The sequence below is a fragment of the Dromiciops gliroides genome, chromosome 4 (genome assembly GCF_019393635.1).
Source record: "Dromiciops gliroides isolate mDroGli1 chromosome 4, mDroGli1.pri, whole genome shotgun sequence".
NCBI lineage: Eukaryota > Metazoa > Chordata > Mammalia > Microbiotheria > Microbiotheriidae > Dromiciops > Dromiciops gliroides.
Genome location: NC_057864.1, coordinates 494792838 through 494863554, shown reverse-complemented (window position 1 = coordinate 494863554; position 70717 = coordinate 494792838). Strand labels below are relative to the sequence as shown.

The window sequence follows — 70717 nt, the reverse complement described above, 5'->3', positions numbered from 1 at the left end:
GGCGCAGCGGTTAAAGCACTGACCCTGGATTCAGGAGTACCTGAGTTCAAATCCGACCTCAGACACTTGACACTTACTAGTTGTGTGACCCTGGGCAAGTCACTTAATCCCCATTGCCTGCAAAAAAAAAAAAAAAAGAAAAAAGAAAAGAATGAATGGGTCAAACAACAAATCATAGAAACAATCAATAACTATGTCCAAGAGAATGACAATAATGAGACAACACACCAAAATCTATGGGATGCAGCCAAAGCAGTTCTTAGGGGAAATTTTATAGCTCTAACTGCTTACATTAATAAAAAAGAAAAAGAGGAGATCAATGAATTGGGCATGCAACTTAAAAAGCTAGAAAAAGAACAAATTAGAAATCTCCAATTAGATACTAAACTAGAAATCCTGAAAATTAAAGGAGAAATTAATAAAATTGAAAGCAAGAAAACTATAGAATTAATCAATAAAACTAAGAGCTGGTTTTATGAAAAAAACAATAAAATAGATAAAATATTTGTTAATTTGAATAAAAAAAGAAAGAAAACCAAATTACCAGTATCAAAAATGAAAGGGGTGATGTTACCACCAATGAAGTGGAAATTAAATCAATAATTAGGAATTATTTTGCCCAACTGTATGCTAATAAATTTGACAATCTAAATGAAATGGATAAATATTTATAAAAATACAAAATGCCCAGGTTAACTGAAGAGGAAATAAAATCTTAAATAGGCCCATTTTAGAAAAAGAAATTGAACAAGCCATTAATGAACTCCCTAAGAAAAAATTCCCAGGGACAGATGGGTTTACAGATGAATTCTACCAAACATTTAAAGAACAATTAATTGCAATATTATTCAAATTATTTGGAAAAATAGGTGAAGGAGTTCTACCAAATTCATTTTATGACACAAATATGGTGGTGATACCAAAACCAGGCAGAGCCAAAACAGAGAAAGAAAATTATAGACCAATTTCTCTAATGAATATTGATGAAAAAATCTTAAATAAGATATTAGCAAGGAGATTACAGAAAGTGATCACCAGGATAATACACTATGACCAGGTAGGATTTATAACCAGGAATTCAGGGCTGGTTCAACATTAGGAAAACTATTAATATAATCAACCACATCAATAAGAAAACTAACCAAAATCATATGATTATCTCAATAGATGCAGAGAAATCTTTTGATAAAATACAGCACCCATTCCTAATAATAACACTAGAGAGCTCAGGAATAGGTGGAGCTTTCCTTAAAATAATAAGCAGTATCTACCTAAAACCATCAGTAAGCATTATCTGTAATGGAGATAAGTTAGAGGCCTTCCCAATAAGATGAGGGGTGAAACAGGGATGTCCATTATCACCTCTATTATTTAATATTGTATTAGAAATGTTAGTGTTAGCAATCAGAAAAGAAAAAGGAATTAAAGGAATTAGAATAGGCAAGGAGGAAACAAAACTATCACTCTTCGCACATGATATGATGGTATACTTAGAGGATCCTAGAGAATCAATTCAAAAATTACTTGAAACAATTAACAACTTTAGCAAAGTAGCAGGATATAAAATAAATCCACATAAATCATCAGCATTTCTATACATCACCAACAAAGTCCAGCAGCAAGAGATAGAAAGAGAAATTCCATTTAAAGTAACGGTAGACAACATAAAATACTTGGGAGTCTACTTGCCAAGACAAACCCAGGAACTATATGAACACAATTACAAAACACTTTTCACACAAATCAAATCAGATCTAAATAATTGGAAAGATATCAATTGCTCATGGCTAGGCAGAGCTAATATAGTAAAAATGACAATTCTACCTAAATTAATTTACTTATTCAGTGCCATACCAATCAGCTTACCTAAAAATTATTTTATAGAGCTAGAAAAAAATAATAACAAAATTCATCTGGAAAAACAAAAAGTCAAGAATATCAAGGGAAATAATAAAAAAATGCACAGGAAGGTGGGTTATCTGTACCAAATCTGGAGCTTTACTATAAAGTGGCAGTTATCAAAACTATCTGGTGCTGTCTAAGAAATAGAGTGGAGGATCAATGGAATAGTCGAGGCACAGGAGACACAGTAGTAAATGGCATTAGTAATGTAGTGTTTGATAAACCCAAAGACCCCAGCTTCTGGGATAGGAACTCAGTATTTGACAAAAACTGCGGGGAAAACTGGAAGATAGTATGACAGAAACTAGACATAGACCAACATCTTACACCTTATACTAAAATAAGGTCAAAATGGGTTCATGATTTAGACATAAGAGGTGATACCATAGGTAAATTAGGAGAGGAAGGAATAGTTTACCTCTCAGATCTTTGGAAAGGAGAACAGTTAGAGAACCAAACAAGAGTTTTAGAATATTATGAAATGCAAAATGCAAAATGGATGATTTTGATTACATTAAATTTAAAAGGTTTTGTACAAACAGAAGCAATGCATCCAAAATTAGAAGGAATTCAGAAAACTAGGAAACAATTTTTATGGCCAGTACTTCTGATAAAGGCCTCATTTCTAAAATATATAGGGAACTAAATCAAATTTATATGAATCCAAGTCATTCCCCAATTGAGAAATGGTCAAAGAATATGAACAGGCAGTCTTCTGATGAAGAAATCAAAGCTATCTATTGCCATATGAAAAAATGCTCTAAATCACTATTGATTAGTGAGATGCAAATTAAAACAACTCTGGGTACCACCTGACACCTATCAGATTGTATAAAATAACAAAAAAGGAAGATAATAAATGTGGGAGAAGCTGTGGGAAAATTGGAACACTAATCCATTGTTGGTGGAGCTGTGAACTGATCCAACCATTATGGAGGGCAATTTGGAATTATGCCCAAAGGGTTATAAAGCTGTGCATACCCTTTGACCCAGCAATACCACTTTTGGGTCTTTGTCCCAAGGAGATCATAGAAAAGGGAAAAGGACCCACATGTACAAAAATATTTATAGCTGCTCTTTTTGTGGTGGCAAGGAATTGGAAATTGAGAGGTTGCCCATCAATTAGGGAATGGCTGAACAAGTTTTGGTATATGAATGTAATGGAATACTATTGTGCTGTAAGAAACGATGAGTGGGAGGAGTTCAGAGAAACCTGGAAGGACTTGCATGAACTGATGATGAGTGAGATGAGCAGAACCAGAAGAACATTATACACAGTATCATCAACATTATGTGTTGATCAACCATGATAGACTGGATTCTTCTCACCAATACAATGGTACAAGAAAGTTCCAGGGGACTCATGATGGAAAAGGCTCTCCAAATCCAGAAAAAAAAAGAGAACTGTGGAATATAAATGCCGATTGGATCATACTATTTCTTTTTTGTGTGTGTGTGCTGTTTTTCTATTTTGAGGTTTTTAAAATGATCTCCCCTTGACCTGCTTCTTAGGTCAGTTTTTCAAAATATGAAATAGCATATTTTCCACTCTTTTATCAGACTTTTGATTTTTTAAAAAATATTTCTTTGTGTCTCAAGGAGTCATTAATTTCTACTTGGTCAGGGGGCAGCTAGGTGACGCAGTGGATAGAGCACTGGCCCTGGAGTCAAGAGGACCTGAGTTCAAATCTGGCCTCAGACACTCAACACTTACTAGTTGTGTGACCCTGGGCAAGTCACTTAACCCCAAATGCTTCACCCCAAAAAATAAAACAAACAAAAAAATAAACCAGAAAACCGGCCCTGGATTCAGTAGGACCTCAGTTCAAATCCGGCCTCAGACACTTGACACTTACTAGCTGTGTGACTCTGGGCAAATCATTTAACCCTCATTGCCCTGCCAATAAAAATTTTTTTTCTACTTGGTCACCATTAATATTTCCATTTTACAGAGGAGGAAGATGAGACTTATGAAGGTAAAGTGGTTTTCTAGAATCCCATAGCTAGTCAATGCCAGAGCCAAGATCCAAACACAAGTCTCTCTGACCACATGGCTAACACTCTATCCAGGCTTCCAGAATCACAGCATGCTATAAGTGGACAGGGCATCATCTAATCTATTCATTTTTCAGATTCAGAAAGGCCACATATGTCTTTTGGATGCTACCAGTTGATACAAATATGACTAAGAAAGGGGGTGTATAAGAATAACTCTTCCCATGTCACCCTAACTGATGCTCTCCAAGCACAGCCAATAAGTGATAGGACCAGGGAGGGCAGGAGACATGAGTCAAAGCTGGAAGGACGGAAGGAGTAGAGTCCTGGTGACTCTTGTCTGACTCATTCTGAGCCTCCATCAGTCACTGTTTCGACGTGAGCCCCTGGGAGAACCACCGCCACCACCCACTACAAGTCAGACTTGTAACATCTGCCGCTATAGCTCTAAGCTCCTTCTGAAATACTCGGGTGTATACAGCTCCAGACACTGCATGATATGCCTGGAATGGGATTTGCTCCCATGGGGAAGTGTAATCTGGGTAATGAGGGGACCTGTCATCAATGACTCCACCACTTTCTTAAAGGTGCATACCCTCTGGCAGCAGACTGGGGGGACTGATGTGGAAAACTTTGGCTATGTCCAGCAAATTGTGGACATGTATAAACCTGTTTCTTCACTTCCCATGGAAAGAGCAATGCTGGTTGGCCACATAGATCACTCAAGACCAAACAGAAATACAACTCCCTGCCCAGCCTTTGGTGGCAGCCTGACTGGCACAGCTGTGTGGGAGCCCTTGGAGGTGGCTGACATGTTCAACCCATCACACCCAGTGGCTGGACTGACCTCAGGGGACTGCCCCGGCAGCTGCCTCACTTGGTCAGCATCAGAGGGGTTTGTCCCAAGAGACCAGTCCACCCAAGACACAACACCCCAAAACAGGAAGAAAAGATCTTGTCAGGGTCAGTGGAAAAGAGACCTTTCCTTTCTCACCTCTTGAGCACAACAGTGAGGAATGGTTTAATCCACGGTGTGATACAATCTATGGTCAAGGGAGATAGATTCCCGGAAGCCTTGAGACTCTGTTTATTCTCCAAAAGATCTGTCCTGGAATGGAAATGCCTGAGATGGAAGGGAATGGTTGGATATAGTGGGGAAAGCCTTCCATCTGGACTCAGAGAACCTGCCTGGAATGTTAGCTCTGGTGCTTATTCCCTACGTGGCCATAGGGAAAGCTCTCTATGTATTATTCTATGGAGACTCAAACTGAAGTGAATGACAGGTCCCTAGACACCAGGTTGGCCCAGGAGTACTAGATAAAACACAGGGTCATGGAATCATCCGATGTTAGGACTGAGAGATACAGACCTTATATTTCATTGAGTCCAACCCCTTCATTTTACAGAAGTAAAGCAAAGTGAAATGGGTTATCCAAGGTCATCATAAACATGCAAAACTCAATTCTCCATTCAGTTGAACACAGCCATGTGTGAGCTGCAGAACACCTTTTAGCCCTTTCTCTAGGGTCCTATAAGCCCACGTGAAGTCCCTTGCTTGGCCACTAGGGCTCCCCACCCGGATGCTCAGTGGTCTCTATGGGAAGTGCCTGAGGTCCCTGCCCCCTCCTCTGATAAGCCAAGGGCTTGTTTATTCCCTGAGGGATCCCAATGTTTTCCTGAATGGGCCCCATCTCTCCATCTCCCAGCTTTTGCTCCCCACCAGGCACGTCAGGAGCACGTTGGATCACTCCCCCTGCTTCACTGTTCCTGTTCCATTACCTTGTTATGGTTAACAGCTGTGCCTAACTCATCCCTTCTAGGACAGAGGAGCTTGTTTTTTTGTTTTTGTTTTTTAGTGAGGCAACTGGGGTTAAGTGACTTGCCCAGGGTCACACAGCTAGTAAGTGTTAAGTGTCTGAGGCCGGATTTGAACTCAGGTACTCCTGATTCCAGGGCCTGTGCTCTATCCACTGCGCCACCTAACTGCCCCAAACTCATCCCTTCTAAACACACAACAATCCTGTTAGGGCAGGAAACACCCAGGCCAATCAATGGCCAGCTCCCCCTGGGGGGGGGGGTCTAAGTCTCACAGCATCCAATGAGCAAACCTGAAGGAGTCTAAATTGCTTCTGCTGTCTCCCTCCGCCATTTCACTCCAGTCCACCCATGAGTGCATGTGCTGTGCTATCTGTTCTTGGGGTTGGGGACTTAGCATCATGTTAGATGGACCCGTCCAGGCTCAACAGTCTCTTTAGCCGGGAAGACTGGAGTCATAGCTCACATTTCCATTTGCTTCTTTGTGCCTTTGAAGACAAAATTCCATCACAAAAGCTGACAGGTAAATGGGTCAATTAAACTGGAGAGTGGAGGACCCCCTAAAATTAGGGGAAGATAACCAGTGATGGCTTGAGTCAATGACAAAGATGTCACCTCCAAATCCTCTTAAGGGTGCCAGAGAACCATGGGGGAACGGTGAAATGTAACAGACTAGGTAGCCCCTGTCCCCTATGGTCACAAGCAGTTTGGGGGCATCTATCCTCCCCAGAACTGCTGTTCCATTAACCATGTAAGTCAGACTGGCTTTTACAAGGGAACATTGACTTTAAAGTTATAGCATGAAGAAAACATAAATATCCCCCCAATATCTGATGTGTAACCTCCTTTACCACCTTAGGCTCTGGAGAGAGGAGGGAGATGAGGTTCATGGCTGGACTCAGCACCTAATAACATTCCTCGGTGGGCTCAAGTCTCAGGCACCCCGGCTCCTCGGGGCTTCCCCTCAGGGCTGGCAGCAACATCTGACCGCAAACCTAAACTCCCCAATCAGAGGAATCCCTACCCTACCCCTAGAAGTGAGAAGAACAAACAGATCTCCCCCCATCCAGCTTAATGCATGGTGTCCATGGAATGGGCAAACTAGACCTTCACCCCTTGGCATCACCAGTGCACCTTTAGACAGATTTAAAGAGGCAGCCAGGTCTGTCAGAAAGGAAGTGACTTGGTCACATAGCCAGTGAGTGTCTGAGGCCACCTTAGCTCCATGTTGAATGGAGGTCCAGTTGAAGAGACCCTCCCCCAGTGCCTAGCACAGGGCTCTATACACAGTAGGAGGCTAATACGAATTGATTCCCCTTCACTTAAGCAAATGTTTTCTAACCATCTGCCAGTGTACACAGCAGGTGCTTAATTAACGTTGGGATGGAATGGACAGACTCAAAGCAATTGGAGAGTAAAGGGGGGTGGGGCTCCCCTCCCACCTTGGCCTCCATTACAGCACAAGGGAGGGTATGGAAGCAGGGGGCAGGGCCCCTTCCCCCGCTGCCCACCTTATGCGGACTGTAGGAGGCCTGGAAAGCAGGGGAGTGTGGAAACCAGGGACCGTTTCCCCCTGGATGAGTCATGTTCCATGGCAGGACACGTCATTTCGACGGAGGCTCTTCCTTATGAGGTCTCTCCAGCGTGGCTGAGGGCCGCTGTGTCTCCACGAAGCCACCCTGCCCTTCCGAAAGGATGGCCACCACCCCTCCGCGGAGGGCCGGCGGGCCGGGAGTGGCGGGTTGCTCCCATCTCTGCCCCTGCCGACGTGGGCTGAGCGGCCGACGCGAGACTCCCCCCGCCCCGTCCCGCAGCATCGGGGAAAGAGAAGAGAGCCGGCCGAGGGGCAGAGACCCTCCATCTGCTGAAGGGCGCGCGCCAGCCAGCCAGCCCTTCCACGGCTGGAGCCTTCTCTCCCCGCCATCACACTCCCGGATGCGACCCACGGTCCGACACGGGCCACCTGGAGCTGTACTCGGGCGACCTGGCCCCTAACTCCGGCCACGGTTGGGCCTTCGCCTCTCATTGCACCCAGCAGACCATCAAGGCAGCCCCCGAAGCCCCAACGGGGCTCCCCCGCAGCCTGCTCTCGCTCTGTGTCTGTCTCTGTCTCTGCCTCTCTCTGTCTCTCCACCTGCCCCTCTCTCCCTCTTCTACCTCTGTCTCTGTCTCTGTCTGTCTCGGCTTGTCTCTGTCCCTGTCTCCATCTACTCTTCCCTCCCTTTTCTGTCTCTGTCTCTGTCTTTCCCTCCTTCCCCCCTCCCTCTTCTGTCTCTGTCTGTCTGTCTGTCTCTGTCTCTCCCTCCGTCCATCTTCTGTCACTGCCTCTTTCTGTCTGTCTCTCCCTCTATCCCTCCCTCTTCTGTCTCTGTCTCTCTCCATCTCTGTCTCTCTTCCCTCCCTTCCCATCCCCTTCTTTCCTCTATCTCAGACCCCCCTCCCCTTTTCCCTGTACTCCTGTAAAAACACTCCAGCTTCACCATCCCACCTCACTCCCCACCTCCCCCACCCCTCATGCAATCCCAGGCCCGGCCACCTAGAGGGTGCTGCTGCTCTTCCCTAGGCAGCCCAGCCCGCGGGCGTTGGCCCTGGGATGGGAGCAAGGAGGTGGGAGGGACCCTGGAAAGCTGTCCCGCCCCCCACCCCCACCCCCGTCCTGCCAGAAAGGCATGTGTCTCTGATCACTTTCAGATGTTCAGCTCCTCCCATATACGGGCAGGAGGCCTATGCCGGCCCCACCCCCCAACCCTGTGACATTATCACCATAGTAGGTCGCTGCTACAACGTTGCGCCCTTTGCTTCTCAAGCCAGAAGCAGAGTTCAAGGCTGACCACCGGGGGCCTGAGGCTTATCTGCTCCCCTCACAGGCCTTTGGTCCCAGGAGGGTTGTTTTTTGTCTGTTTCTCCCCAATCTCCCTAAGGCATTCTGTGCTCATCGGCACCCCGGGCTCAGAGCTTGGTTCTCCCAGGCCCTCCCAACATCCTCCCCCACCCCATTTTTGAAGGCAGCAGAAGAAAGCAGCGAATGAAAGCCCAAAGCAAAACAGATGAATTCATTTTATTAAACAAACCGTCCTTCAGGCATGCAGCCTACCCCACCTCGAGAAGAGGAACCCCTTCCCGGCATGAAGCCTCAGTCTCTATCAGTGCCAGAGCTGAGGCAGAAGAGGCTGGGAGGCCCTCCTTTCTGGGCTCACACCCCCACACCCCCACCCAGGAAAATGGGCTAGTTCTGGCTTCCCATTCCTACATCCAAAAGAGATCCACTATGTCTAGGAACCCCGCCCAGGTCTCCAAGATCAGAGGGGCCCTCTGAGGACACAATCATAGCTTGTGGGGGACAGACCCCTGCAAACAGAGCCAACAGAATGAATCTCAGAGTCACAAGGGGCTTCAGAAGCTCTCTAGGCCACACCCTTTGGCAGAGAGTCTAGGGAAGCCTAGGACACCCCCCCCCATACATACATACACCCCTGCTGAAATAATTAAAGGCAATGCCAAATTTCACTGTAGATATTCATGAAGATATCGATGTGTTGTTTTTTTCTCATCCAAGTTCACAGACCCCCTGAAATCTCTTCATGGACCCCAAATGAACTCTTGCTCTAGACCAACCCATGCAAGCAGTTTTCAAAAAAAAGGATCAAGTACAAAACTGTAGTCATGTGACAGAATGTTCTAAATCACTATTGGTTAGAGAAATACAAATTAAAACGACTCTAAGGTCCTACTTCATACCTATCAGATTGGCCAATAGGATAGAAAAGGAAAATTATAAATATTGGATGGGACGTGAGAAAACTGGAACACTAATGCATTGTTGGTGGAGTTGTGAACTGATCCAACCATTCTGGAGAGCAATTTGGAATATGCCCAAAAGGCTATAAAACTGTGCATATCCTTTGATCCAGCAATACCACTGCTAGATATGTATCCCATAGAGATTTTTAAAAGAAGGAAAAGGAGCTATTTGTACAAAAATATTTCTAGCAGCTCTATTTGTGATGGCAAAGAATTAGAAATTGAGGGGATACCCATTAATTGGGGAATGGCTAACCAAGTTGTGGTATATGATTGTGATGGATACTATTGTTCCATGAGAAAGGACAAGCAGGTGGACTTCAGATATACCTGGAGAAACTTACATGAACTGATGCAAAGTGAAGTAAGCAGAACCAGGAGAACATTGTACGCTGTAACAGCAACAGTGTGATGATCAGCTGTGAAAGACTTAGCTCTTCTTAGCAATACAATGATCCAAGCCAATTCCAAAGGGCCCATGATGAAAAATACTCTCCACTTCCAGAGAAAGAACTGGTGGAGTCTGAATGCAGATCAAAGCATACTTTTTTCACCTTATTTTCCTTTTTTTTTTTTTTTGCAACATGGCTAATATGGAAATGTTTTGCATTATTCCACATGTATAATTGATATCACATTTCTTGCCTTCACAATGGGTGAGGGGAAGGGTGGGAGGGAGGGAGGGAGGAGGAGAATTCAGAACTCAAAAATATTTAAATGAATGTTAAAAATAAATAATATTTTTAAAGCTAAAAATATTATTTTGATAGACCGACCCACGCTTGATCAGAATTCCCAATACATCGGCCCAGACAAATGGTCCCCCAACCTCTGCTTAAAAACCTCCATAGAAGAGGAAGCTACCACCCTACAGAGAGTGCCCCTTCCATGATGAGACCGCTCTCCTGCTTAGGAAGTGTTTCTAGACCCCAGGCCTAAATCACCCTCCACAATGTGCCCCCACCCACCCCGTGCTGCCCTTCGGGGCCAAGCAGAGCAAGGCTGATCCCTTGTCCACATGATGTCCCTTCCAATATTTGAAAACAGTTACCGTGTGGCTTCCCTCTGGCCTCAGACTTTTTCTTTCCTTTTCTCCAAAATCTCGTCCTTTAAAAAGGATCATCATATGACATAGCCCCCAGCTGCCCTTTTGTGGATACTCTCAGATGTATCATTATCCTTCCTAAACTGTGGCTCTAAAATTGAACTGATTCGTGGTCTGATGAATGGGGGCAATATCTCCCCACTTCTGGGCACGAGCCTTTTTCAGTGCAGTCTCGAGGACTTCCTGCCCTGCTGACCCTTGGGGGCTCCCAACTCCCTAAAAACACCTCTTGGAATGACTGCTGCCAACCACACCTCCCCCACTTTGTTCAGGTAGAAGTAATTTCTTGAACCCAAATGTAAAACGTCACATTTTTCTCTACGGAATTCTAACGTGGCACAAACTTTTTGGATGTTGGTCCTGTTTTCACCTAATCAGATACCACCTTGTGGACGCTGGACAAGGAATGTGACTTAGGCCAGTGAACTAGAACAACATTTTCTCCCCTGCTCTCCAAAGCCCTTCTCCTTAGAATCAGAGAAGTGTTGACTCAGAGCTAGGAGGGCATCTGTGCGCATCCCCATTGCCATCCTGAACAGGAGTATCCTCCACAACATCTACAGCCTCGAGGCAGGAGACCCAGAACAGGCCAATAGGAAGTCTGGGCCACTCAGAGTGTGAGCGCATCTTCCAAAGCATCATTCTCCCTTAGGCAATGAGAGAAGATGGTGCTCGGACGGTGCCCTAGACATGGACCACAGAACTCAGCCAACGCCATCCATGTTCAAAACTGCTATGGAGGGGAGATGCCCCCCATGGCAGGGTGTCCAGATGGAGGAGTGAATGGCAGAGCCAAGTCCCAGCACCAGCCCACTGAGGAATACTGCAGTCCCCTTTCCTGAGCCCATTGGCCTCCTGGGCTCTTGTTAACCTGTGAAATCCTGCTCTGGTTGTGGAGCCCCTTGATCTTCATGCCCAAGGGGCTCCTGGACAGATGCTGGAGAAGACCCCGGCCTCCTGGCATCCTCTGGGCTCACAGTTCCATAGCTGGCCTCTGTTACAAGAATGTACAGACACACACATGCCTAGCAGGGGCCATGGACCCAAGCCCTCCCCCCCACACCCACCCTTCTGAGAACATCAGGCTGCTTTCACATCCAGCCCCTATGAGCATGGGCAGAGGCTGCTGGTATGATCCCCACATGTGGCTGGGGTGCCTGCTTCGGAGAGTTCTGACAGATGGCCGGGGCGCAGGTGCCTCGGAGGGACACTGGAGCACAGGTAGACGTTCTGTAACTGGTTCCAGTCTGCTGACCACAGACTTAGGAGAAGTCTATTCATTGGGCTCTGGGTCTGGTGTCCCAATGCAGTCTTGGAACTACAGAGAACCCAGGAAGCCTCTCATGTCTTGGTTACACCCTCCTCTTCCTTCTCTTCTCGGGGAGAGACAAGACTGGAAGCAGAGAGTCCTCAGACCCTCTCCTCCCCAAGGCCAACTGGGCTCCAGCTTTAGCATTCATCCTTGGCTTAAGTAAAAGAGGTTGGAGGCTGTGACCTTGGCCTTGTGAGTTCTGAAATGCCAGGTGAGGGAGCCATCTGGGAGGCCCGGAAGTCCAAGAAGGACCAGAGGTCAAGACATAGAGTCCACCCCACATTTTGTAACCAGCCCAGGGTAAATGCTCCTAAGGAGAGAAGGAAGTCTGAGCCTGGGGTAGTGTGGGGAGAGTGTACCCCTGCCATGTGTGTCGGGGTGTGGGTGTGAGTATGGGTGTGGGGAGACATTTCTACTTCTGTTTTTGCTGCTATTTCATAGTAAATACCCAATTGTAAAAATTACTTGGTGTTAAACAGTGAAATAGAACTGGGGTGCTAGGGGAACACACCTGAAATAGGACATTGAGTTGATAGCATTAGAGAAAGCCACCCTAGCCCCTCAGGGGCACCTCTAGAACACATCTGTGTGTCCTTGGTCACAGGCTACTCTTGACACCTACAGATTCTAAATCCAGAAACCCTCCTCCCTCCCAGCATCTGCTCTCCCTCTGTCTCTATCTCTCTTTCTGTGTCTGTCTCTGTCTTTCCCTCCTTCCCTTCCTCTCCATCTCTCTGATTCTGTTTATGACTCTCTCTGTGTCTCTGTCCCTTTCTGTTTCTCTGTCTCTGTGTCTCTGTGTTTCTGTCTCTGTCTGTCTCTCTCACTCTCTCAAATACTCATAGCAGCACCTTTTGTGGTAGTAAAGCAGGGAGACAAAGTCATTGGCTAAACAAGTTTGGATGCTTGAATGTATTGGAACATTATGGGGCCGCAACAAATGAGGAATATGATGAAAGTAGAGAACCATTGGAAAGTTTGGTTGAGCTGACACTGAGGGAAAAAAGCAGAGGCAGGAATGGCTACAATGATGTAAATGAAACCAGCACTAAAAGGTAGCTAAAACACAATGATCCAAGACAATCCCAAGGGACTAATGAGAAGGAATTGATCTTGATGGAACACAGACTGAAGCAGGCTGTTTTTCACTTTCTCTCATTTTTTCTTTTATTCGAGTCTTCTTATATAAAATGACTAATATGGATATGTTTTATATAACTTCACATGGATAACCTATATCTGTGTGTGTGTCTTGTGAGTGTGCATTTGTATGTCTATGTGTGTCTCGGTATTTATGTCTTTGTGTGTATCTGTGTGTTGTAACGATTGGAATGACGCCACCTGCTGGATACTTACTGTAGAAGAGTTCTGCCCATGAAGCGAAGGTCTTTGAGGGCAAGACCAGGAGTCTTTTCTTTGGTGGGAGGAAGTGACGCGGACTAGTGGGAGGAGGAAGGAAGAGACTGGGGCTGACTCTGGGGCTCTTTCCTGAGGACGCTGGCGGAGAAGGGAGCTAGAAATGTGCTCTCCCTTTAATAGATAGGAATCTAGGCCTTTCTCTCTCTCTTTACCAAATTCTTATTCTCCTTAATAAATGCTTAAAAGTCTAACTCTTGCTAAAGCTTGTAATTGATTGGCGACCACTCATTAGATATTTTAGACAGTTTAGCTAGAATTTTAGCCCTTAACAGTGTGCACACATGTGAAAGCTCTGAACCAGCCAGAAGTCTTAAATTGAAAGAGATTGGAGTGGGGGGCAGCACTGCCTGACTTTCACAAGCCAGATTGGGGAGGCAGGCCTGGTACGTGGGATAAGGGGGGCCCGATGCGTGAAGAACAAAGAATGTGACTGGAGAAGCACAGGAATGGGATTGGGGGCGGGGACAATGGCCAGGAAAGAGCAGTCAGGGGGGCCTGGCCTCATCAAGGGAGATCGAGCCCAGGCCAGAGGGTCCCTCTCCCTGGGGCCGGACAGGAGCACACAGAGGCTGCCTGGAGAGTAACGGCCTCTGGCCTATGGAGCAGTGACAGGAGGCTCCCTGGCAGCCCGAATGGGCCGAGCCCAAGGGAAGCAGCAGGAGAATGCTGGTGGGAGGTGGCTGCCAGTGTGGGAGCAGTGAGTCCAGCCCTCAAAGAGGGCTTAGCCTCTCTCCACTCTTCCTCTGCTTCTCTTTTCTCTTGCAAGAAGAATGGATCTGGGGTGGACAGAGGAAATGAGCATAGGCTTAATGGACTCTGGGTCAGACTTGGGGTCAGGAAGACTTGGGTTCAAGTCATGCCCCTGACATTTAGTAGCGGGTGTCCCTGGTCTCGGGTCCCTGCCAGACTTGATGGCCTCTAAGTCAGCACACTTGGCTAAGTGCTGGGGATATGAAAAGAGGCAAAAGAAGTCCCTGCCCTCACTGAGCTTGTGATCAAATGGGAGAGACAACATGCAAACAAATATATAGAAAGCAATCTCTGTACAGGATGAAGAGGAAGGAATTAAGAGAGGGATGGCACCAGAATTAAGAGTTGGGGAAGGTAAGGTTTTAGTGGGGAATTAAAGGAAGCCAGGGAGGTAAATGAGTGGAAGAGGGAGAGTGTTCCAGACATAAGGGACGGCTAGAGAGAGGGACCAGAGTCCAGAGATGGAGAGCCTTAGAGACAGGAGGACATTTGAAGACTATGACTAAAAAGAGAAGAGGGGACTGGGCAATGAATGGCCTTGAACGGGAGTGACCTGACTGAACCTACATGTTAGGAAAACCACTTTGGTGGCTGAGTGGAGGGTGGACTGGAGTGGGGAGAGACCTGAAGCAGACAGACAGCCCCCCCAAGCAGCTATGGCAATAGTTCAGGCATGAGAACATGAGGGTCTGCTCCAGGTGGGGACAGCAACAGAGAAGAGATGCTGCACAGGTGAAATCAACAAGAGATGCTGCACAGGTGAAATCAACAAGAGAGGCTGCACTGGTGAAATCAACAAGAGAGGCTGCACTGGTGAAATCAACAAGAGAGTCTGCACAGGTGAAATCCACAGGAGATGCTGCAAGGTAAAATCGAAGGGCCTTAGCACCATGTTGAATCTGGGGGTTGAGAGAGAGAAAAGATAGCAGGATGACTCCTCGGTTGAGGACCCAAAGGACTGGAAGGATGATGGTGCCCTCTGCAGTAGTAAGGAAAATAGGAGAGAGGCAGGGTTTAGGTGAAAGGTCATGAGTTCTGTTCGGGACATGTTGAGTTTAAGGTGTCTACTGGACAGCTAGTTCAAAATGTCTGAAAGGCAGTTGGAGATTTGAGATTAGAGGTCAGCAGAGAGACTGAGGGAGGAAAGGCAGATTTGCAGATCATCAGTGTAGAAATGGTCATTAAAACCACAAGTGGCTGCAGATCCTTTAAAATCTCAAATGTCACCTGTCTTCCTTAATCATCTCAGTCAGTAATTTAATTCCCCAAGCATTTATTAAGCACCTGTTGTGTGCCAGGCTTTGTGCTAGGTGCTGGAGAAGTAGACCTTGACCTCCGGGAGCTTACACTCCTTCCACTATCCTGATACAACAGGTAAAAAGATAATTAAACACAAAATGAAATAAATATAAAATCATTGGGAAAGAGGGGCTTGGGAAATCTCAAAAGGCCCCTTAGGCAAGGTTGCTCATCCTCCTTTTCCAGTTTTCTTCACCCTGCTCCACATCGAGTCCCCTTTGATCCAGTGACCCTGCCCTCCTGCCTGCTCCACAAACAAGACGCTCCATCTTTTAATTCCAGACATTTCTTCTAGCCATCCCCCATGCCTGACACGCTCTCCCTGAGCCTTGAAGAGTTCTAGGGAATTAAAGAGGCCAGGCCTGGGGAATAAACTCTTCAAAGTGAGTGGCTGACTGTCATGGCTGGGGACATAATGTGTGTCTGAGCAGCCTGCAAAGGAAGGCAGAGTGTGAAGGGCCCTAAATTCCTGACTCAGGTGTTGGCATTTGATCCTAGTGCCAACAGAGGTTAGGAGAGAGCCAGGAGAAGGGGAATGACATGGCCATATGTGGTCATGACCTTGGCCCTCTGACCCTAATTCTGAGGATGGTGCTTCTATCTCTGAGGCGTTCAGAATGGGCTAATGTATTGTATAGCATCCTTTGTTCTGGAGCTTTGTCTGCAAACTAGCTTCCTACTAAGGCAGAGAGCCCCTAGTGACTGTACACAGTGGGCACTTAAAATACTAGGAATTAAATCAGCCTGTTGGCAGAGTCTACTCATCTGGAAATGAGGGCCCTGGGTCAGGGTCGTCCCAGTGCCTCAGACTTTGTACATCCCTTCCGGCCAGGACATTAATTACAGGTGCCCGTAGGCATGTATCCGGGCTCAGCCTTGCCTGACACAGCTCTGCAGAGGACCATCAGCACTCTTATAGAAGGAAAAGAGAAGGTCATAGCCATGAAATACATCCTCAGGTGAAGGACCTCAACCAGCCAGGCTGCTCTCAGGAGTCACTTACCCTTGGGGGCCTAGGTTTTCTGTAAAACAAAGAGCCAGTGGGGCAGCTAGGTGGCGCAGTGGATAGAACACCGGCCCTGGAGTCAGGAGTACCTGAGTTCAAATCCGGTCTTGACACTTACTAGCTGTGTGACCCTGGGCAAGTCACTTAACCCCAATTGCCTCACTAAACAAACAAACAAACAAAAAAACCAAAGAGCCAGGACTAGGGGACCTCTGAAGTGCCTCACAGGGTTCACATCCAGTCATCCTTTGAGCCCCCTCCCAGACTCTCCTTAGGGTGGGTGAGACCTTGGCAAAGGCATCTGGGCCATCACCCTGGGGGAACGGGGCAGGCCAGAAGAGGTGAAACATATCTTGTTTTCACCTAGTGAAAAGGAAACCTCTTGTTGGGTCTTTGCCTGGCTTACCCTGCATGGAAAATCACTGTTGGAAGAAGGGTCATGTAAGACTGGGAAATATGCAGAAAAGAGCAGTGAACAGAGAAAGGGTAAAAAACTGAGAGACAGAAACAGGGAGACAGCTGGAGATAGCAGACAGCCTCCAGAGAGGGCAGAGACCATCCAGGCTTATCAGTCTTTCAGAAGATACTCCCTGACACTGTATGGCCCCTTTGCAAAACTCAGTCCAACGAAAAAGGAAAATAATAAATGTTGAAGAAGCTGTGGGAAAAAAGGAACACTAATGCATTTTTGGTGGAGTTGTGAACTGACCCAAAAATTCTGGAGAGCAATTTGGAACTATGCCCAAAGGGCTATAAAACTGTGCATACCCTTTGACCCAGTGGTACCACTGCTAGATCTGTATCCCAAAGAGATCATAAAAAAGGGAAAAGGGCCCACATACACAAAAGTATTTATAGTAGCTCTCTTAGTGGTGGCAAAGACTTGGAAATTGAGGGCATGCCCATCAATTGGGGAATGGCTGAACGAGTTGTTGTATATGAATGTAACTGAATACTGTTGTGCTATAAGAAATGACGAGCAGGCAGATTTCAGAAAACCTGGAAAGAATTAAGTGGACTGATGCTGAGTGAAGAGAGCAGAACCAGGAGAACATTGTACACAGTAACAGCAACATTGTGTAATTGATCATCTGTGACAGACGTAGGGCTTCTCAACAATATAATGATCCAAGACATTCCAAAGAACTCATGATGGAAAATGTTCTCCACATCCAGAAAAAAAACCTGTGGGTTCTGAATGCAGATTGAACTATACTGTTTCTACATTTGTTTTTTGTTTTGTTTTGTTTTGTTTTTTGAGGTTTTTCCCTTTTGTTATGATTCTTCTTTCACAATTTGACTAATGCAGAAATATGTTTAATGTGATTGTACATATATAACCTACATCAGATTGCCTTCTGTCTTGGGGAGGGGGGGAGGGAGAGGAGAGAGGGAGAAAAATTTGGAACTAAAAACCTTATGAAAACAAATGTTGAAAACTATCTTTACACGTAACTGGAAAATAATAAAATACTTTCATGATTAAAAAAAAAAAAACCAAAACTCGGTCCAAGAGTGTTCTCCTCAGCAGGACGAATGCCGGGAGGATGGCTGGGAGTCCCAGAAAGCCCAGCTTCTCAGAAAGGCGTGGCGGGAGCCCGACCGACAGAGGTGATGGAGAATGGGCGGGGGTGGGGGGGGCGGGGATGGGAGTGGCCCAAGCAGCCGCAAGACCCTAGCCCCAGAGGAGGGGAGGAAGTAGGGAGGGAGGGAAGGAGGGAAAGAGGCTGGCTCGCAGTGACTCACTCTCAGACCTCAAGTTGAAAAGCAATTGACATAGCAAGCACCCTCCCCTCCCGTGCCCTGGAAAGCCGGCCCGGCCTCTGAACTCCCTCCCTCCTCTCTCTTTCTCCTCCTCTCTCCCTCCTTCTCTCCGTCTCTCCCGTCCTGCCTGCTGCCTCCCACTGTGAACTCAGGGAGAGAGGGCAGAAAGCCAGGAGGGGCAGCTCTCTGCTGGCGCAGGGGGTTAAAGGGAGCAGAGCCCCCCGAGAGGAGGCAGAGTCCGGTCCGGCTCTTCCTCCACTGTCTTCCCCTCCTCCCTGTCCTTTGGGTCCTTCTCTCCCCCAGCTCACCCTAAATGAGCGAACCCTCCAGGCTGGCAGAATGAGACTCAGCAGCAGCAGCGGTAGCGGCGGAGGTGGGAGTCGATTGGTCTTGTTGCTCCTAGGATGTCTGCTCTGGGGCTGGGCAGCAGCTCAGGATATCTCCCAGAAAGCCATCGCCTTCCAAGGTGAGTCCCTCTCTCTGTCCTCCCAGCCGCCCGCAGCGGCCTTAGCTTTAGGGGCAGCCCGGTGGGCCCAGGTAGGAGAGCGGCGCTCAGCCATAAGCCAGTACTTCTGCGGATGCTCGGAGCCCCCTGGCCCCGTCCCCCCCCCCCCCGCCTTCTGGAGGAAGACTTGAACTCAGCTCCCAGTCCAGATGGCCAAAGCTGCTCCCGGGCCTCCGTGCCGCGGAGGAATACCTAGCGACTCACACAAGTGGCCTTCTTTCCTCTCCTTCCACGGGACTTGGAGATGCGGGAGTGGGGGGAAGAGAACGAGGAGGGGATCAACAATATTTGTAAAGTATTCTGCTCGTCTACAGTACTGTGTCTGGACTAGCTTTTAGCTATGCTGACTGAATAAATAACCCGCGATTCAAAGCGATTTCTCTGGTTCTCCCAGTTATCTGAACCGGAATATCTGGGGTTTTGTCCCCGAGGTAGGGGGAGAGGGACAAACTTCTGGCCAGCCAAGACAGCGAACCAAGTCCAGGGGGCTAAGGCAGCTCCCTCGTGTCCCCCCCTTGCCATGTGTCTACTCCAGAGCTCGGGGTTCCAGCCCGGCCCCTCGCCCCACCAGTACAAATGAACTTCTAGGACAACCTAGGTCCTTCCCCCCTCCCGTCCTAATTCAGCCTGTAGCCTGTGCTCATGTACCGGGCTCTGAGCAGTCTCTCTTGCCCTGGGCTTTTGAGAGCTGGGGTAGAAGCTTTGGATTTGGGAAGAGGGACTGCTCAAAGCCCGGCACATGGGCACAGGCTGCAGGCTGACGCTTCCCTCTTCCCTCTGGGGGCCCTCCCAACCTGCCAGCTGATCCCAGATTCCTGGGAGGGGGGTGGGAGCAGGCAGGAAAGTAGTGACCCCTGACACTGCCCTCCTTTGGAAACAGATTGCCCTGTGGACCTCTTTTTTGTTCTGGACACCTCGGAAAGTGTGGCCTTGAGACTGAAGCCATATGGGAGCCTTGTGGACCAAGTGAAGGCCTTCACCAACCAGTTTATTGACAATTTGGTAGACAGGTAAAATCTGCACTGGACAATTTCCTTTTCATTTCTTCATCTTTTCCCCCTGGGGAGGGCACAGCCATGTGGTACTGGGGAAAGGGAACTGGTCTGGGAGCCAAGAGACAGGACTGATTCAGTCACAGCCCCCTCTCACTGCGTGGTGACCTCAGACAAGTTCCTTTCTTCTCTGAGCCTCAGTTTCCTTGTCAAATGAAGGGGTTGGAGGGGTGTCTCCAAAACGCCTTGAAACCTGACTGAGATCTGTAATGGGGCCCTGTGCCAGGGTACTGAGCAGACTCTGGTATCATTAGCAGTGTCTGGGCTCGTTGTGGGGCTAGGCCTCTCTGACCCATAAGCAGGCGAGTCACTTTAATATCTGGTCCCTGAGACGGGACACTGGTTTCAAATCCCATGAATCTGGAGTAGAAGCCTGGTCACAGAAAGCTGAAGGGTGTGTCTGGGGGAGGGGCGGGGGTTGTCTCAGGCTCCTGGCTCTCTAGACCAAAGTTTCTTAAACTGGGGGTCGCAGCCCCATGTGGGTCGAGTAACTGAATGTGGGGTCGTGGACAATTTGGCAGTGAATATTGATTCCCATACCTAAGTTTATCGGTCGAAAGGGAATTGCAAAAGGAAAAAGAGTAAGAAGCCCTGAAATAAAGAATGGTGTAGGAACAGGCTCTGAGAACGTGAGAAGAGGTGGCAGTCAGAACTGCAGTTCTGAAAGCGTCCTGAAGAGGGCACTCCTTCTTTAGCAATGCTGGGCTCCCCAGCCCTGTTAGCTATCCCGCTGTCTGGTCTCTGGCTTTGGAGGCTTCTCTGTCCCAGGCATTCGATGCCTGGGCTGGAAACCTGGGGTGCAGAGTGGAGGGTGGGGCCAGATCTCAGCCCGAACTTAGTAGCAAAGCAGCCATCTCTCCTAGGGACATGATGAGCCTGTCTATGATGCTTGGGGATGGGCATCCTTCACTCATTCATTCATCCACCCACCCACCTGTCCATCTCCACCCAGCCATCCTCCATCCATCTACCCATCCATCCATCCGTCTATCCATCCATTCATTCATTCATTCATTCATTCATTCATTCACTCACTCATCCATCCATCCATCCATCCATCTATTCATCCATCCATTCATTCACTCATCCATTCATTCACTCATCCATCCATCCATCCATTCATTCACTCACTCATCCATCCATCCATCTATTCATCCATCCATTCATTCACTCATCCATCCATCCATCCATCCATCCATCCATTCATTCGTTCATTCACTCATTCAGTCATTCAAACTCCTGACTAAGGAATTTATAGCCTTGGATGCCGGCTTAATGCCCACTCCCAGATAACTATGACACCAGGTCGAGAACAGTCTCGAGGACAGGGTGCTGCATGTAAAGGCAAAAGATGTGGGCAGGGGGTACTTCCCTTTTGTCTTTGGACCCCCAGTGCCCAGCACTGTCCCTGGTACATCATGGGTGCTGAGGACCTGCTTCTTAAATTGACTGATTCTGTCTGTGGAGCTTTGGGCAAGTCACCAAAATCCCCTGGGCCTCGGTTTCCCCCTCTGTTAAATGAGGAGTGAGGTAGCTGGGCTCTGAGGTCTCTCCTGCCTCTCCAGTGAGGGTCTACAGTCGGGTCAGAAGGCCCACAAACAATGCACAGACAAGGAAGGAGCTGTCCCAGAGAAGGACACAGCAAGCTTCATAAGGAAGGGCCCTTGGAGCATCTCTGAGAGACTTGTTCTAGGGACACCTTTAATCATCCATGTGGGCATGGGCGTGGCTGTGTCCAGGGAGGGGGCTCCAGGTTTGGGGGTCTCAGGCACTCGAGAGGAGCCAGAGGCAAATCCCCTTCAGTCAGACCCAGTCACTCTATGACAAAGTTTTTACTCTCCTACCTCATTCCAATGTCTTTATTCTCCCAGCTCATAGTGGCCTTTACAATTACTGCAATCCAATGGGGAAATTTGTGTTTGATGACCCCCACTCCCCTTTCTGGCTCTTTTCCACTCCTATCCCATTCTCCACCACTCCAAGCTACCACCATCTTCTCCCTCCTTATCACAACCTGTTCTCCAGAAAGAATCTGACTTCAGTCATTTACACTTTAGTGTGAATTCAAGTTAATAGATTTGCAATTTTGGCCTTCTCTTTCATTATGGAATGATAGACTGTACCTCCTTCCTCCCCTCCCTGACACAATTAAAGGAGCCTGAAACTCCAGTGAGGAAATGGGACAGGAAGTAGTTGTTTTCTGGGCAGGACCCTCCCCTCCCCCTCCTCTCTGATACAGTAACCAGGGAGGCAACAACCTAGTATCCCTAGGGCTGGGATCACAGCCTGACTTTTAGAGTCTTGCCCCTACATTGGGCCAGGCCTCTGGAGAAGATAGAGAAGTGGGAGATCAGCCGGGCAAACCTGGGAATGAGGGGTGGGATTTATTCTTCTGGCCAAGCCAAGGAACAGTTTCCAAGCATGAAGACTTACATGTTCACCTCTTTTGTGTGCTCCAAACCCCCATCCACCATGTTGTCCTGGTCTGTTTCCCCTCAACGGGTTCCCCCAGATTTTGAGCCTGGGTGCCTACAAGTTCCCTGAGTAGCTAAGTCTGAATTGAGCTTTGGAGAAGAGAGAGTCTGGCAGAGAGGAGAGGGCATGGGCAGTGGGGAGGGGGGAAGATGGGAATGGGGAGAAGGTGAGTGTGGGCAGCTAATTGGCTGGACAAGGAATGGTCATCTCATTGCCCACTTGGCTCACCAGGTACTATCGATGTGACCGCAATCTTGTGTGGAACGCCGGAGCTCTCCATTACAGTGATGCCGTGGAGGTCATCCAAGGGCTGACCCCCATGCCCAGTGGGCGAGACGGCCTGAAGTCCAGTGTGAGCAGCGTGAAATACATTGGCAAAGGCACTCACACCGACTGCGCCATCAAGAAGGGGATCGAGGAGCTGCTCATTGGGTGAGTTGGGCCAAGGGATGAGGGGGCTCTGACACTGGGGATGCCCTTGAGATCCAGCCCTGGGGAAGGCTCAGAGGCAGAGGGGGAAGGTGCAGCCTGGGAGGATCCCTGTTCCAGGAAGGCCCAGCCAGCCCCTTCCAGAGACCTTGGGGTCCATGGCTGAGCTGCCTCGGGCTGCACTGGCAGCCACTGGGATGGAGTGGAAAGGAGGGGCTAAAAATGGATATTCAACCCTCTTTGGTTCATGAGAAAGTTATGCTCGACTCCTGAAGAGCACAGCTCAGGCCTGAGCTTAACTGTGTGTAAATTCAGGTGAACAGCTAATGCCTCCCAACCGGACCACCCAAGGGCCCAATGCCACATAGGTCAAAGGGCCTTGGCCTGCTCGGTGAAGATGAAGTTGGAGCTGATCCCATGAGTCAGAAGGAGGTGTGTGTGTGTGTGTGTGTGCGTGTGTGTGTGTGAAAGAGAGAGTGTGAGTTTGTGTGAGCGTGGGTGTCTGTGGGAGAGTGAGTGAGTGTGTGAATCTTTCAGACATGTTTGTGAGCCAGTTAGAGGCTAGACTCTCCTCACTCCTGTCCTGGGACAGTCTGGGAATCTAAGTCCTAGTATGTGCATCCCCCGACCCCAGGACTTGGCAGGGTGACTTGCACCCAAGGGGACCTGCACTGGGGGCCCCCATTCAGTCACTACAGCTCAGGTGTGACTATGTCTCCCCTCTAGTTCCTCATTAGGCGCTTAAAGGTTTTGCGGACCTGGCCTCTTCCGACCTTCCCAGTCCTCTCCCAGCTCAGTCCTGCTCCATTCCCATGGCCCGGCCACACTGGCTCACTCTTCTCTGCCTCCTGTCTCCATCCCTCAGCTCTCCCCAGGCTGCAGTGCTCTGCCCCTCCTCTCTGTCCTCTTCAAGAACTCAGCTTCATCCCCCTTTCTGCAAGAGGTCTTCCCCACCAGTAGTGAGTACCCTCTCCTCTCAGGTCCCTCTCATCACTGTGGATGCATCTTGTATGTGCCCCCACTTCGGAGTGTGAGCTCCCAGGAGGCAGGGGCTGTCTCTGTATCCTCGGCGCTTACATTCACTGACTAGGACCCAAAGGACCCTTCCCATCATACCCACGGGGGATGGACAAGGTCACAGGCCAGGAGCACGCAGTATCAGCTGGGATTCATGCCTTTCTCTTGGGGGCACCCATGGAGTCCAAGCCCAGCCCTCAATAAGCCTTCCTTTCTTTGGCTTAACCCTGCCAGGCTCCTGGATGGGAAGCCACTCTGCGACCACCCCCAGGAAGGGTCTCCTCCAGGAGACTGGGGAACTGAGTGAACAGGGACAGGGAGTAGCTGGGCCTCAGGCCTGAACTTGTAGATCCCTGAAAACTGGGGGGGGGGAGGGTGCAAATCACCATCACCAGGACTGGATATGGTGGGGGAGGGGAGGGTACCCATCATCCCCACTTCCTACCTTGAATCAGTTACCCAGCAGGTCTGCTGCTCAGATGCCTGTGTGGGGTTGGGGGACCCAGCACAGCAGGGTAGACAGACTACTAGATTTGGACTTGGCAAACCCGGACATAAATCCTGGCTTTTCCTCTCACTGTCAGTGGGACCTTGAGCCATCTCTTTCCCCTCTGTGTGCCTCAGTTTCCTCCTTTGTAAAATGAGGGGCATCGTAGACTAGATGCCCCCTGAGGTCTCTGATAGCTCTAAGTCATGTCCTTCATCAGGGAAGCCTAGGATCTTTTTTATTTTTTTGGTGAGGCATTTGGGGTTAAGTGACTTTCCCAGGGTCACACAGCTAGTAAGTGTTAAGTGTCTGAGGGCGGATTTGAACTCAGGTCCTCCTGAATCCAGGGCCAGTGCTTTATCCATTGCGCCACCTAGCTGCCCCTAGCCCAGGATCTTTTTTTTTTTGGGGGGGGGGGTGAGGCAATTGGGGTTAAGTGACTTTCCCAGGGTCACACAGCTAGTAAGTGTTAAGTGTCTGAGGGCGGATTTGAACTCAGGTCCTCCTGAATCCAGGGCCGGTGCTTTATCCACTGCGCCATCTAGCTGCCCCCAGGGATCTTTTACTAGAGCCCAAGGTCACATTTTCTTCCCCCAGATCTCTCACGTGTATGCCTCCCCTTCCTGCACTTACACAATCAATTGTTTGAACCAGTGTTACATTTTACATTTGCCTCTGTTAAATGTCTGAGTACCCAACCTTTTTCTCATTCTGCCACTCTGAGCAGCACAGCACCAAGCCCAGAGCCCCAAGGCACTCCACCAGAGACCTCCTTCAAATCCTTGAGTCTGGCCATTTGGCCAGGTCCAGGTCTGCCTCACCACAATCATAGGGCCCACTTCTCTCCATTTTCCCCTTTGAAGAGTACAAAAGATGTTATCGCACGCTTTGGTCGTTCCGTCTCTGGGCTGTGCCTCAACTTTGCCAGTGGGAAGGAGCCTGTGCTCACTCACTCTTCTAGAACGCATGCTATTCGAGAACGGTACAGTTGGTCCTACTCCTTCCTAGCCTCAGCATCCAGACCATTGCCCGGCACATTCTACACTTATTGGTCTATTGGCTGATGGATGGATCCTGGTGGGCTCCTCATGGGCACCACTTTGCTTTTGCTTAGAACGCATCCTAGACTTTTGGCTGACTGCCCTTTGGTGCCCAGCAGAAGTTTGGGTCCCTTCTTGGCCCTCCTGACTCCTCCAGCGCATCTCCCGACACGCACACTTTTCCAGAAATTATTGGAAATGGCTTCAGTGCCTCCAGTTTTCTGAGCTATGTTGGACTGGACTTTGTTCGGATCCCCAGTGCTTAGCAGGGCACCAGGCACACAGCAGGTGCTTAATTAATGCTGATTGACTTGAGTGGTAGATCAGCTGCTGGCCTTGGGGGCAGGAACTTGGAGAGAGAAGCCATAGACGTGCCAGCTCCCTTATTGTTTCTCCCATCCAGGTGGAACATCTCCTTGGCAGATACACTAAGAACAAGTAAAAGCTGAGTTTCTCCACCTTCTCCCCGCTGCCCGCTGTTAATGTTCCGTTCATCTCAGCAGTGGTCCCTTCTTTCCTTCGAATTTTGAGCCCCGCCCCCAACAGACATTTTTAACTTGAGTGTTCAGTGTTAGCCTTAGTTGAATGTGAGCTTCTATGTTCCCAACAGGGTTCTTAAGGCTCTGGGCTATTGTTGGTATTGTCTGCCAAACCTGGACTCCTAAAAATGTGTTTTTTTACATAAATTAGTCAGAAGTTAGTTCCTGTGCACCAACACTGATCTCTTTCAACAATTCCCTTCCCCTCCTTATCTGAAGTGTTCTTGTCTTTGACTTCATCACATCTTTCCAGAGGGCTTCTCATGCCTCTTATGCCCAGGAACCTCACACCTCCCTCTCTGAACTTTGGCATCCATGTTTCCCCAGTCGAAGGGGCATGTCAGGATCCACTGGTCCTTCTTTGTCACAAATCTCAAGTGGGAGTGGGAGACACAGCCCTCCAGGTTCACACCTTTTATCCTTCAGGAGCCAAATTCTCTTCATTGGTCAGGATTGGGTCCAAAATAATGGGTTCCACTTGGTTGTGAAGAGGGAAATTATCATTAAGGCAGGTCTAGAGTTTACCATCTGCTCTGCTACAGAGAGAGACCAAGATAGAGAGACAGAGACAGAGAAAGAAAGGGGAGGGGGGGGCTGACTCCAGCAGAGGTTCAGTTAGTCAAAGCTCCCCATTGTTACAATGCCTCACTTCCATAGCAGGTTAATAAGTTTCCCAAACCTCCTTCTGGCCCAGTGGTCTCTAGTATATTCCCTTCCATTTCTCCTTTGATTAATCCTTTCTGACTACACTTCTCCCCTTAAGCTCCTGGGTTTTCCTGCATGAGTATACCATACACTGCTATTCCCTTTTTTCCATTTCTCTTATCGATTCTGCTCCTTGTACACAAGAGAGCCCAGCTGCTTGTTTAACATTCTTTCTTCAAATGAATTATTTCCCAAACTAGTGAGAAATTAGAGGGGTTTTCTGCCCTGCATGACTCAGCTCACCCAGATCTTCAAGCTCCTATTAAAGTCTTTTCAGACATTCCTTGTCTTCTGCTGAGATGCTTTGTAACTAGGCTTTGGAGTGGAAAGAATGCTGTTGATTACAAGGTCTGGGAATAAAGAGGGGAGAAAAAGGCAGGATATAAACTTATCTATTTGAAGGACTTAGATAGTCAAGGCAGAGTCACCCTTAAGGAATGTGAAACATCAGGACATTTTCCAGATTTTCCCATTTATTGGTAATCGCATAACTCCCCTGTGTTTTGATGTCCATCTCAAAAACTGTGAATCAATAACTGAGGAATCTTTAATACAAAGGTCTTAAGGACCCATTATTATTACCTTTAACATTCTAGATAGGTGTGTGTGTGTGTGTGTGTGTGTGTGTGTGTGTGTGTGTGTGTGTAAAAAGAGATAGAAAAAGAGAGGAAACGGGAGAGAGCTTTAGAGATAGAGAGGGAGAGATGAAGGCAGGTTGCAAAGGAAAGATGAGGAGAAGCTCATTTGGGTTTGCTGCCATGGGTTTGGGCACCTGGGCAGTGCCCAGTGCCAGAGCAGCAGCTTGGTCAGCCAGGGTGTGGAGCTGGCTGGCTGGGTCACAGTTTGGTTGTGCGTGAGTTTCTTGGGTGGAAGCCTTCACAGCAGGCAGGGTTCCCTGAGCTGGTGGCACTGCCTGAAACACAATCTACTGTATCAGCCCTTGGAGTTGATGCTTTGGTCCTGCCTTGGACAGTGGGGGAGTTTTAACAAAAGCCAGCCCATTTCAATGCATGTCCTCCCTCAGCATCCCTTGAACCTGCATAATCAGCAGCCCAGGGTGATCATATGTTCCCTAACACGTGATTCCTGGCCCCCATTCCCTAGTACATGGTACATGTACTTTGGGTCTCAAAGTCACTGGGCCCTTTGTCCAGCCAGTGGGGCCCTTCCCCAGCAGCTATGGTCTCATGAATGTGTCTCTGAATCACCCAGGGGCTCCCACCTGAAGGAGAACAAGTACCTTATTGTGGTGACGGATGGTCACCCCTTGGAAGGCTACAAGGAACCCTGTGGCGGGCTGGAAGATGCCGTCAATGAGGCCAAGCACCTGGGCATCAAGGTCTTCTCAGTGGCTATCACACCTGATCACCTGGTAGGTCCTGGGCCATGGCCACAGGGGGGAAGGTGGGGGAAGGGGCTGGGGCAGAGAGGCTGGGGCCCCCCACAGCAATGCCAGGCATCCCTGTGCCTTTGTCCTGGGCCTTGGGGACCCAACTGCCACGGAAGTGCTGGTGTGGACCTGCATGCCAAGCCTAGATCAAGTGCCAACCAGACCATGCAGGCCCCTTCCCCTCTGAGGGCCCGCAGGGGGTGGGTGTAGGTTGGCTTAGGGGCATTCTGTGGTGCGATAACTTCAGGTTGTTGGTTTCCCACTGGTGCCCCCTGCTCCCTTCCCCACCCTGCCCAGAAGAGGGAGAAGGCAGAGCCTCCATGACTACACCCTGAGCATCCCAATCAGCTTCTGCCAGGGGAGGAAGGACTCAGCCAAGGGGTCTGGCCCTCGTGAGACCCTCCATGTATTTCCTCAGGAGAAGTTCATGGGGGCAAATACACGGGCCAAGGCCTCCCTCCCCTCCCAAACATCTGCAGCCACTCAGTGGCTCCCAGTGGGGCTTTCCCTCAGCCCAGAACAGGGGAGCATGGGCAAGCAGCTGTGTCTGCAGCCAGTGCCAACGCCCTCCCTGTCTGGGGGAAGGGGAAGCCCATCCTATCATTCCTTCTCAAGGAAGGCTATGGGCCCAGAAGGGGCATGTGCTTAGGCAGCAAAGGCATAAAATGTCTTGATGAGTTAGGACAAGAACAGAACTTTACAAGAAGGGACCTGGGGGCCGGTCCAGACTTGGAGCCTGGTGCCACAGTATCAAAATGGTCACCTCTTGCCACAGCTAAGCAGCCCCAAAGTTATGGGGCTTAGAGGAATTGAATTGCTCCTTGGCTGACAAGTTATTTTAGCACCCCTGTGCCTCAGTTTACCCATCTGTGAAATGGGAATCCCATCTGCCTCAACAACCTCACAGGAAGGTCAACAGAACAATCACAGGGTTGCAGATTTGAGACCCTAGCTAGAGGCCGTCTTGAACAACTCCTTCATTTTACATAAAAGGAAACGGAGTCCCAGAGAGGTTAAAGGCCTCTCCCAAGGTCACCCAGCTAGTGCATGGCAGAGTTAGGGTTTCAATCCAGGTCCTTTGAGTCCAAATGCAGCGTCCCACACACACACACACACACACCAGACCACGCTGACTATGAGTAAATTAGGAGAGAACCTCTGAGCCTGCCTCCCCACACCTGCCCCCCTCTGCTTCTCCTCCAACCCTGGCTGTGGCCACGTGAGGGGCCATCCCTGGGAGGCTGGAGGGGAGGCAGGATGGCAGGTCTCTTCACATCTTGGAGACATCGCCTGTGGAAGGGAGGGTTAAGCTTTTGCAGCATGGCTTCAGCAGGCTGAGCCTCAGCAGGCGGGGGTGGGGAGAGGAGTGGCAGAGAGGCATATTTAGGGAGACGTCTGGAAGAGCTTCCTAACGGTCCTCAAAGCTTTCCCAGAGTGACCTGGCCTGAATCAGGTCAGAGGGTAGTGAGCTCCCAGTCACTGGAGGACTTCAAGCAGAGACCGGACAACCACAGTTGGCTATGTTTAGGATGAAGCAATCAGGTGGTGCCTTAGAGGAAGAACTGGACCTGGAATCAGGAAGACCTGAATTCAAATCCAGCCTTAAAAACTTACTAGCTTGGAACCCCGGACACGTCACTTAACCTCTGCCTCAGTTTCCTTCTTTGAAAAATGACAGAAACAATAGCTTTAACCTACCTCCCAAGGTTGTTGTGAAGATCACATGAGAATAACATATAAAGTGCTTCCCAAACCTTCAAGGGTTCTAGAAATGTAGTAATAATAATAATAATAACAATAATAATAGGGGCTCTATTTAAGGTTTGGATTGGTCTAGCTGCCCAGAGAGGTTCCTTACAGATCTGAGATTCTGTGATGTGCTGATGCGGGCTCTGATACATGCCTTGGATCCTTACTGCCTTTGAGTCTGGGCCTCGGGGTGAGGGACAGAGCAATTCTTGCCTGGAGCCTGAGGATGTGGGTTCAAAACCTGCCTCAGGTGTTTACTACTGGTGTGACTTCAGAAAAGTCACTTAACCTCTCTTTCCTCAGTTTCCTCATCTGTAAAATGAAAGAGTTGGAAGCCTCAGGAGCCCCTCCATGTTTATGATACAACCACTATCCATGCACCAGGAGTTCCCGGGAATGAATGAATGAATGAATGAATGAATGAATGAATGAATGAATGAAAAAGCATTTGTTCAGTCCCTACTTATGTGTCCAGGAAACAAACTGCTTGCTTCGAGAGGCCACCCCAATCTTCAGCACTTCAGCCTCAGTCCATGAAATGCTGCCAGGCTAAATGTATAGCCATGTCCCCCACTTGGCTGGAGACTGGGGGGAGGTGCGGGGTTTCTCAGAAAGGCAGCAATGGAAGTGGGAGGAGGTGGGGGTGTGAGTCAGATCCACCCACATGGTCTGGAAGGTGGCTGGGCCCCAGCTAAGCCAAGGTTCCCACTGCTCAAGGGAAGTGTGAGCCTTCCCTCAACAGACCAACTACATGGAATTCCAAAAGCCATTTCCAGCGGGAGCGACTGGTATAACAAGGGTCCTGTTTTTAATTAAATCTCCCTTCCTCCCCAGTTCCTTAAAAAATATCTTGAGAACAGAGGCTTAGGAAAAAGAGGCACATTTAGTAGGGAGGCCAGAGGCCCCAGTGGGTTTTCCTAGGAGCCAGTGAGGACCTCACCTCCCTTAGTACATAGTCACTTCCCTTGTGCTTCGAAAAAATCACCTTCCCAGAAGCAGTAATTCAGTAAAACCATTGATTGAAGTAGGGTGGGGGAGGGGGAGATGAGGGAACAAAATGGAGAAGGTGTGGGAGAAATGCCCATCTCACCCACTTCCAATGCCAGCTCTCCACCCTCCATTCTGGTACTCAAGCACTAAGCTGGAAAAGGAAATTTGACAGAAGAAAAGAGAGGAAGAATGAGTAGAAAGGGAACTTGTGAGTAAATGGGCATCCCCCTAGATTGGAGGTTGCCAACAGTTGGCCAAGGGGGTCTGCACAGACACGCAAGGGAGCGCCATCCCCCTTCATATTCCCACCTGACACTTGGGCCAGACCTACCTGTCCTTGATCCAAGGTCATCCAAGACCAGAGGTGGAGCGCTCGATGTCCAGATCCAGACTCCTGTTTGGCCTGGGACACGAGTGTTCATCACGGGTCTCACTTGGTCCCCATCCTTCTTGATTCCAGGAGGCCCGGCTGAGCATCATTGCCACAGACCACACTTACAGGCGTAACTTTACTGCGGCCGACTGGGATCTCAACCGCGACTCCACTGAGCTGATCAAGGAGACCATTGACACCATCATTAAGATGATTGTGAGTTCACCTTTCCTTTCTTGGGGTTCCTCGTCTCGGAGCCTCAGGCATGAGACTTCATGGCCTTCGAGCCGACACAAAAGTGGAAATTGACCCAACTTTCCATTTCCTTTTTCAGAAAGACAACGTGGAACAAGTGGTGAGTCTCTCATTTTCATCCCCCATCTCTTCCCCCTCACCATATCAACACCTGTCATAAGAGCATGTAGGGAAGGTCCTAGCCCTCCAAGGCAGCTAGCCAGCGGTATCTCCAGGGGTGCCCCATCGAGGCTGGAGGGACCATCTGGGACAGTCGTTAAAGGACTGTTGGGAACCTACTTTTCATTTCTAACATCTTGGATTTGTCCCTTTTTTCAGTGCTGTTCCTTCGAGTGCCAGGTACGTGTGACTCCATTAGCCACCTCCCCTTTCAGCCCCCCCCCATTTTGGCTTCCATCTTAGCAAACAGGCCCTGGGCTAACTGGGGGTTCTTCTATGCTTGATTTACAGCCTGCCCGAGGACCTCCTGGGCAACGTGGTGACCCTGGACATGAGGTAAGGAAATGATCCCCAGCTGCTCATTCCCCCGCCCTGGAAATTCTGGCTGGAGACATTATCCCAGAAGGGTTGGGCTTGTTCTGCTTGTACCCAGATGACAGGATGAGGAACAATGGGGGAAGCTCCAGAGATTCCTGTTGCTAATCAAGAAAAACTTCCCCACAGTGAGAACTGTCCCAAGAGAATGGGCTACCCCAAAGGTAGTGAGCTCCCCATTATTGGAGATCTCCAAGCAGCCCCTGAATGGCCACTCATCGGGGTGGTGTCAGGAGGCTCCTTGTTCATGTCTGGGTAGATCCTCTAAGGCCTTTTCTACCTCGGAGACTCTGGCATTCTGGAAGGTCTCCTGGCCTCTTGACACCTTGGGTTTTTGTGTTTATTTGTTTAGCATGGACAAGAAGGTCTTTCATTCACTCAACAAACCTTTATCAAATAGCTGCAATGGGGTTAGTGCAGTCCCTGGGTGGGATCAAGGCAAAGGGGAAGATAGAAACATCAGATAAAATATGACACCATTCCCCTCATGTGCCTTGTTTTCCTCATCTGTAAAATGAAGGTGTTGGACCAGCAGGCCTCTCAGGCCCCTCCCAGCTCTTAAGCCTTGATCTAGGCAGGGGCGGTTCCACGGTTGTAGCCCCTGATGCCTCACACAGAGTAGTCACTTCACTAATGCTTGTCAACTGGCTGAGCCATCGATCTTTCACCAGAACTGTGGTGGGGGATGGTCACAAGCACAGATAGTGGGCAGCCCCCTAATGGGAGGCATCACGGAGCGGCCAAGCCAAGGCCAGGGCTTCGAGGAGTCTGAGGTGGGTGCCAGGATGGTGAGGGCAGGCCACCTCTAACCCCCTTGCTGTGCTGGAGGGAAGGAGCCTGTGGCAGCCTTGGCTGCAGGACCAGCCCAGTAGGACTTCTTTGTTACGAAGAGCTGAGAGTCGTCACTTGGGAAGGTCCCTTGGGGGCACATTCCAATCCTTCTCTCACCCACAGGGAGAAAGAGGAAAGCCCGGCCTTCCTGGAGAGAAAGGGGAAGCTGGAGAGCCCGTAAGTATCTGGATCTGCTGTCTGGGGGCTCCGGGAGCCATGGTCGCTGCTTCTGCCAGAGCCTCGCTTCATCCGGGCACAGGCAGTGCCAGCGAGGGGAGGCCGTGTCCTTTCCCCTCTGTGGGCCTCGGCTTTCTCATCTCTACCATGAGCAGGCCGGACCAGATGGCCAAGACCCTTCCTAGCCCTAGAACTGGGTCTTATTATCATCAGAGGTCCTCCCATCGGTGAACCTCGTGAGTCCCTGTCGTGGCACAATGAGTAGAAAGGGCACAATAGATAGGCCGATGAATTTGGAGTTAGGAAGATCCCTGACCCAAACATTGACCAGCTGTGTGAACATGGCCAAGACTTAGCCTCTCCGCTCTTTGTAGGTGGGAGCCGTAACAGCTCCAGGACCTACTTCAGGAGGTTTAAGTGAGACCGTGTGGGGGGAGTTCTTGGCAAAACTTCAGGACCCAGAGAAAGGACAGCTCCTCTTCTTGGGATGGTAACAGGTCCCTGGCCATTGGTAGGGTCTCCGTCCTGCAAGACCATACGTGGGACGTAGGACACTGTGTAAGCAATGGAGGTATCAGATGGTGGGCAGCTTCCAAGGCCAACAGAATAAGTAGAGTTTGGTCAGGATTCTGGACCCTCACACTGTGCCCAAGGACCAGAGGACCCTTGAAAAGCAGGGAAAGGAAGACTCAGGCAGATTAAGGGAGTGCCCAACACACCCGCTGGTGGACAGCCCGGGGCCAGTTCTAGAACGGTGTTGGTCCTTTGGTGGTGAGGAGCGCCAATGCCATCCCTTCCCTTAAGCAGGAGGAGCCTGTGCCTTCTCCCCATCCAATAGCCATTGTCAAGCTCAGTGGGAGGCACCTGGAAAGGCAAGTCTTACCTGCAATGAAAAGTGAGCAGGTAACACATGATGATGATAATGATGACAACAGAAATCCCAGTTCATCTCAAGCCAAAGAACTGGCAGACAGTGCTAGGGACCCTCCAGCTCAAGACCCCTGATCTGGACAGTAGTTGTTCCCATGGGCCTTCTGAGGTCTTCCAAGGGTCCTTTAGTTCTGGCCACATAAGAGTAAGATGGCAGAGAGAGGAAAACCATGGCAGACAGAAGCAATGATGCCAAGCTTCAGAGTCCTCTCTCCAAACCCCAGGCCGACTTCATCTCTATTTGGATGAGGGGTAGGATGTGGAGACAGGCCATGGAGCAGCTTAAGAAAGTCAGTGAACGGGGCAGCTAGGTGGCGCAGTGGATAAAGCATCGGCCTTGGATTCAGGAGTACCTGAGTTCAAATCCAGCCTCAGACACTTGACACTTACTAGCTGTGTGACCCTGGGCAAGTCACTTAACCCCCATTGCCCCGCAAAAAAAAAAAAAAAAAAAGAAAGAAAGTCAGTGACCACAAGACCTGGTTGCCATGCCAAGTCCAATATAGCCAGCCTTTCTAAAAGGCGGTACACTCTGACTCAGCCTCTCCCACCTGGGAGGGCCCTTGGAAATCCAGTAAAAGTGGGTCATCACTAGGGAGAGCTCCATACCAAGCAGGTGGTCCCTGGGGGAGAAGGGCGGCTTTGGTCTAAGCCCATTTATCGGAGGGGTGTAGCTTTGCCATACGGTTTACTGGATACTAAGTCATCTCTTTCCACTCAGCCATATCCCCGATGATCCTTTTTGTAATTCTGTCTTGGATTTCTCTTCCCTTCCACCCTCAGAAACCACAATGTTTAACCTCTGTGCCCAAAGTCACATCTCCCCACCCTTCCCAGTGCTCTCTCCTTGACAGGAAACAGAGGGCTCCCTTCTCCTGTGGATGACACAGCCCCATGAACTGGGTGTCCAGAGCACAGATGAACAGCTAGCCATGTAGAAATATGGTTAAAAACCATATTATCTTTTCATGAGACAAATCTAGTCCTGACACCTCAACCAGGGAAGGATGAAGCAAGGAAAGAAAATCATGGGCCAATATCATTCATAATGCTGATTCAAAATGTTTACATTGAAAAATCCAAATCAAGCAGAGCTCTTAGTTACTGCATCATCACATTGTTTGTCTTTTTCTCTACAATTGAGCGGGATATTTAGAATGACAGCCCCAGATTGCCAAAGAACTGTTCCCTGCTGACCTGATGCTTTCTAGAAGGTTAAGCAATGATTAGCCTTCAGCCCACACATTACAGTCACCCATTCCTTAAGCATTTTGAATATTAGTCGTTGTAATTATTTCATTAATACCATCTTGAGTAATGAGTATTAGCTGAGGTTTGACTTTCCTGTTATTCATTTGGCATTACTAGAGAAAAGTCACCCCCACCTTAGTCAGGCACCAGCCTCTTCCTCTTGGACTTAGTCAAGAACCCGTTCAGTTTTGGTTTCTAAGAAGCCTGGGTCTTAAGCACGCATCGATGTGAAGCCCCTGGCTATCCCGGGTCTTGCATGAGGAGCCCTCTCCCAGGGAGGCTGATAATGTGTCATGCTTTCTTTCTTCCTAGGGAAGACAAGGTGATCTTGGACCTGTGGGCTACCAAGGAATGAAGGTACGTGGGCACCTCCTTTCTCAGAAGCTGCCATTTCTTTGGTAAGGTTGTGTTCATGTTCCCAGCTTGCAAATGACCATTTCCTCCTTGCTTTTTTCATTGTGATCACTAGGGAGAAAAAGGAACGCGGGGAGAGAAGGTAAGCGTCCGACCATTCTGTGCCCCTCATCTGTAGTCCTCATTGTCCCTCCTCGGCGTGACCCTGGATGTGGACCAGTCATAGAAGACTCTGTACTGGTGTCTCTGACCAGAGAGCAGCAGTAGCAGCATCTGACGCTGTCCTTGGCCCCCGCGGCTCGTACCAGACACAGAAGATCTCGTGTCGGCCTTTTCGGTCCCTGACCAAGCCCCCACATCCCCATTGTGGCTCAGCAGATCACATGCAGGCCTGAGGATGGAGGGGTGCTAGGTCCAGTCCCCCTGAAGCTGAGCTGAGTCCAAGTAAAAGTTATTTGAGAGTCCCAGGATCCGCAGGACTAAGTATAAGCCCAGGGCTGCTACTTGTGCAAGTGGCTCACTTGGGATGGGTACAGTTCCCATGAGTGGAAAAAGGAAGGAGGAAGGGAGGGGGTGAAAGTTGGCCAGACCTTGCTTTTCCCTCCTTTTCTCATCGTCTTCTTCCCTTACTCCTAGTGGAGGACGGGGTGGGGATATGTCCCAAATATGTGTCCATTAGAAACCCCATCATAAGCCCCCCAAGGAGTGGGGAATATGAGCCTGCAGCTCACCAAGGAGAGTCCTCCGGCCTCTTCTCAAATGGTGAATGGGAAGAAGAGCGAGATTTGTATGCAGAGGACCCAGGTTCAAATCTGTCCCTTCCCAAGAAGCAGGGGGCAGGCCTCCCTCCTTGATAAGTTTCTGTAGAACCAGAGGAGACCCCAGGCCACGGACAACCATGAGGATCTCATATCCAGGCTGTCCTCACTCCTCTTCCTCTCTGTCTTCACAGGGCTCGCGAGGACCTAAAGGTTACAAGGTCAGTTCTCTGGAATATTGGTCACTCACAGTCTCTCTCTTTCTGGTCTAACATGGCAGTGCCTTTTTGTGAACATATCGTGCCTTCTTCCACTGTAGGGTGAAAAGGGCAAGCGAGGCATTGACGGCATCGATGGGCAGAAGGTCAGTCTCTCCTCAGGGGGAAGTGAATCTTCAGTGCAGGACTTGTTAGCAGAAGTTGTGCGACCTGGGCCACCTGCCTGGTGCACAGTTCCGGAGAGATGGGCTTGGCAATGGTCAGGGTCAGTCAGCAAAGGCTCCTGGGACAAGCCTCTCTTTGGACTCCATGCCCACGTCCCAAAGAGCCTGAACTATCCCAGCATACCCTGCCTGGGAAACCACTGGCCCCACTTCAGGATCACTCGGCACGTGGAGCTGGGTCTTTCTTGGAGTAGGCCCGGCCACCTAAGTATTTCTATCCCTCTCCTCACAGGGTGAAACTGGATACCCCGGCTTGCCAGGCTGCAAGGGCTCCCCAGGATTTGATGTGAGTTTTCCCCTAAAGGTTGACTTCACCCAAGTGCAAAGAGATGTCAGGGACAACAGGGCTTAAAGAAGAATGATTTGGTGGGGGTAACAGCCTGAACAAAGGCATGGAGGTGGTAGAGGCAAGTGGGCCATTTGGGCTGCAGCAGTGAGTGAGCAAAGTAGAGAAATATGAAGCCAGCCCAGAAAGCGTCTAGACCCTCACTCAGACTTCCAGGCTTCTTCGGCCTAGAGGCAGCAGGGGCTCCTGACCCCCTAAACCTGTCAACCGCAAGTAGCTGACACCGTCCTTTTCCACAGGGAGTTCAAGGACCTCCGGGGCCCAAGGGAGATGCAGGTTCTTTTGGCCGCAAAGGAGAAAAGGTAAGATGTGGTTTCTGTTCTGCATTCGCTTCATCCTGGGGGGAGCCAAGAGGCTTGGGAGGCAGGCAGTGCCTCCCAGCTGAGAACAAAGAGCTGACCATGGAGCTAGGGATCCATCCTGACTGTGTGACCTTGGGCAAGTCATTTCCCTTCCTCAGTGCTCCAGGCAAGTCGCTAAGACTAGAAGTCACAGAGTCATTGCTGCTCTGCCCAGAGGAGAGAATTCTGTCCCCAAAGTCTTCTTAATCCATGAAGTCTCAAGTAAATACCCACTTGGAGAAGAAAGAAAAGCTTCCCAGGGGCATCCTTCCTTAGCTGTTCATTTCCTTGGGTCAGCACTGGCTACTGGGTGTTCTCTGTCCTCTAGACACACATGGACTTTCTCTTCCTTCTAATGCTTGATGGGTGAGTGAGAACATGCTAGGGCCAGTGGGGTTTTATGACCTCTGGGATCCTGAGGGAATGGGATCAGAGATGGGGCATCCCCAGAGGGACACCAGCGAAGGTCATCCGCGACCCTTTGACTGAGCACCCTTCAGGACAGAGCACACAGATGTGGGGTCTCTTGGGTTGGGGGCAGCCCTGGCCCTGCTGTGAACAAGACCCAGCCCCCTTGCTGGGCTGCCCAGGGCTCCAGATTCAAGAGTGGGAGAGTTCCTGAAGCCATCTATCTGCTTCTGTGTAGGCCCAAGTCCTTTTCCTTTATACCCACAGCCCTGGAGAGGCTGCCAGGGACCTGGTAAGACAGGGCAGTAATCAGATACCAAGTGGCACCTACTTGTTCATGAGTGACCACACTGACCCCTTCAGGTCACACTGCCTGCCCGGCGTTTTGAAATGCCAGCCTATGCCGAGGCTTCCTGAAGCCGTCTGGCTTTGCAAAGACAGGCTCGCAAAGCACATACGTGGAAGCAAACTCCTTCAAGAGGCTCAGGTTCAGAAGAGGGAAAAATCATGTGACCTTTGGGGCCTTTTTAGCCTCATAAATTGTGTCAGAAAGGGTGGGGCATGGGATGGGGATGACAGGCATTGCTGCCCCAATAGGCAGACATGCGCAGCTTTGAGCAGAAGGAGCCGGATGGAGCCGGCTCTTCAGCTCTTCCATCTCTGTCAGGAGGGTTGTACCACGCTTATGGAACCTGGTTTACAAAACCCTACCTGTGAGCACTCAGATGCGCACACGCGTGCGCGCGCACACACACACACACACACACACACATGTGCACACACGCACAAGGAAGAGAATGGCTGTGTCCACACAATACTAAACAAGCCAGTCTTCATTCCCTCCAGAATATTCAAACCAGGCGTAAACATCGATGGAGCAAAGGGTGGAAAATCTGCTCTGAGGACATGAGGCCTATGGGTCCTGTCTTTGGTCCATTGAGAGAGAAAAGAGCATCCCTCTGATGAGGTGGGGAGAGCCCCTAGTGAGTGGCCGGCCTAGGAAGGAGAATGTTTCTGATCTGCATTGCCTTCTGGGAAGGCCGCCATGTGGTTGCCAAAGACAGATCCCTGCAGATGTAATGAAGCACCTGTGCTCTTTTTCTAGGGTGCACCCGGAGAGGATGGAGAGCCAGGACGACCAGGCAATACTGGACCCCCGGGAGAGGAGGTAAGGGCCTGGCCTAGCCTGAAGCAGAATGGATTATTCCAAGCCAACCAGTATGTGGTGGCGTCTCATCTGTCCGTGTCCATCTTTATCCTAGGGCCAGCCAGGAGAACCAGGCCCCCCTGGAGAGAAAGGAGAACAAGGGGATGAGGTAAGGGAGATGTGGCTCTTGCCTCAGTTTCTTGTCCAGGGAGGCTGAGCTTCGTAGTCAGATTCCAATGAAGGCCTTTTCTTATTTTCACCTTAGGGAAATCCCGGACCTGACGGGCCCCCTGGAGAGAGGGTAAGAGTGGCCCCCTTCTGTGGGACAGAGGTCATGCCCTTTGGGGTCACTGTGCCTGAGCTCAGGGCAGGGGCTGGCTCGTGCGTCTCCCCTTTGACACGATGTGAGTCGTGATCAGCCAGCCTTCTTAAGGGACGGGCAGCTTCCTCCTGGATCCAAATTAGAGAAAATGCAGACCAGCAATTGCTTGTCTTGACTGGGAGTTCTTTGGTTGCCCCAGGGGTCCGGTCAGCCTCTTGGCATCCTAGACCTGGACCCCAGCAGGGGAGCCTGGGCAGCAGGATCTGCTTGGAAAATACAGCCGAGATTTCGAAATCCAAGTCTTCTGGTCACAGGAGGCTCAGCCCTTGCGTGCTCCCACCCGGTCCTGAATAGGTCGGGTTTTCTATGCTTTGCCTCATTTTCAACAGGGCGGCCCTGGGGAACGAGGACCTCGAGGGACTCCTGGTGTGCGGGGACCGAGAGGTGACCCGGTAAGTTATTCTCCAAAGCATTTGTTTCCAGTCTGGGGAAGCCAGACGCCCCATTAGATGACAATGGGTGTCCCACCCAGTGATTCCCTCCTCTGCAGTACAGAAGTGCCCCTCACTCCCCTCAGCTAAAGAGGTGAGGCCCTCAGTTGGCCAAAGCACCATGCACATTCACAGGGCAGTTCAAACACCTTTGGGACCTGGGATATGGACCAGGCTTCCTGTGTGGGGAAGCACAACACTATCTAAGTTTCTAAACTTCAAAGATTTCCTTCTAAGTGAGCCTGAATTCTCAGCTTTGGGAAGCCATCCCAAGTAGCACGGAGCTCAAGGTTTGGAAGATGAGGGCAGTGAGCTGAGCCCTGGGCATTCACTGGGCCTGTGTTAGAGGGCATGAGGGGGAGGCCAGAAAGCCCACCCATCCCCACATAAGTGGTGGAAGGGAGGGGGATGTTACCCACTGTTTCCCTAGTGAAAGTGTTATGTTCCCAGCAGGTCTCTGGGAGTCAGCAGGAAAGTATTCTGGGGGCCTGATTTGGTTCTGAATCATCCCCGAGTCTAATGTATATTCCCAGGCAGTGGGCCCACAGGCTTGGCCAAAATCAATATGGCCCTAGGGTGTGGTGGCAATGCTGTGCATCTGGCCTCAGAGGCTGGAAAATTCGGCACCACCACTTGCCTGAGGTGATGAAAGAGGGAATCAGAGCAGCCGTCACCAAGACACTGTGCCGCTTGTCGGCTCACTCCCTGACTGCCCATCGAGTGACCAAGTGAGATGACCTTGCAGCCAAGGCAACGCCCACAGAGAAGATGGAGGGAGTGTCTCAGCCAACCACCCCCAATAAAGAAGGGCATGGAGGCAGTGCAGGGAGCAGCTAGAAGGGTCCCTGGCCCATTGGGCAGGAGTAAGGGCCTGCTAACCAGTTTGTGTGATCTTCTCTCTTGGGGGAGGAAGGGACTCACCAAAGTCCAGCTCCAGGCCTCTGTAAATGGTTAAAAGTTTTAGCTTCGGGGGCAGCTAGGTGGAGCAGTGGATAAAGCACCGGTCCTGTATTCAGGAGTACCTGAATTCAAATCCGGCCTCAGACACTTGACACTTACTAGCTGTGTGACCCTGGGCAAGTCACTTAACCCTCCTTGCCCTGCAAAAAAAAAAAAAAGTTTCAGCTTTTCCAAACCCATCTGGGTGGTGACTGATAAATTAGAAATGAAAGCTGTAGCAGGAGGGAGGAAAAAATGAAGGATGGATGGAAGATAAGCAGAGAAGGGAGGAAGGAAGGAAGAGAGGGAAGGAAGAAGGGAGGGAGGGAGGAAGGAAGTGAGGGAGGAAAGAAGGAAGGGAAGGAGGCATCAAGAGAGGGAGGGAGAGAAGAAGGAAGGAAGGAAAGAAGGAAATGGGGAAGGGGGGAAGGGAAGGGCTGTGACCAGAAGATAATCCAAGACATAAAGAGAATACAAATATTAAATGTAGAATTGTTTGTGGTGCTTTGGGGACCCTGGGATCAGCCGCCACACATCTCTTGTCTAGGTACAGCCTTTTTGGTACTGGGGGTGGGTTTGACATTGAGGTTGAGGTTTGTATGGATTTTTCTCCTTCCAGGGTGAGCAGGGGCCACAAGGTGACCAAGGCCGAGAAGGACCTGTTGGAGTCCCTGGAGACCCCGTAAGACCCCTGCCCCCTCTCTCATTCCGTCCCTAGACCCTGTCCCCAGGGTGAGGGGCAGCAATCTAAAGAGGCCCAGCGGCTGCTCTAAAGCTTCCCAGTCTCTTGGCCCACTCTGCTCTGTAGCCCCCTTTCAGGAGTTGCATTTTTCCTGGTCCCCTTATTCCTCCCAGATGAATGGGGGCTGTAGGTACCCCCTTATCTGCTGGGCCTTCCAAGTGCAGTTTGAAAAACTTACCAGCGAGGATCCTCCCCAAATATGGGCATCAGGGGTGTTCGACACCCTGTTCACTCCAGACCCCCCCCCCCAAAGAAGAGTCCAGAGAGTCAACAGATGTGAAAACCTAAATGTTTGGGAAGAGGCAGCCACGCCAGACTGTTCTGGGGGCTCTGAAAGGCATCTGGTTTGCTAGCACGTGTTCCTTTTCATTTCCTGTTTGGAAAGGCTGGATGCATGCATGTGTGGACAGACTAGGGACTTTTCCCTCAGGCCGGAAGGATGGTGAAGGACAAGACAGGGCCAGAGGAGCTGGGGACATATGCTTGGTCTTGGGAGGAGGGAAGATGGCCCTATGATCTATCCGACATCTCTCTTCAGGGTTCCTGGACTTTACCTTAGGTCACTTCTGCCTCACATTTCAGTGATGGCCATGAGGGTCCCCAGAGGTCTATGTGATGGATGGAGTGTTGGACTTGCAGCTGTGGAGACCCGGGTTCAAATCCCACCTAAGACACTACTGTGTGACCCTGGGGCAATCCTTTGTTTCCCTGGCCTTTAGTCTCCTCCTGTATAAAATGGCTGGCGTGGCACTCCTGATGCCTAAGGTCCCCAAGCACTCTGGGTACCCAGTCCCTCCTCCATTCACTCTGAAGGCCTTCTGGTCTGACCCCTTCATTTCAAAGAAGGGGAAGCCCTGGATGGGGCAGGGGTGACTGCAAGGCCACCTCCAGGCAGCGGGTGACAAGCCTGAGTTATGATTCCAAGCAGAGCCGTGTGTGGAACCAGGAGACATGGTCAGGGGACACACGTGGTCCTGGCAGACATCCCGCGGGGATGTGAGGCCGGTGACAGGGAGTTGGGGCCCTGGCTCCAAAACATGTCTTTGAACTCAGATTTCAGGATGAGCTTAAGTTGTGGATGTTTCTTTTGGCTTCCCGCAGAACAGAGGAAGGGAAAGGACTAGCCCTTCCCCAGGGACGCTGTGTCCAATCCATCGATGTGACCTCGGTGATTTGCACAGCACTGGGTCCATTCCTCCCTCTCACCATCTGAGCACATCAGGAGCCTGCTCACCCATGGTCTCTTTCTGTTAGAATCGTTATCATTCCCATTTTACAAATGAGGAAATAGAGGCTCCAGTGCAAGTCCAAGGCAGCCCATGACCTTTCTCCCGAGCCCACGCGCTTTCTCACCCAAAGAAGGCAGCCCGTCCTCCTCACCTGCTCCTAGGCCCCAACTTCCTCCCTGCCCCGGGCTTCCCTTGGCGTCCGTTCTGTGCCTGCTGGCCCACCGACGTCGGCAATGGAAGGCGCGGGCTCCGTCCTTGAGCCCCCAGCTGGTCCTGGGGCATCGATGGTCAGGCCTGTTTAATGGAGCGGGCAGGGGTGGAGATCTCCAGAAACCCCAGATGTAAAGCAAGAAAGAACCTTAGATGCCATCTTATAGATGAACAAGCAGATGCCTAGTGACCACAGAGAGGGAGAATGAAGAGGAATTCGAACTCAGGTCCTTTGACTTCAGAAGAGCCCCCGCCGCGACGCCAGTACAGGCCAGGATGAGTTTTCCAGGGATGCCGGAATGCCCACTTCTCCATCTGGTCCACGCGTGCCCTAGTATCCTCTGGAGTTACCTGGCCCCACGCAAGCCTACAGGCTGTGGAAGACAGGATAAGGCATCATCAGTCATGCTAGCTAGTCAGGGCTTCCTAAGAACCCTCAACATCCTCCTGGGATGTTTCCATCCACCCAAAGACAGCGATTCCTGGGGATGGGGGGCACCCTGACTGAGACGGCATGGCCGCAGAAGGTCATTGAATTCTCTTCTCGTCCAGGGCGAGGCTGGGCCTGTCGGACCAAAGGGCTACCGAGGAGATGAAGGCCCCCCGGGAATCGAGGTGAGTGTCTCGGGAGGTGTTGGCCGGCCCAGCCCCGCTCTGTCTCTGAGCTTCATCGAGGTCACGGACGATCCCTTGTTCTCCATGGGTGGGTGGTAGAGCCCTCCCAACTCAATCTGCTTCTCTACTAAATTTATTTTTATAGTGTGATCTTAACACTAAGGTTATGCATGGAGTGTGGTGTAAGGTGTTGATTTAAGCCTAATTTCTGCCAGCCCCTTCTCCCAATTTCCCAGAAGCTATTTTCAAATAGGGAGTTCTTTCCTAGGCCATGTATGTTTTTTGTTCCAGGGCTGAGTCCTACATGTGGGGTTCCCTCCTCTCGCCAAACGTCCTTCCCCCTTTGCTACTGCTAGAATCTCCTCCTTTGCTAGGACATAAGGGAGCTTCCTCTCCCTCTTTCCTCAAATGCCTTTTCCTGGCCTCTCCAGGTCTCCCCTACTTTGGTTTGAAAGACACAACCATTTTTTCTCGCTCTAGTTCTCCGACTCACATAAGATTTTCATTTTTTTCTGGGAGGAGTTAGAACTTCATGTGGACCCCAAACCCTGAGGGCTTATCTCATTATCCTGTGGTCATTCTTCCTCCTTCCATTTTTCAGGGTCCCAAAGGAGCTCCAGGCCTCACGGGTCCCCCTGGAGATCCTGGCCTGATGGGTGAAAGGGTGAGTGGACTAAGGGCTGCTACCAGCTCAGGAGATAAGTCAGTGCCTCTGGTTCTCGGGGATGGGCGCTAGAAGCCAAGGGATGGGGAGCTCATGTAATGGCCAGGGAAGGGACGCTCACAGCGGGGGTCCGGCAGCCTGGAGGAAGAGGCTGCCCACTCACTGATCCTCGGTAGGGTCTGAGCGGGCACCACCAGCAGTGGAGGGAAGGATAGAATAAGCATTAGGGCATTCCACTAGGAAAAACACAAGAGCAAACCCCTCCATCTGTAGTTCCGGATGACTCAAGCCCTCCATCCCACATGCCCCATGCTCACATCTCTTACATGTGTGCACCTTCCATTGGCTTCGACACACAGGATGGCCGGATGGAAGGCCTCCAAGAAGGGCCCCATCCCCAAAGGCCAGGAGGCCTCTTACCAAGATGGATGGTGAAGACAAGAGAGAGAAGGGGGAGGAGAAGAGTGATCCCCCCCCCCTTTCTAATCCAGCCAGGCCAGCATCTAGGGCTTGGAGTCAAGGTAGCCTCCACAAGGCTCCAGGAACTGGGATCTCTTTGGGTTTGACGCTACACCCGTATCTGGGGCAAAAGACAAGGAGTTTGGTTGATTGAAAGGAGCAGGGAGGACAGATGGCTGGAAATGCACTGGCTGGGGTTCTCATCCCAAGTCTGCCAGGAATCTGTTCTGTGACCTTGGGAAGGTCACTGATCCCCCATGGGCCTCAGTTTCCCCATCTGTAAAGACAAGATGGTCTCTGAGGTTCCTTCCGGCTCTGACTGAGCTTAAAAATAGCACCACCATATCCAAACTCTGGTTATTATCTACTCAGGGAGATTCTGCGTATGTTAAGATCCTCCATAAAAGGGCCGGCCACAGCCACAGGTCACTCCAGAGCTTGGCTCTCATCCATGAAACAGCATGACCAGCAGGAGGGAAGGGATGCCCAGGGTCAGGGGGAGCCAAGGCCTTTCTCCTCCAGAGGACAAAAGCAGGCACCTTTTCTGACCCTGAGCAGTAGCAACTATGGACAGGTGAAGTCAAGTTGGACAGAAGCCATCACCCTCAGGGCCCATTTGAATGGGGTCAGGCCTGCCCTGGGCCTACCTCCCCAAGCAAAGACTCACTATGGGCCCGGGCGAGGCTTGGCCTTCTGCCAAACCCTGCCTGGCCTTTCATCGTCCATGTAAGGATGGATACCGAGCGAGGCAGAGGAAGGAGGCACTGAGCACCCCCTCCCCACGTGGCGTCCAGGAGCTGGGTCAGGGCCCACAAGGATTTTCCAGTCCTCTTCAAAGGGCAGATGCCGCCACTTCCTTTATAAATTGTGGTTTATCTAAACTTTAGACTAGTTGACATTTTTGTGGGGGAGCAAGCTCGGCGCTTTGTAAGCAGCCTCTGTCTGCCCAAGGCATGTCCATCTGGCCTGTGCCTGTAACAGAACTAGGAAGGTAGCGCAAGCCAGACCACACTGTCCTCACTGCAGGCCTGGGGGCCACTTTCTGGACAGGGCAGAAAGGATGCTCAGAGAGCTGGACCCGATGGGCAGCTGGCAGACGTCCTTGGCTGAGATGAGGGGATGTGGATCTGGGATGGAGGCAGCAGGGCGGGGCAGGGACCCAGCACCCCCAGGAGGGCTGCAGAGAAGGACCAAAGTGGGGCAGGACTTCTCCCTTCAGTGATGGGAGGTTCTCAGACCTTCTTTGGGTACCGGTTCTTCTTTCTAGGGTGAAGATGGGCCCCCTGGCAACGGCACAGAAGGCTTCCCAGGCTTTCCTGTAAGTGTCCCCCTGCCCCTCCCCACCCTAACCAAAAGGCTTGTGCAGCTCTGTGGCCCTGGGCCCTTGTGTGGGGCAGAGTCCTCCTCTGAGGGGTGGCCCCTGCCTCCCCTTGTAACCTGCCAGCCCGTCAAACCTACCCACAGAGTGTGGGAAGGGACTGTCTGCCTCACACTTCCTCTCTTCTTCTCCCTCCCTCAGGGCTATCCAGGGAACAGGGGTCTTCCTGGCATCAATGTGAGTATAGGCCACATTCAGGCCTTTGCCCCCCCAGATGCCCCATCTAGGAGGGCTGGGTGTCCCTGGGGAACCCTGGTTCATTTCTGCCTCTGTGATGTTGGGGGCGTCTAACCCTGGAACGCGGCCACCAGCATGGGCAGCTCTGGGGGACTTGTCTCCGGCCCAAGGCTCTTCTGCCATGACCCAAATTGGAATGCCAGGATAAGAACCCAATTCTGCCCTACGGAGGTTCCCTTCCATTGCATGGGTGCCACCCACACAAGGTCATGGGAAGTCTCAGGGCTTTATAAGCTGATCCTGTGCTTCCCTGTACACACTGCCCCTTTCCTGTGCCCGGGGACCCCATCCAGACCGTGGAGCTGGAGGAACTTCGGGCACGTTGAGACCGTCCTCTGCTCCTTGTGCACTAGGACATTTGGGCCTACTGGATTACCTCTGTCGAAGTCTCTCTCCTCAGGAGGCCTCAACGGCCTGAGGTCCTTGGTGCCACACCACCACATCACAATACAGCCATGGGCAGATGACGAGTCACGGGGGTCACTCAGGACCCACCCTGGCATTAACCATAGTCATCTATTCCCCACGGACAGGGCAGCAAAGGCTATCCCGGTGTCAAGGGAGATGAAGGAGAGGCTGGCGACCCCGGCGAGGACGTAAGTAATGGCCGGTCGGTGACGGCCACCCTGACGCTAGGAGATACCCAGACACACCCGGAACCCTGAGGAGCCTCCCCCACTCTCCCCATCCAGGCTTCAAGGAGGCCTTCCTCTGGCTCGGACACTGGGGGCCATCTATCTACCTGTGACCCCCCCACACACACACCCCCCCCTCTCGCACACACGTTTTCTATGGGCTCAGCCTCTTTCTGTAATATCTGCCTTCCTTGCTCTATGGCCTGGAGCAAGTCACCTCAGCTGTCTGTGCCTCAGTTTGCTCATCGGAAAATGAGAGGGTCAGACCAGTAATATCTTGACAGTGCCTTCTCCCTTGGCATGTGAGCCCTCACTGGGGATAGGCTGTGGACTTCCCACTGCCTCTGGGGCACCCGCCTTCTGTCATTCAGCCCACTTAGCCACGTTAGGGCCCTCTCACAAAATACAGGTCCCTTACTTCCTGGCCTGGTGCACCCCCCCGCTGGGACAGAAAGATCCTCTTGTGGGATGGATTCACCACACTGGAAGAGGCGCCATCCTCCATATACATGATGGTCTTTTCTTGCTTTCTTCCAGAACAATGACATCTCACCACCAGGGATTAAAGGGGCCAAGGGTTACAGAGGCCCAGAAGGTCCCGCGGTAAGTAGCATCCGCAGAAGGACAGAGAAGACCCAGAGAACTTGGGGAGGGGAGAGGCCTCAGAGAAAGACATCTCTTTTTTGCTTTTTCTTCCCTTTTTTGGGAGCCTCCAAGGGGTCGGCCTTTTGACATCCGACCCAGCTCCAAACAGACGCCCTCTGGGTCCTGGCCTTGGAACCAGACGGTGTCCGGGAAGCCCTGGACCGCTAAGTCAGGGGCGTCAGCTCTAGAGGGGGCTCCCTAAGCTTTCTGTGAATTGTCTGATGTGGCCAAGTAAGCGGGTGGAAGGCCTGTCTCTGGCATGGAGTGCTTGGCCAGCCTCGGAAGAGTTTCTATTAAGCAGTGACTTCCTGCCGGGAGCTAAGTTATAGAATTTCCACTGGCTGCCTTGGGGTGTTGGACCTTAGGGGAAAGTGGGGAAAGGGATGGGAATGGGAGCTGCCAAGCTGGGAGGGGTGGAGACTTGGAGAAATACTGTGGAGCCCTTGAAGTGACTGGGGCTGGGGGAAGAGTGGGGAGAGGCTGAGCCTGGCGTCGGAGAGAACTGAGTGTGAATTCTGTTCAGACACTGCTCAGAAAGCCCCAGGCCTCCTTATCTATAGAAGATGAGTGGCCATGCCTGTGGCACCCGCCTCCCAGGTTCAAATGCGATAATTGAGCCTCTGCAAACCTCAGAGGGTTGTGTGTCGAGGCTAGAAGACGCGCCCCCAAAAACCTTTCCCAGCATCTTGGCCACACCACGGAGCAGGGGCCCCAACCTTTTCAACTTGGGGATTGGTTTTGATGTCCCCAAATCTCTGAGCTGTGCCAAAGGACAGTGATGGAGCTGCCCTCAACACCCTCGATTGGGAAGAGCCTCAGTGAGCCCAAACTCCTGGGATGTCGGGGCTCCTTTTTGGGGACTCGGTACATGCAGGATGCATCCCACCGGCATCTGTCCCCCTTTGAGAAGCAGCACACAGTAGGCATCTCAAGGTGGACAGTGGAGTGGGAGGGGGATGCGCTTCGGGAAGTCTTCCAGAACTGAGGTTGATGGGGTGCAGGGGGAAAAGCGCTGACCTTGAACCCTAGCTCTGCCTTCCTTGCTCTATGGCTTGGAGCAAGTCACCTCAGCTGTCTGTGCCTCAGTTTGTTCATCGGAAAATGAGAGGGTCAGACCAGATGGCATCCAAGGTGTTCCCCAACTCCAGGGCCAGGCTCCTGTGGGTGTGCTATCCCTTCCCACCCTTGCCCCTTCCTCCTCGGGACCCACGGAGTGGCCATCGGGCCTCAGTCTCTGGCCATGGGAGCAGGCAGCACTGCCCCTCCCATCCAAGAAGGGAACAGGAACCCCCAGCATCCTTCACCCCCTTCCCCTCCTCCTCCCCCTCACCACCCCCACCACTGGTTTGTAGATGGTGCCTTAAGGTTTGCAAAGAGCTCCCAGACATTGTCTCACTTGAGCCAGCTCCACAAATCCACTGCAGCCCAGGGATAGGCAGGCGACATGGGGAGCTCTGGACAAGGCCGTCCCCCCACCCCGGACCGAGGCATGGAGGCTGCAGTCTTGGGTCTTTGGCCCATCAGCGGCCTCTCCGCAGGGGTCCTGGCCTGAAGGCTGGCAGTTCCTTCTACCACATGGCCCTTCTTCAGAAAAGCAGGGACTGATGAGACATGTGAACACACACTCGCTTGAGTGTGTCCCCAGCCCGAGGGTGACAGCCGGTGACCCAGACCACTGCCCAGTCGTCCATCAGCAGGAGCATTCTGGGCATTGCCGGGAGGAGGGGGCTGTAATTCTGCTCCTCGCCCATGACTCAGCCATGGGAAGGCAAAGGCCAGGGGGCATTCCCCTTGATCACGCCCTCTTCCATTTTCTTCTTCTGTTTTTATTGTTTTCTGTATTTTTGTCTTAAACAGGGACCCCCAGGACCCACAGGGCCTCCAGGACCAGATGTGAGTAAATCAAGCCACCACCCCTTGGACCCCTTTCCCATGATGACCTCCTTTCTATTGACCTGAGCCACAGAACTCAGGGAAGGGCTCACTCTGGCACAATTAATCTGCCATGAACGTAAATCCACCACCGGCTTCCAGAGCTGGGGGGCTTGTCTAAGAACCGAGCCAAGCTTGAGGGTCACAGAGCCCAGAAACTGGGAATCTAAGAGGTGGGAGGGGTGTTGGGGGCCCGAGGGAGGCCCCCTCTCTGGACCTCAGTTTCCCTGCCTGAAAAAGGAGACTCTAAAGTCCCCTCAGGGGCTGTGTCCGTGACAAAGTCCCTCTGACGTCCCCCCGCTCTCCAGAGCGAGGCCTAGTCACCCCAGAGCTTCCCTTGGCCAAGCGGCCACCTTCCCACCGGGGTGTACAAGGGCTTCCATTGCCTGAGGAATGATGATTCTTCTCTCTCCTCCTCAGGAATGTGAAATACTGGACATAATCATGAAAATGTGCTGTGAGTATTCATCTGTGCCTTGGGATGATTTGCATTAGAATGATGCCCATCACAACAATGGGGCCTTCCCCAGAGATACGTGGCCCAAACGTGCTTATCCCCAGTCTACAGATGAAGAGAGCGGGGCAGTCAGGGAGGCAAGGTCACACAGCCAGGAAGTGTCCAAGCCAGGATGTGAAGCCAGGCCTCCCGACTCTGCCCGTACTCTCCTCCATCCCATGCAAGGGGGTCCTGCACTGTCATGTTATAGATGCTAATGGGACCGTGTGGACAACATGGACCAGCAGGTTCTGTAGTAGTCATCAGTTAGTGGGTGCCCAGCGACCCCTGAATCCAGTCAAAGTGGAAGTCCCGTATGGCGTAGATCCTGGTGTCAAACTCAGGAGGAAACAAGGGTCACTAAGAATCTCTGGGCCACAGACTGACTGAGAAAAACACACGCCAACATGATCTGTATTCGGTCGTGTTTTTACTGACTTGGTCGAATCTTTCCCGTGGACATTTTAATCTGGTTTGGGCCACTGTATGTTGGCCACCTGTGGCAACCTTGGTGGCACCCCCCATTTCTGTTGTAAAGGACCGCCTGCCCGGTGTGGCCAGCACAGACACTCAAAGCCCCGGTGAAGGCCGAGGCACTGTGGCCTCCCTTCCAATTTCTCCCGCAGCCCAAACAGACTTTTTTGTAGGGTGTGCTATCTCCTCCCACCCTTGCCCCTTCCTCCTCGGGACCCACGGAGTGGCCGTAGGGCCTCAGCTGGGTGGTACAGTGGATAGTCACGAGGACCTGAGTTCAAATTTGACCTCAGAGACTTACTAGCTGTGTGACCCTGGACAAGTCACCTAACCCAAATTGCCTCCCCCCAAAAAGTAAAAAAAGAAACTAGTCTCTTCTGCCAAGGGCCTTTCAGGGACAGAGAAAGATGAAAATGCTCCTCCAGAGGCAGAGCTCGCCCTGGTTTCTGGTCGGGAGCCACAGGAAGTCTGCTCTGAATTTTAATTTCCTCTTTCCTTTTCTTTTCTCTAGCTTGCTGTGGTAAGTAAGGATCTCTTGGCTACTCTTAAAAAGGTGCACCCCCTCTTTGTGTTACTCTCCAGCCCCTGCAGCGCAGCGCGGCCCGCCAGGGCTAGAGGGCAAGGGGAGGGGTGGCCAACTCAGGTGGGTCAGATCCAAACATTAGTACCTTGCGATGGAGCCACGGCCAGGGGGCAGTGACGGCATCCCTGGGGCAGGCTTCCCACGCGCTAATAAGAGTAGTCTGCAACGACAGGGCACTGTACAGGGGTGTAATAAATCAATAGAGAACAGGAGCTGCTCTAGTCTTGGGGGAGGGGGCGGAAGAGGAGAGACTTTTCTCTTTCCGTCTTGGCTGGGAATCTCAAACCAATGTATAAACCTCCAGCTAATATAGAAACAGCCCCAGCAAGGACAGAGTGATTTAGTCTCTGAATTCCTCCTCTGAGTGTGGCTCATCTCAAGCCACCTCGAGGCCGTCTCATAGAGGCTGGCCAACTGTGGTCATGCTTCTGGTGTCTCCTGTCTTGGAATAGAATGTAAGTGTGGCCCCATCGACATCCTCTTCGTGTTGGACAGTTCAGAGAGTATTGGTCTTCAGAACTTTGAGATTGCCAAAGACTTCATTGTCAAGGTCATCGACAGACTGAGCAGAGATGAGCTGGTCAAGGTAAGGCCCTGGAATCCCCAAATGTCTGCCCAGAGCTCATGCCTTAGGGCCTTTGTGCTGCCTTGCAGGGGTCCTCCCACACTAGACTCCCTAAGAAGCCCTCCCCAGGTTAGCCTATAACACCTTGGGGTATCTCTCATCAGAAGGAAACTTTTCTGGCCCTTGGAAGTGACCCTGTCTACAAATGTCCCTTTAGTTCTTAAACAAAGAGGTTTCCTTATGTCAGGTAAGATTTCTTAGGCTCCATGTTTCCCATATGTCAAGCAATGTTCGTAAGCCATCCAATGGCATGCTCCTTGCTGGCTTCAGACAGTTACACAGAGTTGGGCCAAATGCAATTTTCCCAAAACACAAAATGATGGTCAGGGCACCCACTTCCATGCCCTGTCATTACAGGACATTGTCACTAACCACCACCATTTAAATAGCAGTTACCATGCTGGTGAATTGTTTCCATGACACCATGCCCAGAAGAAAAATCTGCTATGGCCTTCTAAGCCAATTGTGAAACACTCTGGATGAGTCAGCCATCCCACCCTCGGACATTTATTTAAAGGAGAGAAAGGGAGACAGTCTCACCCCCATGTTCCTCCCCCTGAATCTCCCATTCCCTCCAAAGCTGGGCCTAAATGCACAGTGGTGGATGGTAAGAAGGAAGTGAGGCAGGGCATTCAGGCAAGCTCATGAACACAAGAATCTGAGCCACCATGGCCTTTCACAAAGTACCCCTTGATGCTACTGCCACTGGGATGGGGGAACCTTGGGTGGAGACCAGTGGAGAATTCCAGGGAGTCCCAGAATCTCAGAGCTCAAAGAGACCTCAGAGACTGTCAGTCTAACCTTCCTCAGACAAATTAAATCCAACAAATATTTATTAAGGCAAGAGACAAGAATGAAACTATCCCTGCCCCCAAGGAGTTTATGGTCCCCTCTACAACCTCTCCAAGAAGTGGCCACCCAGCCTTGGCCTGAAGACCTCCAGACAGAGGCAGCCCCGGTCCACCTGGGACATCTTCTTATATCCCACCTAAATTCTTAACTTCCCATGGAAAATATAGACAAGAAAAAAATGGTCTTTCAAAAGTTAGACCTCATCTGACTACCAACCTGATTTACATAATTCCTCCCTCATGATCCCTTCCAAACATGGGTAATAAATATAGTCTTTCAGAATGCTAGACACATGCAGAAAAGAAATCCCTCGTCTCATATCCACGACAAAGCCTGACTTGCCTTCCTCAAGGCTTAGAGCTTCAAAGGAATGTGGGTTAGAACAATCCCCTTCCCCCTAAATCCTAAAAAGCAATCTGTGGATATTAGCATCAGACCCATTCAGGGAAGGCAAGAGGACTCTGGTCACACCATGCATGGAACGCAAGCTCTGTCTATAATTGTGTGCCGACCTAAAACGGGGTGTGAGTGGCAAGCAATTGTCCCCACGCCGTCCAGATGAAAGAACCACCAAACACGTTTAAAGTTAAGATTTTCTGTGAACTTCTCATTGAGGAGTTGGTAACCATCAATGCATCTGGGGCCACGGCCTCCTACTCTTGATTAGATACCAAACCTGGACACCCACTTTCATTTTTAAAGAGTATCTCCCAAGAAGTACTGGTCACACAGCAAGGGCAAAATATGTTGGCTGAACCACTGCGGAGGCGGGGCGGGGGCGCCAGTCCAAAACAGAGATTTAGAAACCAAGAGACTGAGTTTAGGAGATAACCATTCATTCATTCGTTCGTTCATTCCTATTAGAAATGGGCAATTGGAAAGCAGCAAGGGCGAAAACTCGGTGACTCCATCGCTTTCTTGTGGAAAATGCCCCATCTTGGTTCTGACCCTGTCCACTTTCTTTATAAACTCTGTTTTCTAGTTTGAGCCTGGCGAGTCCCATGCAGGCGTTGTCCAGTACAGTCACAACCTAATGCAGGAGCATGTGAGCTTGAGCAACAGCAACATCCAGAATGCTCATGACCTGAAGGAGTAAGTACCACCCCCCCCAACCCTTCCCCCACCCTCCACCCTGAGCCTTCTGGGAGAAAGTTTCCCAAGCTTGACCCGAAGGGGACTTTCCTCCATAGACTTTCATGATGGAGAACCGTGTGACTAAGGCGGGGTGCAAGCTTGATTTGACAGTTGTGAAGGTGTCTGCTCCACACAGAGCCCTGGGCTCAGCCTCCGGGAGCTGGAGCTGAATCCTCAACAACACTTACTTCTCTGCTCATGCATCTGTCACCTGAGCATTTTGACCATGGCATGTGTAAGAGTAGACATTCCCCCTCTTAGAAAGGTTATCAAATCATGGTGTTATCAAGCCATGTTCTATTTGTTTGAAGATGGGTCATGCAAACAAATATTCTGCCTTGATTGTTTCTATCCCAAAGAAATCATCAAGTGAGTGGCAAGCAGAGACTGCCTAAGAAATATGGAAGCAAAACTCTATCCCTCTCCAGAAAGAAAGGATGAAGGCTTTCTGTTGCCTTTCCAGTCTCCTCATTACAGAAGTTCATCTGAAAGAATTGCTTCCAAGATGGTGTTAGCCAACAACTAATCCATTGATGAGCAATTATGAAGGACCTACTATGTGCCAAGCACTCTTTTAGGCACTGAGGTGCAAAACTGAAAAGGAACCAGTGTCTTCCCCCAAGGATTTGACATTCTCTCCATCTCTCCTATGTCATTAGTACCAACCGATGACACTCTGCCGTGTGGGATGAGGACAGCATCTCTCCCCATCCCATCATTGTGGGGAATGGCACAATGTCAAAATGGCAGGGTCAGGTGGGGGAGAAGGGAGTGAGTAAGCATGCCTCTTGGTCTTCAGCAGGACCTTTTTAGCGAAATGTAATTTGTGCCACTCTTCCCTCCGTTCAGTAGAATGGCTGATGACCAAGGGTGTGCCAAGGATGTCTCCCACAAGATAGCCGCTGTGAGGACATTGTAACTGAGGGAAGGTCACTCTCCCATCAAGGGAGAACTTGGGTTCTAATCTCCCTCTTTGAATGCAGGGCAGTGAAGAAGCTGCAGTGGATGGCCGGAGGCACCTTCACTGGGGAGGCCCTTCAGTACACCAGGAATAACCTGCTGCCTCCCACCCAGAACGAGCGGATTGCTCTTGTCATCACAGATGGGCGGTCAGACGTCGAGCGGGACACAACCCCTCTGACTGTGCTCTGTGGAGCAGATGTGGTGGTGAGTGGAAGGAGGCCACGCAGCTGAATTCTGGAGCCATTGTTTAGTCCAGAAAATAATAAACGAGGGGGCAGCTAGGTGGCGCAATGGATAAGGCACTAGCCTTGGATTCAGGAGGACCTGAGTTCAAACCCAGCCTCAGACACTTACTAGCTGTGTGACCCTGGGCAAGTCACTTAAACCCCATTTCCCTGCAAAAAAAAAAGAAGAAGAAGAAGAAACGAGTCTTCTCCACCATTGATTCTAGATTGGGGGGGGGGGGGCTCATATGCATGGAGATTGAGTTTCACTTCAATTCAACAAACCTTTATTGAGGTCTAGTGTGGGCCAGATGCTGTACTAGGCGTTAACCACACAAGGATGGAAATGAAATCATGCCTGTCCTGCGGGAGCTTCCATTCTCTCAGGGAAGATAGGAGCACAGAAAAGTAAATATATGATCATTTGAGTAGAGAAGGGATGAGAATTAGGAAAGTAATTACCTTCCTTCAAAATGTGGTTTGTGTTGTGTAAGTGCAACACTTTGTTGTTGTTATTGTTTTTTTTTTTTGTGGGGCAATGAGGGTTAAGTGACTTGCCCGGGGTCACACAGCTAGTGTCAAGTGTCTGAGGTCGAATTTGAACTCAGTTCCTCCTGAATCCAGGGCCAGTGCTTTATCCACTGTGCCACCTAGCTGCCCCGAGATGTCTTTAAAGAAGAAGAGCTCAGTAATGATCTTCGTCTCCACAGGTATTTTCCCTGGGCATCAAGGATCTCTTTGGGGGCAGTGCAAGCCCAGATCAGCTGAATGAAATCTCTTGCCAAGGCCAAGCTAGCTCCCCGGGGAAAAGGACAGGCATATCCCTCGTCAAGGAGAACTATGCAGAACTCCTGGATGACAACTTCCTGAAAAACATCACCACCCAAATCTGCATCGGTGAGAGTCCCCCTGGGCCCCTGGCCTTGTGCAACATGATGGTCTCAAGAGATCCTTCCATCCAGCTCTCCAGTGATGGAGTCAAACATCCCACACACATCTGATGAGCATGCCCAGCGCTCCTTGTCTGGGGCGGTGTTTGTTGACTGTGAAGTCAGCCTCAGGGATAGAAGTTGGGATCGGGCAGCCACCGGTTGATCCCGGTGCAGATGGTGCAAGGATGCAGGGGGCCCAGGAGCCACCTTTGATCTGGGATGTTGTCCCCTGCCTTTAATCAGACCCTATGGAGGAGCACTTCGTGGTGAGATAGATGAATGTTTAAGGAGACATCAACATCAGAGTTCAGGGTAGAGAGGGAGAGGGAGCCAGGTCCCCAACTCTGAGAAAGAAGGGAAATGCCTGGGAGCAAGTTAGTAACAGCCACCAGGGAGAGGGAGTCAATCACAAGGGAGGAGACGTTGCTAAGTGACAATGTTTGGGCGGCCAGGAAATGGCATCGAGGGGCCCGCAGTGAGCGTGTTCTTCTTTCTCTTCCTCCTGGTCAATGTGTTTTGGGGCCTGAGAGAAGGTGCCCCCACCTGGCGAGGGAGGCCAGGGATGCAGGCAGGGTCTCCCGACCTGGACGAAGCCAGGTTTTCTCTAGTACAAGAAAGTAGCAGATGCTGATGTTGCATTCTATTCTTTCTCCCTCTCTTGCAGATAAGAAGTGCCCAGACTACACCTGCCCGAGTGAGTAATAGTCACCTCTTTGCGTGAATGCCCGCATTTGGGCGGAATCGTTTTGTTGATTAATTGTCCCGCCCCAGCATCCGTCTAATTTGACCGCGTCCTGAGCCGGCCGGGGGTGTGGGGAGGGAGACAGAATGTCCGTGGGAATAAGAGACAGCCTGACCACCCCTTCCTTCCCTGCAGTCCGCTTCACGTCTCCCACGGACATCACAGTCTTACTGGACAGCTCGGCCAGTGTGGGCAGGCACAACTTTGAGACCACCAAGCGATTCGTGAAGCGGCTGGCTGAACGCTTCCTCACGGCCGAAAAGGCCGACCCCTCCTACGACGTCCGTTTCTCCGTGGTCCAGTACAGTGGCAGGGACCAGCAGAGGCCCGACACCAACTCCCTGCAGTTCCTCCAGAACTATACGGTGGTCGCCGGCAACATCGACAGCATGGGCTTCATGAACGACGCCACGGACGTGAACGCAGCCATCCGCTATGTGACTTCTTTCTACCGGCGAGCATCCTCAGACCGGGCCAAGAAGAAAGTGCTTCTCTTCTCTGATGGGAACTCCCAAGGAATCACGGAGAGTGCCATCGAGAAGGCCGTGCAGGAAGCCCAGAGAGCGGGCATCGAGCTCTACGTGTTGGTGGTGGGCCGCCAAGTCAACGAGCCCAACATCCGCGTCCTGGTCACCGGGAAGACCACAGAGTACGACGTGGCCTACGGAGAACGCCACCTCTTCCGCGTGCCCGACTACCAGTCTCTCCTCCAGGGCGTGTTCTACCAAACAGTCTCCAGAAAGATTTCTGTCGACTGAAGAGGAGGAGTGAGGACTTCTTACTAGCCGTGCTCCAGGGGCAGGCTCCCTCGTCTTCTCCCATCCTGATCCTCTTCCCACTGGCCCTGAAAAACAGAAATAAAAATGACTTGTGATCTTCCCAGCCTCCCAATGGGCTTGTTTGAGAGCAGAGAAATAGAGCACGAGGCTGCTTTGTGCACATCGCCTCCCTGCCCCTTGCAGACGCCCCTGCTTGTAGCTCCCCATCTGCAGCCTTGCATGCAATCCCTTTGGCTGGACTGCTCCTTGCCTGTCTTCAGCCAGGGCCAGCTTGGAAAGCAACCCCTGCCTGCCATTTTCACCCGTCTGAATCAGAAAAGTCCTGCACAGGGAGCACTGCACGGAGTGGGTCCCAATACTCCCTCATACACCGAGATCTCTCTGAGGAAATCGATTGTCCTGGAGCAGCCCCTCGGTTTTGCTCCTGCTGGAAAGGAGGCTTTGGAAGGTCTCCTGATGGGCCATCGACCTGCCCTTCCTGGGGCGCTCCTGCCACTTACACTCCACAGCCTTAGGCTTCGTGTAGCTTCCCCTCGCCTCAGCCATCTACACAGCCCATGACAAGGTCCAGGGGCAATTAGTCCACAGCCTTCAGGGAAAAGCGAACCCAAAGTTCAGCAGAACCACCGGCCAAAGCAAGCTCTCGCCACTCAGGGTGGCTCTTCCTCGAGACATCTCCACTTCCATATCTTCAAGGCACGGAATAGGGCACAGTGACAAGGCGTCACGGTAAGCATAGAAATAAAGGTGCTAGTTCGACTCTTGCTGTTTACATGTCAACTTCCAACAATTTGCTCAAGAATCCGGACCGGCAGACCAACACAGGGCCAGCCAACATTTCCATGGTGCTTTTGCTGCAAAAAGAGTTCCCCTTTTGTTTCTTTTGAGAAAACTTTTCCAAAATAACATACATTTCCCTTAAAGCCCAGGATTCCTTTTATATTGCAAACAAAATAGCCTGTATCTGCTAGTTTGTTACTCTTGTGTTCTGCTCTGTTTTGTCCACTGCGATTATTTGTACAAATAAATGTTCTTTTCCACAACCTCTTTGCGTAGTTGTCTATAAGGCATTCTAGCGTGTTCACTACCTTGGAACACAGAAGTGGGAGGAAGAATTGGGGGAGCTCCAGGTTCTCCCCTCTGGAGGTGCCCCAATCCCTCCTCGTGGGTCCCATGGACCATGGTACCGGCGCAGGGATGTGCCTGGGTTCCTCCTTGGTACATGTAGTTCCATCCATCTGGGAGCCTTGCAGATGGTGGGGCACCTGGGTCTCCTCCCTCACCTTCACCCATAGAGGCTCCAAATGCTTTTGTGAGTGGTCCTGCTCCTTCTTCCTCTCAAGGCTCCAGTTTCCTTTGTCTCCATCTGGTCCCAGCTGCAAGGTGCAATGGTTCCCTATGCAGGCCAAGGGAACCATTGTGTTGGCCCCTCTCCAGGAGTGCTCCCTGCCTGCTGACAGAGCCCTTCTGTCTACATGCTTCTTCCTGGCAGGAGGAGGAATGGAACCCCCCTCCTTTCAAAGTCCAGTTCAAGTGTATACATTCTGCCATTGAGGTGTCATCGTTTTCACTCCTGCTGACTCTCAAAGGCTGGGAAATGTATGTGCATCCAGTGGAATGCAGACACTTACTTCTCTTGGCACAAGCATGGACCTATTTGCCCATCCTCTCCTCAGTTAAAAAATTGTTGTCCTTGTAAATCACAGCATGATCCCTCTTCTGAAAGCTTCCTAATATGCTGTACTTTCAAGCACTGAGAGGCTATATGGATGCCACCTTTGCTCATCCTCTAGGGCAGCCCAGTTGCCACTGAATCATCCAGACACCTCTCAAGAGGCTTGATGCATCTTTTGAGCACTTGATGACCCTAAATAGACACCTTCATTGCTGCTGATCTAGGGTCCCAACCTTGGTCCTCCCTGTGAATTGCCTAAGTGAATATCATTATCACTAATTAATTGTCACTGATCCCTAAGAGCCCAATCTTCATAAGTGGTATCTATTCTCTTGCCACCCCCAAAGCCAGAATACAGAGGGAAAAAGGGTAATGTGTACTATTTCTTCCCCCATTTCCATATAAAGGTCCCCCTGGCCAAGGTGCCCTTACCATGCTTCTACACATATCAACAGGCAAAGCCCAACACAGCTGACTCTTCCTCTGGATTTAGGACAGATTCTCTCCATATAAGCTAATTGCACAGATGAAACTAGTGGACACTTGATGTGCCCTGATTACTTGCTTCTCCCCTCATATTCCTCCCCTCTTACTGTCCCTAGAATCTCCTTTCTGTAGGGGAAGGAAAGAAGGGCCTAGGTTGCTACATATGCATATATTCATTCACTTAACAAAAGTGTTTTAAGCCTCTGCTATAACAAGACACTGTGCCATGCAGAAAGAAAAATGAATAAGATATGGTGCCTGCCTTCACAGGGTTTACAATCCATCATGTCCCATAGATAAAAATCAGAGCCATTTGGGTGGGATCCAATATTTCCTCAAACATTCATTAAGTACCCAATGTGTTCAAGGCACTGGGTTTATACAAAGATGAAATAAGACTCAGCCCTTCTTCTCAAAGAGCTCATACTCTGATAAGGGTTGTGCATCCCAGAAAAGATGGCTGCCCATCCAACTCTTGGATCTCTGAATCTAGTTTCCATAACTCTTGTCTCTGCACCTGTCTAGATGTCTTGCTGACCAGCTTTGGGATTAGATTGAAGGAGTTGGTCAGATTTTCATCTAGTCTTATCCACTTCCCTTCCTATCTGAGCCCATTTCAGCCCTTGGACTCCTGTCTGCCTCTCTGCTCCTACCAGAGCTGTCTAGTCCCTTGAGTCATTGCAATAAGAAGGACAAGACCCTCTGTGAGGGGAAGGTTTCCAATGGCCCTAAGTAATATGTATTAGCCAAGGTCATTGCCTCAAAGTACCAAACCTGGGCACATGGGTTTCCATCGTTTCCTTTCCTCAATCGCCTTCAGCATGGGAACAGTGTCTTCTACATCAAGAAACAATAAAACAAAATCAAAAGAGTGAAAGATAGAAGCAACTGTAAAATATAATTAAAACAACTGACCTGGAAAATAGATGGAGGACATGTAATTTAAGAATTATTGGACTCCCAGAAAACCATGATGAAAAAAAAAAAGATCTTAAATAACATATTTCAAGAATATACAAAGGAGGGGCAACTAGGTGGCGGAGTGGATAGAGCACCGGTCCTGGAGTCAGGAGTACCTGAGTTCAAATCCGGCCTCAGACACTTAACACTTACTAGCTGTAAGACCCTGGACTAGTCACTTAACCCCAATTGCCTCACTAAAAAAAAATATACAAAGGAAAACTGCCCTGATATCTTCAATCCAGAAAGTTCGATAGAAATTGAAAGAATCCACTGAACACCTCCTGAAAGATGTCCCAAAATGATAACTCCAAGGGATATTGTAGCCAAATTCCAGATCTCCTAGGTTAAAAAGAAAATATTGAAAGCAGCCAAAAAGAAAGAATTCAAAGATCATGGAGCCATGGTCAGCATCACAAAAGATTTAGCTGCTTCCATGTTAAAGGAGTGGAGGCTTGGAATATGATATTCCAGAAGGCAAAGGAGCTAGGATTACAGAAAAACTGAGTGTAATCTTTCAGGAGGAAAAATGGATATTTAATGAAATAGAGACCTTTCAAACATTCCTGATGGAAAAAACCAGAACTGAATAGAAAATTTAACTTTCAAACACAATACTCAAGAGACATATAAAAAAGTAAACATAAAAGAGAAATCATGAGGGACTCAATAAGGTTAAACTGTTTATATTCCTATATGGGAAGATGATTCTTGTAACCTCTATGAACTTAATCATTATTAGTTTAAAGGAGTTTGCATAGAGAGAGGACACCGGTGTGAGTACATTATGTTGGTATTATCTCCAATGAAGGGGTAAGAAAGAGGGATTCCATGGGAAAAGAGGGAAGAGACAGGTAAAATGAGGGAAATTTTCTTACATAAAAGAGGTGCACAAAGAAGAACTTTTACAGTTGATGGGAAAATGGGGGGTAGCCAATGCTTGAGCCTCACTCTCTTCAGAATTGGCTCAAAAAGGGGAAAATATACATACACAGTCAGCTATGTATAGAAATCTATCTTACCCAATAGAGAAATAAGAGGGGGAAGGGAAAATAAAAAGGGCAAGGGGCATGATTAAAAAGGCAGGTGAATTAAGGGAGGCAATACTTAGAAGCAAAATAGACTTTTGAGGAGAGACAGGATAAAAAGAGAGAAAAAAGAATAAATAAAGGAAAATTGGATGGAGTGAAATAAACAGTATATGTGAATATGAATGGGATGCACTAACCCATAAAATGGAAGTGGGTAGAAGAATGGATTAGAAACTAGAATATAACAATATGTTGTATACAAGAGACACACATGAAAGAAAGACAGAGAATTAAAATAAGGAATTGGAGCATAATCTAACATGCTTCAGTTGAAGTAAAAAAAGAGGCAGGGGTAGCAATCTTGATCTCAGGCAAAGTAAAAATAGAACTAATTAAAAGAAGTAATCAGGGAAACTACATTTTGCTAAAAGATACCTTAGACAATGAAGTAATATCAAAAAATTTTACAGTAAGTTTCTCTGATAAAGGCCAATTTCTCAAATATAGAGAGAATCGAATCAAATTTATAAAAAGCAGAGTTATTTCCCAATTGATAAATAGTCAAAGAATATGAAGAGGCAGTTTTCAGAAGAAGAAATCAAAGCTATCTAGAGTCATATAAAAATGTTCTAAATCACTATTGATTAGAGAAATGCAAATTAAAACAACTCTGAGGTACCACATCACATTTACATACCCTTGGACCCATCAATATCACTAACAGGTCTATATCCCAAAGATATCATAAAAAGGGAAAGGGACCCACATGTACAAAAATACTTATAGAAGCTCTCTTGGTGGTGGCAATTGGGATGCTCATCAATTGGGGAATGGCTGACCAAGTTGTAGTATATGATTGCAATGTAGTATTCGTGTGTTATAAGAAATGATAGCAAGACCAGTTAATAAACGAATGCAAAGTGAAGTAAGAAGAAATGGGAGATCATTGTCTACAGTAACAACAGTGTTACAATGATAATCAACTATGAAAGTCTTGGCTACTCTGATTAATTCAATCACCCAAGATAATTCCAAAGGACTCATGATGAAAAACTGCTATTTACCTCCAGAGAGAAAAGTGATGGACTCCGAGTACAAATGGAGGTATAATTTTCTCATTTGGGACTTTTTTTTGCAAAATGGCTAATATGGAAACATGTTTTGAATGATTTCACATGTTTAATTGATATCATATTGCTTGACTACTCAGTGGGTGGGGGAAGGGATGGTAGGGAGGGAGAGAATTTAGAACCCAAAATCTAAAAAGAATGGTAAAATAAATTAATTTTTAAACCAACAACATGAATTTGTACTGTCTGGATCTGGTTAGGTCAGCTATTCTTCCTAATTTTATATTTTCAGCTGTCACTGCCCCTTTCTCACTGGACTAAGATATGAGAATCCAGACTTGGTGGTCCCACCAGCATTAATAATGAGAAGAGATGGCTCAAGAAATTAATGCGTTTGTTCCTTTTTGTGTCTCTAGATTGTTCTTTTCCTGGTCTCATCTATAAATATTCTTGGAATGCTCTGAGGTTCCTGGGGACTCATGCCAAGCTTGAGACTTATTTTCTTCTCCATTGTTTTTTGCTGTTTTGCGAGGCTCATAATTCTCCACCCTCCTCCTCTGTAGTGTTGTGCAAATGAGCTTGTGTTCTACACTGGTGCTGCCCTTGGCTGCCATGACTCGGCTTGGCAAGGAGACCGAGTGCTTGTTGGCTGGGAGTTTACTGGGCACTTTGGGCTTCCTTGTTTTGGCAACTATTTTACACTTACAAAACTTCCCTGGGAACTAGTAATAATCAGAGTGGATGTGTTTGCATTTGTCCATTTGCAGAGTCAGCAGGATGGAGCCAACTTGGACAACACATGCTGCATCTTCTTCCCATCCTTATCCTTTCTTCTAATTTGGTGACTGACATGGATCCCACATTGATGTCCAGATGTTTTCTGGCTTTGAGGACACAGCTAAATCATTTGAAGGAATAGTGTGTGTCTCTCTGTGTGTCTGTGCACGTGCATGTATTTTTTCCATGTCCAGTTCTTTCTGACTCACTCCTAGAGAAAAGTTTTCATGATACACAAAAATGAACAGTCTGAAAAACCTACAAACTATTGGCTTCTTTCATTTTCCAAGACCAAACCATATTTCCATAAAGGAAGAGATAGATGATCGTGGATAGACAGATAGATAGATAGATAGACAGATAAATGTACTGTTCTCACTTTCACATTGAAAATACCAAATATCAAAGTATATTGCACTCAGTTTATAGTGTATCAAATATTGTGTAATATTTCTCTCCTTTTCTTCTCTCCACAAGCATTCACCCAAATTTTCTCCAGCATGCTTTCTACCTCTGGTTCTCAGATGTCTTTACATGAGTCTATCTGTTCAATACACAAGCACATACTACTCCCCACCCCCAACCCCTCCTTCTGCCAATCCTGAGTTCAAATCTAGCCTCTGACATTTGCTTTTTGTGTGACCACGAACAATTCTCTTCAGTTCTCTGAGCCTCCATTTCTTCATCTGCCAAATGAATCCGTGATCTCATTGATTTAGGGTTCCTCCCAATGATGCAGATTACAATTCATTCATGCCTGCTCTCTTATAGGACCCTGACCTGTCTACATCCTCCCCAAAGTTCCCTAAAAGTTGTCCACCCAACATGATAGAGCCCTTCTTTGCTCTCTCCCAACATCCTGAGGATGTAAGCCATACTTTGGTCTGGATGTCAATCAGTTAAGCCTGGCTCTTGCTATACAGCCAGACCACCTTCTCTTCCTTGCACACATTGTCCCAGTGATATTTCTCCTGCTCTTGGACATACGTTGCAGCCTGTTCACACTCAAACAGGCTGTTTGACCTGGGTGAGGTTGTATGGGCAAGTCACTCTAAGCAACTAAGACTAGACATCACAAAGACGGTGGATTTGTGGAGGTAGCGTTCTCACCTGGGAGTCCCAAGGACAAGAGAAGTACTGGTCCCTATCCTATCACTCACTCTAGAAGGGAATGCTCTCCTTACCAGTGTTCCTCTCATTTCCAGTTCCTCCCTATTAGTGGGAATTGGCCGCAGGACAGCATCTCCCGCCTTTGGTCCCTCCTGCTGTGGAAGGATGAAATTGTCATGAAGGCAGGTCACAAGAGTGTCCATGGCTCTCACAGATTCTGGATCATTGAAGTGCCCCATCATCCCTGCAGCGTTACAATCTTTCCCAGACTCCTTGTCTGCACATGTTTTGTCTAAATCACTCAGTATTTCCTTCTATTGCTCCTCACCCAATGCCTCACAACAACCCTACAAATAAGTGGTAGATGCTCCTAACTGCAGACAAGAAGGCTGGGACCTGCAGAAGCTATTGATTAGCCCAGGGTCATGCCACTGGATCCAGAAGGAGGCATTTTAGTGCAAGACTTCCAGGCCAGCCTCCCTCCACTATACCACACTGTCTCATTGTTTGTATCCCCACATAAAAACTCCTTTTCCCAGGACCCCCTCGGCCCCTTCTGCCCTGAGTTTTGGCTCTCTCCTGATGTGCCCCTTATTAGCTCAGCTTTTTCTTCCATCATAAGGGAGTCCATCAGCCACCAGGGTTTGAGTGTGCCCAGCCTGCCCGAGCTGATCTGGCTTGAAGGGAAGTAGCCTTGGTCTTGACTATCTCCTTGCTGCCCTCAATCCTATTCAAGTCTCTGCATGGTCTTTATGGGGACCATTAATGGGATAAGTCAACCTCCTTGCCAGAGGCTCGGGGTTCAAGTCTGAGGAGTGTGCTAGCAGTGCTGCCCCTGGGAGGGACCACACGCATACTCAGCATCCCACTGGCTCCTTTGCCATGGAATAGTGTCCCACATGGAAACAGATTTCCTCGGGCCTGGAGTGACGGGTGGGTCCCCCTTCAAGGCTCTTTGGGAAAAGACCTCAGTGGAGATTACTAATAACCAGTTTATCTGAATCTCCAAACACAACTGCAAGTCTGACCAAAGAGAAAGTCTGGTGACGGGGGAGGGGTCCTTACTTCCACTAGAAGCTCAGCGAGACCTTTGTGCCAATGGACCATTGTGCAAGGGAGGTGAGCAGACAGAAGGAAATGGGACAGCAGCTAGCAGAATAACGGCTTCCACAGATGGAAACGGCACCGCACCTGGGGAGAGAAGACTTAGACCTGAGACCAGCGCTGTGTGGATGTGAGGAAAGCGCTTTTACTTGTGTGAATTTTCTCAATTAGGAATTTGGAGGGTACAGTGGAGAGAGTCCTGGACTTGGAGCTGGCAAGTCTGGAATGCTAATCCTGCCTCAGATGCTTACTAGCTGTGTGACCCTGGACAAGTCACTTACCCTCTGTTTGTCTCAGCTTCCTTGTCTGTAAAATGGGAATGATACCTCAGACACTTGACACTTACTAGCTGCGTGACCCTGGGCAAGTCACTTAACCCCCATTGCCCTGCAAAAAAAAACAAAAAACAAAACAAAAACAAAATGGGAATGATAATAGTCCCTGCCTCCCAGGGTAAGTGTGAGAATCAAATGAGATAAGATGTGTAAAGTGCTTTTCAAGCCTTAATGAGTTACAGAAACACTAGCTCTTGATGCTGCTATTTTTATTTCTTAATTATTGGTAGCTCTCTGGACAGTGGAAATCATCACATTGACTCTGCTTTACTGAGGATGAGACTGGCTGATGTACAGGAAATGTCGGTATCTTTAAAGTGCAGTAGAAATAGCATGTTATTGTTAGCATTATCTTCACCTTCATCGTTTTGTCATTGTTGTTAGTGTCAGCATGAAAGGGAACCGTTTTCTCCATGAAGGACACTTTTTATGGCCCAGAGAGACTGACCTAGAAGTTGCCACCAGTTACAGTGGGAGGAGCCCTGGTTTTAAGGTCCTGGGTTCAAATCTCTGCTGTTTTCCTTGTGAGACTTTGGACAGTTCGCTTTCCCTCTGGGGACTTTAGCCCTCACCTGTCGAACAAAGTTGCTGAGCAGAATGTCCTTGGGGGCCCTTCAGCTATTTGTTATCTCCATAATCCTGCATCTATACTTGAGTGCTCTCCGTGCCCATGGAGCCCATCATGGCATGTGACTGAGACTTACTTCTAGGTCTCTGGGTGTGTCAGGTTTCCCTTGGACTCTGGCTTGACCCAGGTCTAGATTCCACTGACTTGCCCCTGACCACAACTTGGACCACACTCCTTCAGGAAGGTTCTCTCTCTCTTAGGACCTGCTCATTGCCCTTCATCACCAGGGAGCATCAGCCCCTCTTTTCCCAGAGGTCATGGGGTTATAATTGACAGACAGAGCAGGAAGGGACCACCCTCCTCCGTGCTTCAGCAGCCTTCCCCTCGGCCCTTGGGGCCAGCCCCCTTTTTCTACTGGGGATCTTTTTTCCCAGAGCCTCCATTTGGAGGAAAGGCCTGGATCACCCCTCCTTCATTTTCCAGACCCCAGCCCTTCCCTGTGCCTGGCATGCAGCAGGCACCACTACATAAATGCTTCTAACTTTCCTTCTCTGCATCTTCACCCATTCTCCCCACGTGATGTAGCCTCTCAGAGCATGGGTCCCTTCTCCTTCCCTAGTGCCATCTTCTCCAACAGTACCATTGATACCATCTCTGCCATCTCCTCCAGGGGTTGTGTATCAACCCCCACCCCCACCATCTACTCCTCCTCTCCTATTGCCCACAGTGGGCCCTCAGCCTTAACAACAAAGGCCTTCATTTGGTCTCCCACCCCCTAAGATTGCCCTTCCTTCCCCAGATAGACTCTAGAAGGAGTAGCCCGTGCCTCCACTTCCTCTTCTGGTACTCCTACACCCCTGCAAATGCATTAGCAATGGCCAAACCCAATGGCCTTGCTTAGTCCTCCTCTTCTCTGATCTATTCTCAGCTCTTGACACTTTTGATCACTCTCTTCCCCTTGCTTCTCTTCTCCCTCAATCTGGTCACTGGGACACTCGTCTCTGCTACTTCTGCTCCACTCTATGGGACCAGTCTTCCTTCAACTCCTTCATCCCCATGGGTGAGTGTCCTCCAGGGCTCTGTCCTGAACCCTCGCCTCTCCTCTCTCAACATCATGTCTCTGGTAGATGACTCCCAGAGCTTAATGTCCAGCCCTAATCTGCCTCCCAGGCTCTAACCCTCCAGCCCCAACTTCTCACTGGAAATCTCCACCTAGGCATCCCACCAGCATCTTAAACTCATCATGTCTCTAAGTGAACTCGTTATCTTTGCCCCTAATCGACCCCTCCCCCAAACTCTCCTAATACTGTTGAGGGCACCAGCCTCCTTCCGTAGATCTTCCCTCTCACTCACCTCCTCTCTTCTTTAATAAGATGCTGCCTCATTGGTTCTATGTCCACAGCATCACTCAGATTCTGCCCCTTCTCTTCATTTATTCAGCCATTCATGAAAGTGAGAAAATGAGCGAAAAGGAAAGAAGGCAGGAAGGCAGGAAGAAAATGTTATCAAGGAAATCTTAATGATGAAGAGCCCATACTTCCTCCTCTTTCTGTCTCTACAAAATCTCCCTGTGATTAGAGAGGAACCCTGATGAAAATGTGTGAATGGAACAAGCCGTCTTTTCTAAGCAATATTTCATAGCAGACCTTTACAGTCACACAGTGGGATGAGAAGCACAAAGAACATGAGATCCTATGAGTCCCACCAATCATTGACTCAAAATAGGACTTGGTTCTGCCAAACAAGATGCTCCCTTCACATTCTCCTCCAGTAAATTGCTTCCTATGCACAAGTTAAAATCAAACTTTTCCTTGAAAGAAGAATACCAGAGATGAGTTTCTTTGATAACTTTCTGATTATTAATATCAAACCAAAACATGAAACAGGGAGACAAGCACTGATTAAGACAAGCACAGGGGACTGTTACTGGCCTGGAAGATGTCCAGCACAGAACCCATATGGAAGATCATAGACTCTGAGGTCAAGTTCTCTGGATACTGTTGCTGGAGATGGCATTGGGTTGACTGAACAAGGAACCAGGAACCCTGCAGACCTTCCTCAATGAAATTCATAAGCATTTTAAGAAGCTCAACTTGACCATTCACATGGGAAAAGCCAAGTGGATGAAGAATACCTCCTGACCACATGAGGATATGGAGTTGGTTGGATACCCATTTGAGCTGGTCCTTAAGTATATATGACTTAGAAAGAGACTGCAATGGACAATGAACTGGGTCCAGAATCTAATAGGAGGAGGTAACTGGGCTAGGTTTGCTTTGAGAAATCCTGCAATGCTTTCAACAACCCCAAGTTTCTTCCTGAAACAAAAGCTCACCTTTTTGACACCAAAATTCCTCTGGACAAGGCTGAAAGACAGAGGAGCCACATTCCTCAGAATTTAAGTTGCGGGTAAGCCAAAGGAGGGATGGTGATGCCCATGGCGGGCACAACAGGGTACAGTATGTGACTAGTGAAAAACTGTGTTCCAGGAATAGAGTGAATGACACCCTCACATCTACATGTGAACAGAACAAGAGCCAGGCTGACTGTGGACTGAGAATGAGAAACGCCTGATGGATCACAAGCCCTTGGTATCTGTATTATGCTGAACATCTGGAAAAAGGGCATTCTAGGGAATCAGTGTTTGGGGGAAGCCTTTCCAGAGGGCATGGAGAAGCACCACACAAGATATGACAGCCTGAATATGTGACATGCTGCAGAGTTGGCTCATCAGCTCAGATCATGGGGATCAAAGGATCAAAGCAGTGGGCTTGACTTAACCTTTCCCTTTCATTCCTTAGGACACTTATTAACTAACCCCAAGTACGTCTCCATTGATTAAGACAGGGAGGGTTGGCTGGATCCTTTAATTTCTATCAGCTAATGGCAACTAAGGAGAAAGTTGTGTTAAACCCTTTGGAGACAGGACTTTGGAGCTCAACAAAATTAGCTGTTCTCAGTTTGGTCCGGGAGTACCTCTGCAAGACTGGTGGTTGAAAGCTAACAGGAAAGGAAGGAAGGAAGGAAGGAAGGAAGGAAGGAAGGAAGGAAGGAAGGAAGGAAGGAAGGAAGGAAGGAAGGAAGGAAGGAAGGAAGGAAGGAAGGAAGGAAGGAAGGAAGGAAGGAAAGATGCATTAAAAGTCAGGTGGGAATTTGATGTGGAAGGGAGGGAGGGAGGGAAAGAAACATCCTGAGGCAGGAAGAGGGAGAGAGGAGCAAATAGGGAATGTGCATGTGAAGACCTCGGTTTCTCAGGATGAGGACAAAATTCTGGAGAGGGCCGGATGGGAAGCCTTGGGCTGTGCAGCCCCTGAACCACAGACAGCTGGACCCCTGGATGAAGCCAATCCTGAAGATTGTTTGTTTCTCTGTTCACTTGAATTGAAAAATCTCAGTGGAACTTTGAGACTGACAGGAAATTAAGTTCAGATTCTTCTTATTGGAAGCTGCTCCAGAGAGAGCACTGAGGCTGGACCTTGGGCCAGGGCGAGCATTCCGAATGTCAGCTGGAGACAGTCTGAGATGGACACCAGTTATCAGCTGTGAGGCATTTCAACTGTTCCTCCTTGCTTTTTTGTTTGTTTGCTTCATAGTATTTTATTTTAATTTTTACAATTACATGTGAAGATAATTTTCAGCAGTCATTTTTGTAAGATTTTGAATTCCAAATTTTTCTTTCCCCACTTCCTTCCTTCCCCTCCCTAAGACAGCAAGCAATCTGAGATAGGTTATACATTACAATCATGTTAGCATATTTCCACATTAGTCATGTCGTGAGAGAAGAATCAGAACAAAAGGGAGAAACCACAAGAAAAAAGAAACAAAACAAACAAACAAAAAAAGTGAAACTAGTATGCGTTCAGCCTCCACAATTCTTTTTCTAGATTTGGAGAGCGTTTTCCATCATGAGTCTTTTGGAATTGTTTTGGATCTTTGTATTGCTGAGAAGAGCTAAGTCTATCACAGTTGATCATCACGCCAATATTCTCCTGGTTCTCAGCATCAGTCCACTTAAGTCTTTCCAGGTTTTTCTGAAATTTGCCTGCTTATCATCTCTTACAGCACAGTAGTATTCCATTACATTCATAGACCACAACTTGTTCAGCCATTCCCTGATTGATGGGCATTCCTCAATTTCCAATTCTTTACCACCACAAAGAGAGCTTCTATAAATATTTTTGTACATGTGGGTCTTATCCCTTTTTATGATATCTTTGGGATATAGACCTGTTAGTGAGATTGCTGGATCAAAGGATATGCACAGTTTTATAGACTTTTGGGCATAGTTCCAAATTTCTCTCCAGAATGATTGAATCAATTCACAACTTCACCAGCAGTGCATTAGGCATATTAGCCAATCTGTGACCTCAGACACTTAACACTTACTAGCTGTGTGACCCTGGGCAAGTCACTTAACCCCAATTGCCTCACTAAAAAAAAACCAAAAAAAACCAATCTGTGTGTGTGTGCGATGGTGCCTCAGAACTGTTTTAATTTGCATTTCTCTAATCAATAGTGATTTAGAGCATTTTTATGTGGCAATAAATATGTTTGATTTCTTCATCAGAAAACTTCCTGTTCATATCCTTTGACCATTTCTCAATTG

General features: G+C 49.6%; 1 protein-coding gene across 1 annotated transcript; it reads left to right on the top strand.

Annotated features, from left to right (window-relative positions):
* Positions 1-18177: 18177 nt before the first annotated feature.
* COL6A1 (collagen type VI alpha 1 chain) lies at positions 18178-57998 on the top strand. Its single transcript, XM_043964786.1, has 35 exons — positions 18178-18634; positions 19554-19683; positions 22432-22632; positions 27630-27789; positions 31007-31135; positions 31254-31274; positions 31493-31513; positions 31625-31669; positions 32663-32716; positions 35210-35254; positions 35367-35393; positions 36204-36230; positions 36329-36373; positions 36684-36737; positions 37037-37099; positions 38652-38714; positions 38809-38862; positions 38959-38994; positions 39405-39467; positions 41065-41127; positions 43179-43241; positions 43843-43905; positions 45632-45682; positions 45884-45919; positions 46513-46575; positions 47152-47217; positions 49117-49152; positions 49612-49648; positions 50673-50681; positions 51197-51330; positions 53204-53313; positions 54339-54522; positions 55253-55439; positions 56139-56168; positions 56352-57998. The coding sequence occupies exons 1-35, from the start codon at positions 18508-18510 to the stop codon at positions 56972-56974; spliced, it is 3120 nt and encodes a 1039-aa protein (XP_043820721.1). The 5' UTR covers positions 18178-18507; the 3' UTR covers positions 56975-57998.
* Positions 57999-70717: the final 12719 nt, after the last annotated feature.

Excerpts from the sequence above, each read along its gene's own strand:
- COL6A1 (XM_043964786.1), top strand. The coding sequence starts at position 18,508 with ATGAGACTCAGCAGCAGCAGCGGTAGCGGCGGAGGTGGGAGTCGATTG. Across the intron at positions 31,514-31,624 it reads GCTGTTCCTTCGAGTGCCAG|CCTGCCCGAGGACCTCCTGG; the intron begins GTACGTGTGACT and ends CTTGATTTACAG. Across the intron at positions 38,995-39,404 it reads ACGGGCCCCCTGGAGAGAGG|GGCGGCCCTGGGGAACGAGG; the intron begins GTAAGAGTGGCC and ends CATTTTCAACAG.